The sequence below is a fragment of the Coregonus clupeaformis genome, unplaced genomic scaffold (assembly GCF_020615455.1).
Source record: "Coregonus clupeaformis isolate EN_2021a unplaced genomic scaffold, ASM2061545v1 scaf0342, whole genome shotgun sequence".
Taxonomy (NCBI): Eukaryota; Metazoa; Chordata; class Actinopteri; order Salmoniformes; family Salmonidae; genus Coregonus; species Coregonus clupeaformis.
The window spans coordinates 155,886-227,974 of NW_025533797.1; the positions used below are offsets into that span (position 1 = coordinate 155,886).

General features: G+C 42.1%; 2 protein-coding genes across 3 annotated transcripts in view; both read left to right on the top strand.

The window, feature by feature from the left end:
- LOC121555893 (cytochrome c) overlaps positions 1-1,318 on the top strand; it is a 4,133-nt gene extending 2,815 nt beyond the window's left edge. For both annotated transcript variants that reach the window (XM_041869749.2, XM_045214948.1), the window contains exon 3: positions 729-1,318. In XM_041869749.2, coding sequence (XP_041725683.1) covers positions 729-874 — 146 coding nt within the window. In that variant the 3' untranslated portion in view covers positions 875-1,318. The remainder of the gene's footprint in view (positions 1-728) is intronic.
- A 27,533-nt stretch (positions 1,319-28,851) lies between these two features.
- Positions 28,852-58,652, top strand: LOC121555896 (nuclear factor erythroid 2-related factor 2). Its single transcript, XM_041869751.2, is given in 6 exon segments — positions 28,852-29,131; positions 43,249-43,527; positions 46,716-46,811; positions 46,921-47,142; positions 57,079-57,250; positions 57,253-58,652. Coding segments are annotated over 6 exon segments (1,863 nt in total). The 5' UTR covers positions 28,852-29,089; the 3' UTR covers positions 58,305-58,652.
- Positions 58,653-72,089: the final 13,437 nt, after the last annotated feature.

The window sequence follows — 72,089 nt, forward strand, 5'->3', positions numbered from 1 at the left end:
TCCACCAGGCATTTCACTGATTTCAAAACTGTCAACTTCTTCTGTGACAACAACACTGTTGATTGCCGTTTCAGAAGACTACCATTTTTTTTCTAAATCAGGGATTTCCTCATCGTCTGAGTGGAGAACATTAGCAACACTTTTACAGTTCTTTGTAATATCTTTTTAAAAAGCCGTGTTAGAAAGGATTACCTACACATACTGAGCAGCTCATGTTATAGATAGAAGTATGCTACATGGCAGACCAATCCGAACTCATCTCTCGGTATGTCCAGCCCATTCATTATCTCAGCTAATCATGCCTAGTGGGAAGGTTGCTGTCTTTTTCTGTGGCTAAACCAACTAGGCTCGTAATTTAACAATTGTATTCATATTTACAGATGGCATACAAGTTTGCTATTAAAGTTCACATGTTCCAGAAGGCATTTGCAAAAATGCATTTTGATGAAGAATAAATGTTTACGTTCAAAATCCTCTCCTGTGAAATAGTTACGTGCGACATACGCCTGGTTTGCTGAAACAAATCACAATTTGACAAAAGCTGGATCCCTTCTAGCCATGACCTAGTTAGTGTGGCTGAGTCAATTCACATTTCTGGTCAAGTGAGGAAATGTATAGTTGTCCCCAAACTTGCAGGTCATGAATAAAATGTCAGCTAATTAACTGAATGTTGTCTTGATGTACAGAGTTCCTTGCCTTAGCTAAGGGATTGTATTATTCTCTTGTAGGCATTACTTGGGGTGAAGCCACCCTGATGGAGTACTTGGAAAACCCAAAGAAATACATTCCAGGAACAAAGATGATCTTTGCTGGCATCAAGAAGAAGGGCGAGCGCCAAGACCTTGTTTCATATTTGAAGTCTGCGACGTCGTAAAACATTGTATTTGAAGATAAATATTTAAGTTAAATGTATTTTTAGTATGTTTGCTGTCCATTTTTGATCTGTACTTCAATGACACAAAATCACTATATAATGGCCAGGACTCATCAATCTTTGTGTTGTCATGGAATGTGTCCAATGCCAGACCCATCTTACTTGTGAACAGAATCTAATTTCACTTGATTTCATGCTGTTAATGCTGAGATATCAGTCATGGTTGATCAGCTGGTGGTTACTGAAGGTCCCTGGTTTCCCTCCCTCCTGAAGGAATGACAATATATCCCCTGGTTTAACAGGAGCTGTTGAAAGTTAAGTTATTTTACTGTAATGAAAGTTATAAGTATTCCAGAAGGCTGTTTGTAATTGAAGTGGCTATATGCACAATGGTAGCTATGGTATGTACCTGAAGGAATTGATCAATAAACTGCTATAATAGAGCATGCATTGCTTTTTTTCTTTGCATAAAGAACAAATGATTGATATTCCACAAGGATATACAGTTGAAGTCAGAAGTTTACATACACTTAGGTTGGAGTCATTAAAACTCGTTTTTCAACCACTATAGTTTTGGCAAGTATGTTAGGACATCTACTTTGCATGACACAAGTAATTTTTCCAACAATTGTTTACAGACAGATTATTTCACTTATAATACACTGTATCACAATTCCAGTGGGTCAGAAGTTTACATACACTAAGTTGACTGTGCCTTTTAAACAGCTTGGAAAATGCAGCCATAGGTGCCAATCAGAATGAGTTTTTCCCCACAAAAGGGCTTTATTACAGACATTAATATTCCTCTGTGGCGTTGTGTGACAAACCTGAACATTTTAAAATGGCTTTTTATTGTCCCCACCGAGTGGCGCAGTGGTCTGTGCCACTAGAGATCTTGGTTCGAGTCCAGGCTCTGTCGCAGCCGGCCGTGACTGGGAGACCCATGGGCGGCGCACAATTGGTCCAGCGTCGTCCAAGGTAGGGGAGGGTTTGGCCGGCAGGGATGTGGGTTCGTTTCCCACGGGGGGCCAGTATGAAAAAATAAATAATTAAAAATAAATTAAAAAAACATGTGTGCATTCACTAACTGTAAGTTGCTCTGGATAAGAGTGTCTGCTAAATGACTAAAATGTAAATGTAAGGTGCACCTGTGTAATGATCATGCTGTTTAATCAGCTTCTTGATATGCCACACCTGTCAGATGAATGGATTATCTTGCCAAAGGAGAAATGCTCACTAACAGGGATTTAAACTAATTTGTGAACAAAATTTGAGAGAAATAATATTTTTGTGCGTATGGAACATTTCATCTATTTTATTTCAGCTCATGAAACGTCGGACCAACACTTTACATTTTGTGTTCATATTTTTGTTCAGTGTATTATATCTATATATTATACATCTAGTACCTGAGGTCTGTACAGTCGTGGTCAAAAGTTTTGAGAATGACACAAGTATTGGTCTTCACAAAGTTTGCTGCCTCAGTGTTTTTAGATATTTTTGTCAGATGTTACTATGGTATACTGAAGTATAATTACAAGCATTCCATAGGTGTCAAAGGCTTTTATTGACAATTACATTAAGTTTATGCAAAGAGTCAATATTTGCAGTGTTTACCCTTTTTCAAGACCTCTGCAATCCGCCCTGGCATGTTGTCAATTAACTTCTGGGCCACATCCTGACTGATGGCAGCCCATTCTTGCATAATCAATGCTTGGAGTTTGTCAGAATTTGTGGGGTTTTGTTTGTCCACCCGCCTCTTGAGGATTGACCACAAGTTATCAATGGGAATAAGGTCTGGGGAGTTTCCTGGCCATGGACCCAAAATGTCGATGTTTTGTTCCCCGAGCCACTTAGTTATCACTTTTGCCTTATGGCAAGGTGCTCCATCATGCTGGAAAAGGCATTGTTCGTCACCAAACTGTTCTTGGATGGTTGGGAGAAGTTGCTCTCAGAGGATGTGTTGGTACCATTCTTTATTCATGGCTGTGTTCTTAGGCAAAATCCTTTGGCTGAGAAGCAACCCCACACATGAATGGTCTCAGGATGCTTACTGTTGGCATGACACAGGACTGATGGTAGGGCTCACCTTGTCTTCTCCGGACAAGCTTTTTTTCCGGATGCCCCAAACAATGGGAAAGGGGATTCATCAGAGAAAATGACTTTACCCCAGTCCTCAGCAGTCCAATCCCTGTACCTTTTGCAGAATATCAGTCTGTCCCTGATATTTTTCCTGGAGAGAAGTGGCTTCCTCGCTGCCCTTCTTGACACCAGGCCATCCTCCAAAAGTCTTCGCCTCACTGTGCATGCAGATGCACTCACACCTGCCTGCTGCCATTCCTAAGCAAGCTCTGCACTGGTGGTGTCCCGATCCCGCAGCTGAATCAACTTTAGGAAATGGTCCTGGTGCTTGCTGGACTTACTTGGGCGCCCTGAAGCCTTCTTCACAACAATTTAACCTCTCTCCTTGAAGTTCTTGATGATCCGATAAATGGTTGATTTAGGTGCAATCTTACTAGCAGCAATATCCTTGCCTGTGAAGCCCTTTTTTTTGCAAAGCAATGATGACGGCACATGTTTCCTTGCAGGTAACCATGGTTAACAGAGGAAGAACAATGATTTCAAGCACCACCCTCCTTTTAAAGCTTCCAGTCTGTTATTCTAACTCAATCAGCATGACAGAGTTATCTCCAGCCTTGTCCCCGTCAACACTCTCACCTGTGTTAACGAGAGAATCACTGACATGATGTCAACTGGTCCTTTTGTGGCAGGGCTGAAATGCAGTGGAAATGTTTTTTTGGGATTAAGTTCATTTTCATGGCAAAGAGGGACTTTGCAATTAATTGCAATTCATCTGATCACTCTTCATAACATTCTGGAGTATATGCAAATTGACATCATAAAAAACTGAGGCAGCAGACATTGAAAATTAATATTTGTGTCATTCTCAAAACTTTTGACCACGACTGTACCTGGAAATACAATATAAAGATGGCTAAGCGAGAATCTTTAATCAGAGGTACTCTATATCAGTGTTTCCCAACCCTGGTCCTCAGTACCCCCAACAGTATACATTTTTCGTAGTAGCCCTGGACAAACACACCTCATTTAACAAGTTGAATCAGGTGTGCTTGTCCAGGGCTGCAATGAAAATGTGTACTGTTGGGGCTACTCGAGGACCAGGGTTGGGAAACACTGCTCTATATAATGAAGAGATGGTCCGCCCTAACAATGGAAGCTACAGTTCTGTGTAGCTCAGTTGGTAGAGCATGGCGCTTGCAGCGCCAGGGTTGTGGGTTCGATTCCCACGGGGGGCCAGTATGAAAATGTATGCACTCACTAACTGTAAGTCGCTCTGGATAAGAGCGTCTGCTAAATGACACATTTTTTATTTAATTTTTTTATGTTGAAGTTTTCCCGTTTGGACAAAAGTTTGTCCTCTGTCCTCTCCTCTGTGACCCAGAAACCGATGAGTGTCAATTCGTTAGTAGGCAAGCGGAAGACTGTCCTCCCCACCTCAATAGCCTCCTTTTGGCGAGGAAGCGCAAGTGCATCCTACTGCGGAAGAGTTTTGATATCTGCCTACTACACCCCCTTTGAATCTGCTGTTGTATTGTTGGAGGAGAAAAGCATGCACACATTTAAAAACGATATGCTAGTTATCCTTTTATATATACAATGTCTTGCACAGCTAGCTGCATTTGTTTTATCACTTTATACATTCATTTTGGGATTCCACCTTGTAAACATAATTTGCCTGATGACGCGCGATTGGAGAATAATTTCTAATTTCATACAAGAGCGTTTTTGTCCACGCTGCCTCTCCTTGATTACCTTTGACCTGTTTCAAAAGGAGGCCAGAGAGGATGGAGGAGAGAGGACGCAGATGTTGAGCAATTCTAATTGAGAAAAGGCCATAGTCGCAAAGGCGGAAAGGCAGGAGGAAGGAGGCGAGATCAGATGTGAACATTCTAGCCGATGAGAGCGCAGATACGCGTGTGAACAACAGACACAACTCCGATTATAAAGTCTATTCGATCAAATAAGACTCACTTAGCAAATTAGCAATTCAATTTTTTTGGGACAAAATCCGTCACTCTCACAGACCCCAATACAAAAAAATCCACACTTGGGGCTCTATTCAATCTGTAAAGCGTTACAGATTGCGAGATAGAAATGTAAAGGTAATTTCCGATTGAGCCGACATATGCAGCGTTTATCGTGAATGCAGCCTTCATTTCAATCATGCTCTAACGCTGACTTCAGCAATATGGATTGAATAAAGCTCTTGATCTGCTTTTCGCTGTATTCTCACATGGATAGATTTTGACGGAAGTGGAGCCTCTGCCTTTATTGATGTTTTATGGCCTTTTGCCACAAATAAAATTTTTACAAGTGGCACAAGGGGTCCGGCAATGATTAACAACCGATCAGGAAGTAAAAGTTTAGAATCTATTGCGGGAACAATAGAGGAGAAATAGAGGAAAGCGTTCCACTGGTGATGTAATAACTAATGTGATTTTTCATTAATTTGTGGAAGTGCATGTGTGTGTAAGTAAATAAACTCATGCAATAACTACCCAAGGCCAGGATTCAATCTGATCATAGCTGTGCACCTTTAGGCTTTGTCAGACAATTATGCTAACAGTTTGACAAAGGCAGTCCTTGGAAGACATTCTGTAATTGTTGGGATTTGTCAGTGATGAGCTCTACTGCAGGGGGACAATGCACTCTGTTACCTTTGGAGCAGCTTTGAAAACCACTGGAACAGGGGCCCCACTGGGTCATCGCCCCAAACCCACAGAGCTCAGCACTCTCCTGAATAGCCATACACAATCTGCTAATAAAGCCAGCAATCCTATTAAATAATGAAAGCAAGAATGTAAACAGAGAGGAGCAGTGTTAGCTGCTTCTAACATAATATGGAGATAATTATATTGACTGGATAGGCAAACTCCTCTGGCATTGGAGACTACAGTGCTCTAGTTGTGTGGTACGCAGTTGCATCCTCACAATAAATGGATTGAAATGGAATATCAACTGACATCCAGATGCTGGGCATTGCACATCCCTGTCTTTATTCAGAGATTCACAACCTTTCATACCAGATACTGTACCTTTCATCATCCTCTGTGAAGAGTTCCCTCTTGGGTTTTTGTTTATGGCCTGTGCCACTCCTATGACCTCACAGTCACTGTTTGCGAATGGGTTTGCACAGCAGAGACTTAGTCTTATCAATTTGGTTTTGTCAAATTTCCTCACTGAAGTACGGTCCTTGAACACCACATAAATCCATGGAAGACACATTTACTATTGATTTATAATGACAAAACAACTGACACGGATGATATTCAGCAAGCCCTTAATCGTGCCGAAATTGATAGAGGGACTTACTTTCCCCATCACCATTATGTGATGTACTTCTTCTTCTTCTATAATATAATGGCGGTCCGCAAACAAATGTTTGAAGTGCATGCCGCCACCTACTGTGCTGGAGTGTGCGATTGATCATGGTCTGCCTAATTCTGTACTACTAAGCAAATAAAATAAAAAACAAATAAATCCTTACTAACTTCCATCCCTACTACCCAACCTATTAAACTTGATCTATATCATGCTGAAACAATCCACCCTTAGGATTATTCAGCATGTCTAAAACCATTTCAACAGTAATGTGTTACCCCCAATAACTATTTTGCCATACCCACAATAACCTTCAACCTGGCATTTCTGCTTTCCACAACACGAGTCGTGTTGATAACTTTATAGCTTTCATTGGTAAGGTTAACTTAATTCACTATCCAAAGTGTCCTTTGACACAGCACATTCACGAGCGCAAGATTTCTGAACAGGTCTCGAAACCGTGCCAGGTCCAGCAGAAGCACCAACCATGACATTAGATCTGCTTAGTACAGGAGCAGCCATGGACGCTCCATCATTCCGCATTGTAGTTCCACCAATCTGTCTTACAGCTTCTACATACGATACATCATCCCTGATTCTATATCTCTGAGCCACTCTAGCCTTTCTCTGCACCTGGCATCCACCAAATGCTGCATTATGTCCCCCCCCACAATTACAACACTTAACCTTCACATTGCTTCCACATTCACCATAATCATGTAACCCCTCCACACTTGGTACATCTTTTCTCTCCTTTACACTGAACAGCTACATGTCCCATTCTTTGGCAATTAAAACACCGCAATGGGGATGGGACAAATTCTCTGACATTGAAACTAAGGAATCCTATCTGTACTTTTACAAGCAAAACCTTCTATAACCTCAGCAGCACTGATAAGCTTTCACTTCTTTGACCCTCTTTCCTACTGATTAACCTTTTGGCCTCAATCACTCTGCCTCCCTTCACATTTTCTTTAATATCACCTATGGACATAGATATTGGGACCCCAGTGAGGACTCCCCTCAACCTAGCATAAGCACCAGGGACATGGCTTTTAATATTATTCCCATTAAGCTTTTCCATTTGCAGAATCTTCCTTTGCTGAGCCTGGCTACCACAAAATATTAACAATCTACCATTTCCAATGAACTGGGCTAATTTGACTTCACCTATCTCTTTCTCTACAGCATTGTTTAGTCGGATAGGGTGTAAATGAGGCCCTGTGGTCTCATCAAACACCATCACCACTTTCCACTCTGACATATTATTACTCTTGCTTCATACCTTGGCCCTCTTTATGCTTTCTTTACTAGACGCGGCACTGTTTTCAGGATCATGATCTCTCTTCTTCCTATGTCTTTCCACTACAGACCATTCCTGTCCTTGACCCTCATCCTCCCGCTCCATATCATCAGAACAGACACCCATACAGTTCGCATTCCAGCACAGCTGTTGCATCTCCAACCTTTTCTCCATTTCCTCCATTTCATCCACACTACTCGCCACCATTTCAGCTGTCAGACTTCCACATTTCTCACACACCAACAACTCATTCACCCAGTTCGGACTCCGCATTCGGAATTTACCCCTGATTTAAGGGGGTAAAGGTGTCAAACTCATTCCATGGAGGGCCTAGTGTATGCTGGTTTTTGTATTTCCTTTCCATTAAGACAACCAGGTAAGGGGAGTTCCTTACTAATTAGGGACCTCAATTCATCAATCAAGTACAAGGGAGGAGCGAAAAACCCGCAGACACTCAGCCCTCCGTAGAATGAGTTTGACACGTGCCTTAGATCAACTCAATCAATCAAACCTTAACAGTATGCATTATACCTGTTGTTGGTGTCATATCTGGAAGCTTTGGTGACATCACATCATCGACAAATATTATTGGTAAAATACACCTCCCACTGGGCACACCAGTTTTGGTTTCCTTGTGGAACAGACTGCTCAAATGTGCCTGTGGTCGACCAATTACTGGCTGTGTTTACTATTCTAGTCAGTTTGCTTTTGCTCCTCACGCTCAGATTACCATACCATACTGTCATATTGAACATGAGGATGCTCTCTACCAAGCTGCTTAACACCCTCTCTAGAACATCCTGGCTGACCCCAAACCCCTTCAATTTCCTACCACCTCAGTCACCGTCTTCATCAATAAGTGCATTGACAACGTCGTCCCCACAGTGACCGTACATACATATCCCAACCAGAAGCCATGGATTACAGGCAACATCCGCACCGAGCTAAAGGCCAGAGCTGCCGCTTTCAAGGAGCGGGACACTAATCCGGACGCTTATAAGAAATCCCGGTATGCCCTCACACGAACCATCAAACAGGCAAAGCGTCAATACAGGACTAAGATTGAATCCTACTACACTGGCTCTGACCCTCGTCGGATGTGGCAGGGCTTGCAAACTATTACGGACTACAAAGGGAAACCCAACCGCATGCTGCCAAGTGACGCAAGCCTACCAGACAAGCTAAATGCCTTTTATGCTCGCTTCGAGGCAAGCAACACTAAAGCATGCATGAGAGCACCAGCTGTTCCGGACGACTGTGTGATCACGCTCTCCATAGCCGATGTGAGCAAGACCTTTAAACAGGTCAACATTCACAAGGCAGCGGGGCCAGACGGATTACCAGGACGTGTACTCAGAGCATGCGTGGAACAACTGGCAAGTGTCTTCACTGACATTTTCAACCTCTCCCTGACCGAGTCTGTAATAACTACGTTTCAAGCCGACCATAGTCCCTGTGCCCAAGAAAGCGAAGGTAACCTGCCTAAATGACTACCGCCATGAAGTGCTTTGAAAGGCTGATCATGGCTCACATCAACATGATCATCCCGGAAACCCTAGACCCACTCCAATTCGCATACCGCCCCAACAGATCCAAAGATGACGCAATCTCAATTGCACTCCATGCTGCCATTTCCCACTTGGACAAAAGGAACACCTACAGTACCAGTCAAAAGTTTGGACAGACCTACTCATTGTAGGGTTTGTCTTTATTTTTACTATTTTCTACATTTTAGAATAATAGTGAAGACATCAAAACTATGAAATAACACATATGGAATCATGTAGTAAACAAAAAAAAGTAATATAAATCAAAATATATTTTAGATTCTTCAAAGTAGCCACCCTTTGCCTTGATGACAGCTTTGCAGACCATTGGCATTCTCTCAACCAGCTTCACCTGAAATGCTTTTCCAACAGTCTTGAAGGAGTTCCCACATATGCTGAGCACTTGCTTTTCCTTCACTCTGCGGTCCAACTCATCCCAAACCATCTCAATTGGGTTGAGGTTGGATGATTGTGGAGGCCAGGTCATCTGATGCAGCCCTCATCCCTCTCCTTCTTGGTCAAATAGCCCTTCCACAGTCTGGAGGTGTGTTGGGTCATTGTCCTGTTGAAAAACAAATGATAGTCCCACTAAGCGCAAACCAGATGCGATGGCGTATCACTGCAGAATGCTGGGTTAGCCATGCTGGTTAAGTGTGCCTTGAATTCTAAATAAATCACAGACAGTGTCACCAGCAAAGCACCCCCACACTATCACACCTCCTCCTCCATGCTTCACGGTGGGAACCACACATGCGGAGATCATCCGTTCACCTACTCTGCGTCTCACAAAGACATGGTGATTGGAACCAAAAATCTCACATTTGGACTCATCAGACCAAAGGAAAGATTTCCACCTGTCTAATGTCCATTGCTTGTGTTTCTTGGCCCAAGCAAGTCTATTCTTCTTATTGGTGTCCTTTAGTAGTTGTTTCTTTGCAGCAATTCGACCATGAAGGCCTTATTCACGCAGTCTCCTCTGAACAGTTGATGTTGAGATGTCTGTTACTTTACTTTACTCTGTGAAGCATTTATTTGGGCTGCAATCTGAGGTGCAGTTAACTCTAGTGAACTTATCCTCTGCAGCAGAGGTAACTCTGGGTCTTCCTTTACTGTGGCGGTCCTCATGAGAGCCAGTTTCATCATAGAGCTTGATGGTTTTTGCGACTGCACTTGAAGAAACGTTCAAAGTTCTTGACATTTTCCAATCGAGCTATCCGGAGCCCTCCGCATCGTTACAAAATGTAAGAGGCTCATGGCATCGCCGTACAGAGCTCGATTTGGCCTCCGCAAGCCTCCGGAGGCTTTGCAATTGCGTCACACCCTCCATACTGAGCCTCTGGCCGCATTTTCTGATCAAGCATAAATTGGTTTAAATCGGCTATTAGGTGGCCGAGGGCGAGACGAGGGCGGCATTTTCCGAGCTAAACTGACCAAGACACACCTCCAACAACACCTCACATAAGTTTTCATTGTTATGGGGCAAAATTATCTCACCCAGTGGCACATGGGCTATTAAGGTGAGGCCTAACAAAGTTGATTCACTGTTTAAAAGGATACCCTGCGTCACATTTTAAAAACAACATTATTTTTGACAAACAAATGAACAGTAATTTTAGGAAAAAAGATTAGCTGTAGCCTTCCTTTTGGGTTTTGTGACTGCAGAACTTGTTTTGTAGATACTTAAAGTTATTTGGGCATTCAATTTATGGGACATTGTATCTCTTGTTAGCCTGCAAAGTAAACACTTCCAAGTTAAGATAAATGTGACTAAACTAGAAAAGGTACATTTCCTGAAGAAAATGTTGCTTCAGCTGTCAAAAAATATTTTTATAGTAGTGGGAGATGTAGAATTCAAGATGAATAGAAGCTGAAGCAGTTCGTTATAGTAAGAATAGGTCTGATTACTTCAGTAGACTGCTAAACTCAGCAAAAAAAGAAACGTCCTCTCACTGTCAACTGCGTTTATTTTCAGCAAACTTAACATGTGTAAATATTTGTATGAACATAACAAGATTCATCAACTTAGACATAAACTGAACAAGTTCCACAGACATGTGACTAACAGAAATTGAATAATGTGTCCCTGAACAAAGGGGGGGGGTGAAAATCTAAAGTAACCCTCAGTATCTGGTGTGGCCACCAGCTGCATTAAGTACTGCAGTGCATCTCCTCCTCATGGACTGCACCAGATTTGCCAGTTCTTGATGTGAGATGTTACCTCACTCTTCCACCAAGGCACCTGCAAGTTCCCTGACTTTTCTGGGGGAATGGCCCTAGCCCTCACCCTCCGATCCAACAGGTCCCAGACGTGCTCAATGGGATTGAGATCCGGGCTCTTCGCTGGCCATGGCAGAACACTGACATTCCTGTCTTGCAGGAAATCATGCACAGAACGAGCAGTATGGCTGGTGGCATTGTCATGCTGGAGGGTCATGTCAGGATGAGCCTGCAGGAAGGGTACCACATGAAGGAGGAGGATGTCTTCCTGTAACGCACAGCGTTGAGATTGCCTGCAATGGACTTTAGACCGGTAGAAATGTGTCCTTTGGTCTGGAGTCCAAATTGGAGATTTTTGGTTCCAACCACTGTGTCTTTGTGAGACGCGGTGTGGGTGAACGGATGATCTCCGCATGTGCAGTTCCCATCGTAAAGCATGGAGGAGGAGGTGTTATGGTGTGGGGGTGCTTTGTGGTGACACTGTCTTCGATTTATTTAGAATTCAAGGCACACTTAACCAGCATGGTTACCACAGCATTCTGCAGCGATACACCATTCCATCTGGTTTGGGCTTAGTGGGCTTAGCGGCAGGTAGCTTAGTGGTTAAGAGCGTTGTGCCAGTAACCGAAAGGTCGCTGGTTCTAATCCCCGAGTCGACTAGGTGAAAAATCTGTCGATGTGCCCTTGAGCAAGGCACTTAACCCTAATTGCTCCTGTAAGTCGCTCTGGATAAGAGCGTCTGCTAAATGATGTAAATGTAAATGTATCATTTGTTTTTCAACAGGACAATGACCCAACACACCTCCAGGCTGTGTAAGGGCTATTTGACCAAGAAGGAGAGTGATGGAGTGCTCCATCAGATGACCTGGCCTCCACAATCCCCGACCTCAACCCAATTGAGATGGTTTGGGATGAGTAGGACGGCAGAGTGAAGGAAAAGCAGCCAACAAGTGCTCAGTATATGTGGGAACTGCTTCAAGACTGTTGGAAAAGCATTCCTGGTGAAGCTGGTTGAGAGAATGCCAAGAGTGTGCAAAGCTGTCATCAAGGCAAAGGGTGTCTATTTGAAGAATCTCAAATATAAAATATATTTTGATTTGGTTAACACTTTTTTGGTTACTACATGATTCCATATGTGTTATTTCATAGTTTTGATGTCTTCACTATTATTCTACAGTGTAAAAAAATAGTAAAAACAAAGATAAACCGTTGAATGAGTAGGTGTGTCAACTTTTGACTGGTACTGTATATATATATATATTTTTTTAAATATCAGATTTACATTTGAAGTCGAAAGTTTAAATACACCTTAGCCAAATACAATTCCTGACATTTAATCCTAGTAAAAATTCCCTGTCTTAGGTCAGTTAGGATCACCACTTTATTTTAAGAATATGAAATGTCAGAATAATAGTAGAGAGAATTATTTATTTCAGCTTTTATTTCTTCACCACATTCCCAGTGGGTTTGAAATTTACAAACACTCAATTAGTATTTGGTAGCATTGCCTTTAAATTGTTTAAGTTGGGTCAAACGTTTTGGGTAGCCTTCCACAAGCTTCCCACAATAAGTTGGGTGAATTTTGGGCCATTCCTCCTGACAGAGCTGGTGTAACTGAGTCAGGTTTGTAGGCCTCCTTGCTTGCACACACTTTTACAGTTCTGCCCACAAATGTTCTATAGGGTTGAGGTCAGGGCTTTGTGATGGCCACTCCAATACCTTGACTTTGTTGTCCTTAAGCCATTTTGCCACAACTTTGGAAGTATTGGGGTCATTGTCCATTTGGAAGACCCATTTGCGACCACGCTTTAACTTTCTGACTGATATCTTGAGATGTTGCTACAATATATCCACATATTTTGTGAAGGGCACCAGTCCCTCCTGCAGCAAAGTACCCCCACAGCATGATGCTGCCACTCCTGTGCTTCATGGTTGGGATGGTGTTCTTCGGCTTGCAAGCTACCCCCTTTTCCTCCAAACATAACGATGGTCATTATGGGCGAAGAGTTCTATTTTTGTTTCATCAGACCAGAGGACATTTCTCCAAAAAGTACGATCTTTGTCCCCATGTGCAGTTACAAACCGTAGTCTGGCTTTTTTATGGCGGTTTTGGAGCAGTGGCTTCTTCCTTGCTGAGCGGCCTTTCAGGTTATGTCGATATAGGACTTGTTTTACTGTGGATATAGATACTTTTGTACCCGTTTCCTCCAGCATTTTTCACAAGGTCCTTTGCTGTTGTTCTGGGATTGATTTGCACTTTTCGCACCAAAGTATGTTAATCTCTAGAAGACAGAATGGGTCTCCTTCCTGAGCGGTATGGCGGCTGCGCGGTCCCATGGTGTTTACACTTGCGTACTATTGTTTGTACAGATGAACGTGGTACCTTCAGCCATTTGGAAATTGCTCCCAAGGATGAACCAGACTTGTGGAGGTCTATTTTTCACAAGGTCCTTTGCTGTTGTTCTGGGATTGATTTGCACTTTTCGCACCAAAGTACGTTAATCTCTAGGAGACAGAATGCGTCTCTTCCCTGAGCGGTATGACGGCTGCGCGGTCCCATGGTGTTTATACTTGCGTACTATTGTTTGTACAGATGAACGTTGTACCTTCAGCCGTTTGGAAATTGCTCCCAAGGATGAACCAGACTTGTGGAGGTCTACAATTTTTTTTCCTGAGGTCTTGGCTGATTTCTTTTGATTTTCCCATGATGTCAAGCAAAGAGGCACTGAGTTTGAAGGTAGGCCTTGAAATACATCCACAGGTACACCTCCAATTGACTAAAATGATGTCAATTAGCCAATCAGAGGCTTCTAAAGCCATGACATCATTTTCTGGAATTTTCCAAGATGTTTAAAGGCACAGTCAACTTAGTGTATGTAAACTTCTGACCCACTGGAATTGTGATACAGTGAATTATAAGTGAAACAATTGTTGGAAAAATTACTTGTGTCATGCACAAAGTAGATGTCCTAACCGACTTGCCAAAACTATAGTTTGTTAACAATACATTCGTGGAGTGGTTGAAAAACGAGTTTTAATGACTCCAACCTAAGTGTATGTAAACTTCCGACTTCAACTGTACACAAGTATTCAGACCCTTTACTCACTTTGTTGAAGAGCCTTTGGCAGCGATTACAGCATCGAGTCTTCTTGGGTATGACGCTACAAGCTTGGCACTCCTGTATTTGTGGAGTTTCTCCCATTCCTCTCTGCAGATCCTCTCAAGCTCTGTCAGGTTGGATGAGGAGCGATGCTACACAACAATTTTCAGGTCTGTCACTTAGCCACTCCTGCGTTGTCTTGGCTGTGTGCTTAGGGTCGTTGTCCTGTTGGAAGGTGAACCTTCGCCCCAGTCTGAAGTCCTGAGCGCTCTGGAGCAGGTTTTCATCAAGGATCTCTCTGTACTTTGCTCCATTCATCTTTCCCTCGATCCTGACTAGTCTCCCAGTCCCTGCCTCTGAAAAACATCCCCACAGCATGATGCTGCCACCACCATGCTTCACCGTAGGGATGGTGCCAGGTTTGCTCCAGACGTGACGCTTGGCATTCAGGCCAAAGAGTTCAATCTTGGTTTCATCAGACCAGAGTATCTTGCCTTTTGGCAAACTCCAAGCGGGCTGTCATGTGCCTTTTACTGAGGAGTGGCTTCAGTCGATCCACTCTACCATATAAGCCTGATTGGTGGAGTGCTGTGGAGATGGTTGATCTTCTGGAAGGTTCTCCCATCTCCACAGTGGAACTCTAGCGCTCTGTCAGAGTGACCATCGGGTTCTTGGTCACATCCCTGACCAATGCCCTTCTCCCCCGATTGCTCAGTTTGGCTGGGCGGCCAGCTCTAGGAATAGACTTGGTGGTTCCAAACTACTTCCATTTAAGAATGATGGAGGCCACTGTGTTCTTGGGGACCTTCAATGCTGCAGACATTTTTTGGTACCCTTCCCCAGATCTGTGCCTCGTCACAATCCTGTCTCGGGGCTCTACGGACAATTCCTTCGACCTCATGGCTGGGTTTTTGCTTTGACATGCACTGTCAACTGTGGGACCTTATTTAGACAGGTGTGTGCCTTTCCAAATCATGTCCAATCAATTGAATTTACCACAAGTGGACTCCATTCAAGTTGTAGAAACATCTCAAGGATGGTCAATGGAGACAGGATGCACCTGAGCAAAATTTCGAGTCTCATAGTAAAGGGTCTGATTACTTATGTAAATAAGGTATTTCAGATTTTGATTTAAATACATTCGCAAACATTTCTAAAAACCTGTTTTCGCTTTGTCATTATGGGGTATTGTGTAGATTGCTGAGAAAAAATAATATTTAATCCATTTTAGAATAAGGCTGTAACGTAACAAAATGTGGAAAAGTCAAGGGGTCTGAATATTTTCCGAAAGCACTGTATGTGATTTCCGGGCTGTTGACTCAGTGGGGTTTGTACATTTGTAGAGAGAGAATATGCCAATTGGTTGGTCCAAACACTGGCCTCCAGTAGGAGTGGTTCAGGTTGAGAAAGGCTGATCATGTTGCCAGGCTGAGCAGACAGCCAGGCAGTGTGACAGCAAAAAATGTCCTCTTGAATCCAGCCAGCATGTGTGCCCTATCTCATTCTCATCTCGTCCTCCCTTTCTGATGACGTACCATGCAATCTCTGTCCTGTCTGACACATGAGCTGCTGAAACTGTATAAATGTTATTTTAAACAAAAGATATTCACCAGTCCTCTCACATGACATCCATATGTGTTCCCCAGACTCCTGGGGGTCTCCCAGTCAGAACTATTCACACCATGGGTTATTATTAGGCTTGACGTGTGTCCAGTGGGCATGAGTCTGGAACCTCGTGATAAACAGGTGGTTTGCTGACTCTCTTACCCCTTACCGCTTAATCTTTCACCTCATTGTCAGGAAATGTACAGAATGTATAGAGCCCACCACTTGATTTATTGCATATTATGCTTTTGGAGCCAATTTCAAATTTCTTTTTTTTATGCTATATTTATTGTTTTTCCCCATTTAGTATATATCATTATAAAATATTACTATTGATAATGTGATTATGAATGTATTAAGAAATAAATGAACTTGAATCAATTATGCTTATGTGTTGAACTGGAAATATGGAGGTTGACCTAGGCATGCACCTTTTTTTTTTACCAGGCACCCTTTCCTTCTGCCTTATAGGGGATTGGCAATATGGGCATACCCCTTGTTCACACCCCTCGTTCATGCTTTTGTTTTGGACCATAAGAGAACAATTTTAGAGAACAAGAACACTAAGACTGTCACGGTCGTCTAAGGAGGACCAAGGCGCAGCGTTGAGGGTGAACATATTATTTTAATGAATGATCACACGATCAAAAACAACAGACGAAAAACGTGATGTCTAGGGTTTACACAACCAAATACGAACAAAAACCCACCACCACAAAGGAAAAGACACAGTTTAAATATGGCTCCCAATCAGAGACAACCAGCCCCAGCTGACACTCGTTGCCTCTGATTGGGAGTCACTCAGGCCAACATAGAAAATACAAACATAGAACTACACACCCTGGCTCAACATAACAGTGTCCCCAGAACCAGGGCGTGACAGTACCCCCCCCCCTAAAGGCGCGGACTCCGACCGCGCCAACTAAATACCACAGGGGAGGGACCGCGTGGGCACTCCGCCTAGGCGGCGGATCCGGCTCCGGGCCTGATCCCCACTCGCTCTCTAACCCCCCAAAGTACCCCTGGTCCGGTCTGGTCCTGCTGACCGGAGCTGGACTGCACACTGGTGGAGCGGATTGCTCTAGCTCCGGCGTAACGCATCTGACCGGCGCCGGACCAGGAACCAGTGGAACAGGCACGTGCCGTGCCGGACCGACGACGCACACCACTGGCTTGGTGTGGGGAACAGGCACGGGCCGTGCTGAACTGACGACGCACACCACTGGCTTGGTGTGGGGAGCAGGAATGGGCCGGACTGGGCTGGCGACGCGCACCACAGACCTGGTGCGGAGAGCAGGAACGGGCAGAGCCGGGCTGACGAGACGCACCACAGACTTGGTGCGGGGAGCAGGAATGGGCCGGACTGGGCTGGCGACGCGCACCACAGACCTGGTGCGGAGAGCAGGAACGGGCAGAGCCGGGCTGACGAGACGCACCACAGACTTGGTGCGGGGAGCAGGAATGGGCCGGACTGGGCTGGCGACGCGCACCACAGACCTGGTGCGGGGAGCAGGAACGGGCAGAGCCGGGCTGACGAGACGCACCACAGACTTGATGCGGGGAGCAGGAATGGGCCGGACTGGGCTGGCGACGCGCACCACAGACCTGGTGCGGGGAGCAGGAACGGCAGAGCCGGGCTGACGAGACGCACCACAGACTTGATGCGGGGAGCAGGAATAGAACCGGACCGTACTAGGGACACACACCACTGGCCCTACACCGGGATCTGGAACGGGCCGGACCGGACTGGCAACACACCCCAGTACCTCTCGCCGTGCCTCCACACCTTCCATCCCCTCTTCTACCAGTGGCCCCCGTAACCTGGCGGCCTCCTCTGCAACCCCGCTGGACAGCTCCATAGCGGCCTCCTGCTGCCCCGACGTCGTGAGCCCCCCCTAAAAAATTTCTGGGGGTCTCTCCTCCCCGTGGGCCAGGCCTCCATCATTCTCGCCCACCTCTCGCTCCTCTGTCTCCAACCCTCGTCACTCAGCTCCTCAACTCGCTGCTTGGTCCAGTTGTGGTGGGTTTTTCTGTCACGGTCGTCTAAGGAGGACCAAGGCGCAGCGTTGAGGGTGAACATATTATTTTAATGAATGATCACACGATCAAAAACAACAGACGAAAAACGTGATGTCTAGGGTTTACACAACCAAATACGAACAAAAACCCACCACCACAAAGGAAAAGACACAGTTTAAATATGGCTCCCAATCAGAGACAACCAGCCCCAGCTGACACTCGTTGCCTCTGATTGGGAGTCACTCAGGCCAACATAGAAAATACAAACATAGAACTACACACCCTGGCTCAACATAACAGTGTCCCCAGAACCAGGGCGTGACAAAGACTTTTCTGTAATTTCAAAAGTAAAACACTGTAGGATGCACAGTATAATACCATAAATGTGTTTTACAGCATTCATTACTGTTATTAACTGTAATTTGGAAGCCTCCTGTAAAAATGACTCTAACAGACTGTATTTCTTTACAATAATATCTTATGCCTAAAATGATCAGTTTCAGGCGCCAACCTCATGCTGTCAGGTGAGAAACATGAAGCTCAGACTATTTTAGTAAATATCTTGAAGTGGCTGTGAAGTGGAAGAAAATTTTCAGCAGCTGCTGGGTAGGTGCCTTGTTTATAAGCATATTTATTGCTAGCCAATGTTGAATTACTGCATGTTTCCTTAGCTAACCTAGCTAGCTAGCTAGCTAGCTCAAGTTGACAAAAGCCATTTCGGTCTGCTCTAAATTGCTCGTAAATATCTAGCTGTGCGACCGAGAAAAACATAACCCAGAGAATATTGAGAATATAGGCTGTATCGCAGCCTCTGGGTGCCATAGAGAATACACTGAGCGCAGATTCGTGACCATTATGTTTCCACCATTACTACAGAGAAAATGGCTTGTTTCAAGCAGTTCAAAAGATGACCCATATTTTTTCGGATTGACGGGCTGCATTTTACACATAAACCGCGTTGTGGGCCGTACTCGAGAGCCGCTAAAGCTGATGCGAATGACCAGTGCACCATATTGAATCGAGGTGCCTGCCGATCTAAAGTGCAGTGCCACTGGTCAGCTGTAGCCTAACACAGTGTCGGCGGTTGAAACAAGTAACGTGGCAAATTTTCCCCTCCCAGGATTATACAGTATTTCAAGTAGGATAGCAGCCTACACAATAATTAACTAATATTGGTAGCCATCTAGATGTCACCGTGATATACACTACCAGTCAACAGTTTGGACACACCTACTCATTCCTTTGTACAATTTTTTACATTGTAGAATTATAGTGAAGACATCAAAACTATTACATTTTAGTCATTTAGCAGACGCTCTTATCCAGAGCGACATACAGTTAGTGAATACATATTTTTTTATACTGGCCCCCCATGGGAATTGAACCCACAACCCTGGCGTTGCGACGCCATGCTCTATCAACTGAGCTACATCCCTGCCGGCCATTCCCTCCCTACCCTGGACCAATTGTGCGCCGCCCATGAGTCTCCCGGTCGCGGCCGGCTGCGACAGAGCCTGGATTCGAACCAGGATTTCTAGTGGCACAGTTAGCACTGCGATGCAGTGCTTGAGACCACTGCGCCACTCAGGAGTAACACATATGGAATCATGTAGTAACCAAAAAAGTGTTAAACAAATCAAAATATATTTTATATTTGATATTCTTCAAAGTAGCCACCCTTTGCCTTGATGACAGCTTTGCACACTCTTGGCATTCTCTCAACCAGCTTCATGAGATAGTCACCTGGAATGCATTTCAATTAACAGGTGTGCCTTCTTAAAAGTTAATTTGTGGAATTTCTTTCCTTCTTACTGTGTTTGAGCCAATCAGTTGTGCTGTGACAAGGTAGGAGGGGTATATAGAAGATAGCCCTATTTGGTAAAAGACCAAGTCCATATTATGGCAAGAACAGATCAAATAAGCAAAGAGAAACGACTGTCCATTATTACTTTAAGACGTGAAGGTCAGTCAATCCGGAAAAGTTAAAGAACTTTGAAAGTTTCTTCAAGTGCAGTCGCAAAAACCATTAATCGTTATGATGAAACTGGCTCTCATGAGGACCGCCACAGGAAAGGAAGACCCAGAGCTGCAGAGGATAAGTTAATTAAAGTTACCAGCCTCAGAAATTGCAGCCCAAATAAATGCTTCACAGAGTTCAAGTAAAAGACACATCTCAACATCAACTGTTCAGAGGAGACTGTGTGAATCAGGCTTTCATGGACTAATTGCTGCAAAGAAACCACTACTAAAGGACACCAATAAGAAGAAGAGACTTGCTTGGCCCAAGAAACACGAGCAATGGACATTAGACCAGTGGAAATCTGTCCTTTGGTCTGAGACGCAGAGTAGGTGAACGGATGATCTCTGCATGTGTGGTTCCCACCGTGAAGCATGAAGGAGGAGGTGTGATGGTGTGATGGTGTGGGGGTGCTTTGATGGTGACACTGTCAGTGATTTATTTAAGAATTCAAGGCACACTTAACCAGCATGTCTACCACAGCATTCTGCAGTGATACGCCATCCCATCTCTGCTGTAAAGCAAAATTACAGTTTAAAATGGCCACTGTGGTGCCAGTATAATGCTGTAAATTTACAGGGAAAAGTTTTACAGTGAACATAAGCACCTTGTTCTCTTACCGTTATTGTTCTCTTACGGTGTGCCCACTGTCAATTTCATTCTCATTATAATATATGTTGATTATTATTTGATTATTGTTTTGAAGCGGAGCTTCAGATTCTTTTAGTTGTTGCATTCTGAACCGGGAGTGCGTTTAAACTTGTCTTATACAATGGGCTAGAGGGCAACTTCTGATTTTGTTAAACTGGAACGGATAGTCCTTACATTTGTCAAAAACTACCGCTTATTGGGGCGCAGATGTACTGGAGTTAAAAGGAGGAACATTTCAAATGAAGAGGGTAAAGCAAGCAGCACTTCTCGCCTTTTAATCGGTATTCCATTACTGGTATGAGAGACTTTGTTTGAAGTAACTGAAAGGGATTGAAATGTCGGTGATTGTTTGATTTGTGCTGCTCACTGTGGAGAGAATTATGGTCGCTCTTCCGATTGGCTCTTCTCTGTGTATGGATGACATCATGTGTTGGGCTGCATTCATCAAGCTGTGCTGTTCTGAAATGTGTTAATGCAGACTACTGGTTGGAAACTGATGTGTTGTTGATTGGAATAGAACTGGATTGGAATTTATGATTCATTGATACAGTCTGCTTTATCTGACTGTATTATGGATAATCTGGAGTCTGGAGATTGATTAAGCTTTAAAACTTCTAAAAGTCTAAGCCTTTGCTGTTTTAAGATGGTCATACCATGGATCATTTAGCTATTTGATTTTGAATTTTAGGATCCCTGTAGGTATATAGAAAATATATAAAAACATTTGATAAAATATTGAATTTGGGCTTTATAGCCCATAGAAACACATTGAATAACACATTCATAAATGGCAAAACAGACAGTCCAAAAATAAATAAGGTTTTGAAGTGTCTGTCCTATATCTAGGAGATATTTATATATTGTCCAAAAAACAAAAATATTTCATTAATTTTTTTAAACCGGTACCACGTTACCTTCAGACAAGTCCTGTGACACTTGTGGGGGTCATAGAGCAAAACGGAGAACCTCGTGTTCGTGCGAGTCTCGTCTTTCCATAGAGTGGTCATATTAGGCCAAACCGTTCGGACTCTACAGACGTTTCCGTGAGAAGGTCGATTTTCGGGATGTCTCATGGTCTGACAAACAGCGCTGTAGCTTGGCCACCTTCCACTGCAGATATGAAAGGCTCACATAGGCGGATGCCGGTGGATTGAGACACAGCCCATGCAAAAAACATTGCTACTATTTAGCACATACCGTGAAGTAGAAAGTACGCAGTATGCCATGGCCACAACACAGTAAAGGCTCCTGACTGGCTGAGTAGGTGGGGCGGGGCCGAGTACGGGTGGATTTTTACAAATTCAACAGACATGCATTGCATTAACCAGCCTGAAAATAGCTAATTTCCAATTCGATTTAATTTCTCTAAACTCTGAATATAATAGGAATGGAGTTATAAACCTCAGGCTGGTTAAAGGCAGACTATCAAATTTGACCTATACCGTAGCCCATAGCCCATCTATCCTATTTAAAAAGGACTGTAGACAGAAACTGTTTCAACATGTTTATTTGTGAAACCAAAGTGCTGTAAAATATATAGATTAAATCAAGTAGCCTAGTACACACACCAACACTTTTCAAATGTTCAAATCAAAAGACTATTACACTGAAACACTTGGACAGTTGGGTGCATCGCAAATTCAGAACCACTGGACAGCAACATAATAAACAAAACACTGACCATTGGGAATGAGATCAGAATGACTGCTAATGCTTGATCCATAAATTAAATAGCTAGCCTACAGAACTAAAACAATCCATACAGTATGTTCTAATAAAAGGCCTGATTAACATGACATCAGTAACGCAGCCTCATCCCGAGTCCCTGGTGCCAACACATTCAGAAATCAAAAGATGGTGTAATATTTAGAAGGCGAAGAGAACAAGAATACTGTAGTATTGCCCCGATGTCAAACTAATTTCGGCTTTGACAACAGCTGATCAATTAGATATGGGGATGCACTACCAAAATCAACGAATAGCGGGAAACAACGCAATCGCGCATGACGCATTCTCAGTATGCAAAAATATAGGGCCTAATGTTTTTTTAGTATGTAGATTTTTTTTTATTCAGTATGGTTTAAATACCAGGATGTTATACTCATTTCGGCTCAATGAGAAAACAGAAATCCCCTTTGAGTAATAAACAAAAAAAAATCACTTAGCCTACATTTGAACAACATCGAAGAAGCTTCTCTCACAGCCCACCTCTTCCAATCCATTGTGGAAAAGTGTGCATCGAATTCTACTAGATGAAGAGCCGAAATGAGTATAACATCCTGGTATTTAAACCATACTCGATAAAAAATAAAAAATAAACTACAAAACGTTATATTTTTGCATACTGAGAATGCGTCATACGCGATTGCGTTGTTTCCCACTATTTGTTGATTTTGGTTGCTCATCCCCATATCTAATTGATCAGCTGTTGTCAAAGCTGAAATTAGTTTGACATCCGGCCATTTAAAGTATACTCGAATTAACGAAATGTTGCATACTATGAAACTGTATTTTTTTGCATACTCAAACCGCCTACTATTTAGGACGCTAGTATGGGTGTTCGCACACAGCCTCTATCTCAAATGTCATCAAAACCATGGAAAATCATCTGCATCATCTACTAGGCTCAAACTGGAGGCCAAGAAGGCAGCATTGCTGGTGAAATCAACACATGGAAAAATAAACAAGCATTGGAAAAGGAAGAGGCTCTGCTTAGATCTTAAAAGGAGGAACTGGAGCGTGAAGATCAGTTAGCATCGAACAGTGCTAAGCTGCAAGTGTGTTCACTGAATTTGAGACCTCACAAGGAATAAGAAGCCAACCAAGTGATAGAATGAATGATTATTTAAAAGTCATGGGAATGTCTGAGGATACCTTTTGAGGCTCTACTGTGTAAAGTAATGGTTACCACCACTCAGACCATCACAGGGCCACCCTGTGGCACTAGTACAGGAACTCTCATGTCAGGTCTGAAACCCCTCCTTCCACTGTGTCTACTCAGGGTCAAGGACAAGGTCACCTGTTAATTAAGACAAAGTGCAACAACCACAGATCACTCTGTTCGATATAGTTCAACAAATGTTGGAATAGAGCATGATGTTAGACTACACGATGTCAGGCCTAGAGATGGTAGGCCATGCACACCTCCCACCAATCCTCCTATTGATCCCAACCTCCCTACTAACCCTACTAATCCAGGGTGGAGCTGCTGACAAAGGCAGTCTTGTCAACATTATGGTATGCCAGAATAGCATCACAGAAATTCTGGTAAAGCAACAGAGTTTATCATTACTAACAACTCTTAGCATATCTGTTTTCAAGGGTGATCCATTGGATTAGAAGTTCTTCATACAGGCATTTGAACATGGCATTGAAGACAGAACTGAAAATAGCAAAGACAGGCTAGACATCGCGGAGAGGTTACCATGGAACAGCCAAGAGAACTGGTACGCAGTTGCCAACACATTGAAAGCAACAGTGGTTACACAAAAGCTAAAAGGCTTCTCGAGAAGCATGAGAACAGAATAGCCACCGCTTACATTGACAAAGCTCTCAGCTGGGATACAATCAATAATTGTATGTTTAGGGTAAAGGTAGTCATTCCAAAATCATGTTAAACACTATTATTGCACACAGAGTGAGTCCATGCAACTTATCTGACTTGTTAAGCACATTTTAACTCCTGAACTTATTTAGGCATGCCATAACAAAGGGGTTGAATACTTATTGACTCAAGACATTTCAGCTTTTCATTTTTTATTAATTTGTAAAAATTTCGAAAAAAACATATTTCCACTTTGACATTATGGGTTATTGTGTGTAGGCAAGTGACAAAAAATCTAAATTCAATCAATTTTAAATTCAGGCTGTAACACAAGATGTGGAAAAAGTCAAGGGGTGTGAATAATTTTTGAAGGCACTGTATATCTCTTTATCATGCTTGGGAAAACTTTGGAAGATATTTCCTAAATTAAAATGACTTGGAGCTGATTTGATGGTGTTTTTACGGTCTTGTGTCCAACAATTAAAAAATATATAAATAATATTTGTTTTTTTGCTCAGAACATGGGGGCAAAATAAAATAACCCGTGAGCCAAATTAAGCCTGTGGGCCGCCAGTTGGGGAACCCTGGCCTATATTATCCATTGCTTATGAAAGATATTTACAGTCCATATCCATTCCCCATAGGCCTTTATCATAGGCTGACAAAATAGACTTAGGCCTACATGACCCTGGATAATTGAGAGTGGAATACCCCTATTCCATTAGGCTAGGCCAATTTAGGCTACTTACATACAACTTTTTTTTAATTACACCGAATGGAATTGCCTTTGGCGCTCTGGCTTACATTAAAAGGATAAAAACAGACATAAAACATACACATTACACACATTGAGCATTTACATGTCAGATCATCAGTCTTATTTGGGATAAAATACTTTTAAGGCCATTCTTCTGAGCGAGTGGCACCTTTAGTCTCTGACCAGATGGCAGCATTTGGAAGGATGCTTGGGGGGTTGAGTTGTCGTTGGAGATCTGGAGTGCTTTCCTTGTAAGGTTGTGTTTGTACAGTTCATGGAGTGGTGGCTGTTTGCTGCCAACTATTTTGCTGGCCTGATTGACAAAATCGTGTATTTATAAAATCATATCTTTAATTAGGCCTATTTGGTTGTATTGCCAACAAGCCTATGGGATACACCTAATAGACTATACCCACTAGATGTCACTGAATGAAAAGGAAACATTCTGGGTGTATTTTGATGGCGAGATCTCAGTGTCCAGACAGCGTGGATGTGATCACTCAGATTGCACGTTGCCAGACAGTTGGAGGAAGAGAGTGCTGAACATTTCGGACGGGTTAGCCAAGAACAAGATAAGAAAATTGAGAGATAGGCAGCGATGCCAGAGTCCCCTGGTGTGAACCAGGAGTATGGTGGAAGTAACTTTAGAAAATATTTGGTTGGAGAGCCTCGTAAATGGCGTCCCTTGAGAAAGCAAGAACAAGATGTATGTCAGGAGAAGTGCAGTATTATCATAAGGAGACATATACAGTGAGGGAAAAAAGTATTTGATCCCCTGCTGATTTTGTACGTTTGCCCACTGACAAAGACATGATCAGTCTATAATTTTAATGTTAGGTTTATTTGAACAGTGAGAGACAGAATAACAACAGAAAAATCCAGAAAAACGCATGTTGAAAATGTTATAAATTGATTTGCATTTTAATGAGGGAAATAAGTATTTGACCCCTCTGCAAAACATGACTTAGTACTTGGTGGCAAAACCCTTGTTGGTCATCACAGAGGTCAGACGTTTCTTGTAGTTGGCCACCAGGTTTGCACACATCTCAGGAGGGGTTTTGTCCCACTCCTCTTTGCAGATCTTCTCCAAGTCATTAAGGTTTCGAGGCTGACGTTTGGCAACTCGAACCTTCAGCTCCCTTCACAGATTTTCTATGGGATTAAGGTCTGGTGACTGGCTAGGCCACTCCAGGACCTTAATGTGCCTCTTCTTGAGCCACTCCTTTGTTGACTTGGCCGTGTGTTTTGGGTCATTGTCATGCTGGAATACCCATCCACGATCCATTTTCAATGCCCTGGCTGAGGGAAGGAGGTTCTCACCCAAGATTTGACGGTACATGGCCCGTCCATCGTCCCTTTGATGCGGTGAAGTTGTCCTGTCCCCTTAGCAGAGAAACACCCCCAAAGCATAATGTTTCCACCTCCATGTTTGACGGTGGGGATGGTGTTCTTGGGGTCATAGGCAGCATTCCTCCTTCTCCAAACACGGCGAGTTGAGTTGATGCCAAAGAGCTCGGTTTTGGTCTCATCTGACCACAACACTTTCACCCAGTTCTCCTCTGAATCATTCAGATGTTCATTGGCAAACATCAGGCGGGCCTGTATATGTGCTTTCTTGAGCAGGGGACCTTGCGGGCACTGCAGGATTTCAGTCCTTCACGGCGTAGTGTGTAACCAATTGTTTTCTTGGTGACTATGGTCCCAGCTGCCTTGAGATCATTGACAAGATCCTCCCGTGTAGTTCTGGGCTGATTCCTCACCGTTCTCATGATCATTGCAACTCCACGAGGTGAGATCTTGCATGGAGCCCCAGGCTGAGGGAGATTGACAGTTATTTTGTGTGTCTTCCATTTGCGAATAATTGCACCAACTGGTGTCACATTCTCACCAAGCTGCTTGGCGATGGTCTTGTAGCCCATTCCAGCCTTGTGTAGGTCTACAATCTTGTCCCTGACGTCCTTGGAGAGCTCTTTGGTCTTGGCCATGGTGGAGAGTTTGGAATCTATTTGATTGATTGCTTCTGTGGACAGGTGTCTTTTATACAGGTAACAAGCTGAGATTAGGAGCACTCCCTTTAAGAGTGTGCTCCTAATCTCAGCTCGTTACCTGTATAAAAGACACCTGGGAGCCAGAAATCTTTCTGATTGAGAGGGGGGTCAAATACTTATTTCCCTCATTAAAATGCAAATCAATTTATAACATTTTTGACATGCGTTTTTCTGGATTTTGTTGTTGTTATTCTGTCTCTCACTGTTCAAATAAACCTACCATTAAAATGATAGACTGAAAATTTCTTTGTCAGTGTACAACGTACAAAATCAGCAGGGGATCAAATACTTTTTTTACCTCACTGTACTTGGAATACGGAGGAGGAATGGAGGGAAAAAGAGAGGCAGAGGAGGTCTAAGAGAGAGAGGGAGGAAGATTGTGAGCTTGAGTCGGTTAAAAATGGCAGAAAAAAGGGAGAAGAATGGTAGAAAATGTAAGCAGTGTGAGCTGAAGACAGGAGGATAAATGGAAGTGAATGAGGGTGAAGTATCGGAGATGATAGGTGTGGTGAAGTACTCGGAGCCCGAAGCTTACACCGAGGGTCAGGATAAAGATGAGTCTATGACAGTAGGAGTTACGTTTTTGGAAAAAGTGGACCCTTGCCTTTTGGCTGATCCATTTGTGGTTTCAGGTTGTGTGAAAACAGAGTTGGGTACAGTGGAATCAATGAGGGTAACCAGAAGTGGTCTAGTGATAATTGTTTGTGTTTCTGCTGGTCAGAGGGAGAAGGCACTCTGAGTTAAACAAATGGGGGCAAGAAATGTGAATTGTTTCGCTCTCAAGAAAAGGGCGCCATTGAAAGGAGTGATTACTGGGGTAGCAGTAAATGTAAAAGTTGACAAACTGAAGGGGAATATTCCCTGTGTTTATGATGCTCGTCGTTTGGTGCGACGCAAACAGGGTGGCGAGAGTGGGGAAACAGAAGAGTCATTGTCTGTTCTTTGAGTTTTGAAGTTGAGTCTTTGCCCGACAAAGTGAAGGTAGTTATCCTGTACGAGCTTATGTGCCGAATACATTACAGTATTACAGGTGTCAAACTTATGGGAATGTGGCAGCAGTGTGTAGGAGGGAGGTTCCAAGGTGTGAGAAGTGTGCAGAAGGGCATGAGACAAAGGAATGTGTAGCATTGGGGAAAGTAATGGTATGTGCTAATTGTATGGGTGCCCATGGGACTGGGGACCAGAAATGTCCCATGCGAGAGAGGCAGGTTGAGGTTTCCAGGGTAAGAGTAGTGCAGAAGTTGTCATATGCTGAGGCAGTGAAGAAAGTAGAGGAAGATGGGTCAAGGGGGGAGGAGTGGTGAGAGTAGTAGATCTGTACCAGTACAGAGGGCTAGGCCAACAAGTGATATATGTTTCAGTAAGATTGGATTTTTAGCATTTATAGCAATGGTTATTAATTGTACTACATGGATGGAACGTAAGTCGAATAAAATTGAGGTTGTGGTGGTAGCTGCAGAGAGGCATTTGGGTGTGCGAGACTTGACATCAGAAGAGTTACAAGGTGTGTTAAGTGGTGATGTCCCATCCTTTCAGATTGAGGGCATGAGGTATGAATAAATAGAGTAGGGTGGTGTTAATTTTATTTTATATTTTTTTTGAATTTGTGAGTAGTGTTAGATGGTAGAGTATTTCTTTATTTTTCAAGCAAAATATAAGGGAGTTGTACTCCAGTCGACTAGGTGGCGGTAATGGAACATATTGGATGCCAACCGCCGTTAAACCTCATCGAAGAAGAAGAAGAAGCAGTCCAGACAGCGCCAGGGGCTGATCCCACGGTCAGGCTGGCGCGGCTAGTGGAAGGGCCGGTCAGCGGCTGGTGTTTCTTTACGCTTTCATTATTTCTAGACCTCATCTTTTATTTCTATACAAGTGAACTAGCTTTATATTCAGGACACTGTTCGGTAAGATTTCATTTGATTTGTGTTAGTGTAAGGGACTTTAAAGATAATTGCGGCTCTGGGCGTTTAACCGCAAATTCACAAGGGAATATCAACTGCGCAATGATGGAGGTAGATTTGTCAAGTGCTCATCGAAGTCAACAGGTAAGAGAAGGGGACGAATAACATACTTACCTTTATAGGCGGCCTAACTAATTTGTTTGTGACTATAGAAATTGTGTCATAAACCATTGTTGTTTTCTTACGGTAGGCTACTTATAATGTTGCAGTATAGGCAACATAATATAGTAGACAGAGGAGTAGGGCTAAGAAACTGCATCATAAAGTAGACAAGGCAACCTGGATTAGGCTACTTTGAAATGTAGCCTAAATAAAGCCTAATACATGTAGCATAATAAATAAACGTGGATTGAAATGATTTCAATAGTCATAGAATCTCACTTTTTCGAACATTTGCTTGTTGTGAACCGTTTCACATACATCTGTAGAAAAATCTGCAAAGTCATTGGACCGCCGCATACTTTAGTTCTTTACCACAGCTGTAACAAAGTTTCAACCTGTTTCATAAAGATTCAAATCCATATGTTTTAGGTAGAATTTGAAAGCAGGACGTCTTTGAATGGGTCCGAAAAAAAACATTTGATACATAATGCGATGCAGTTTGTTTTGTGTCGAGAACAGTTTGTTTTGTGTAGGGTACCCCCCCACACACAGCGTGGGGGTACCCTATAGCGTGTGATCTCTGTATTGATGGCATATCATCAGTTGCCACCTTTGCTCAGTCCACTAGGTACACAATTGTAGGCGGTCTCATAGAGGAATGTTTGTTTGTAAAACTTATGTTTTGAAGTTCTTGGGCAAATATGTATCAAAACGATGTATCAAACCAAAATATTTTTTCAAAGCATTGTATTCAGATAAAATAATACATTTGTCTTAACTAAACATTCTCAGTAAAGGTAACAGACACATTTTACTTGATATAACTGTGATATGTGGTTGAATGCACTGACTTTAAGTCGTTCTACATAAGTGTCTGCTAAAATGACCAAAATGAAATGTGAAAAAGAACCTGCAAAGCACAGTGGGTATTGTTATAATAAAGTCTGCCCCCAAACAGTTTGTATTTTAATCAAATTTGGCCTTGTTTCAGGGGTGGAGCTCATAAGACTAGTGGCCAGTGTGCTTTGCAAGTGTTCATGTTAACATTTACATTTAGGTAATTTAGCAGACAATCTTAATATAGCAAAGTGCTATCAAGACTTCTTATACCAATGCAGCAAATTTGGGGTGATAGAGGGCCACAAAATTGTGAACCGCGCAGTGGTCTAAGGCACTGCATCGCACTGCATCGCGCCGCGCAGTGCTAACTGTGCCACTAGAGATCCTGGTTCGAATCCAGGCTCTGTCGCAGCCGGCCGCGACCAGGAGACTCATGGGCGGCGCACAATTGGCCCAGCGTCGTCCAGGGTAGGGGAGGGAATGGCCGGCAGGGATGTAGCTCAGTTGATAGAGCATGGCGTTTGCAACGCCAGGGTTGTGGGTTCGATTCCCACGGGGGGCCAGTATAAAAAATTATAAAAAATGTATTCACTAACTGTAAGTCGCTCTGGATAAGAGCGTCTGCTAAATGACTTAAATGTAAATGTAAATGTAAAAAAAAAACATGGTAAGGAAAAGTATTTTGAACTTGTTACAAAATACATTGGATTGTAGTTCAGGCCAGCGAAATACAAAAAAATACTCCAAAGTAATTGAAATACAGAAATATTGCGCATCTCTGATTATAGGCCTACTGCACTTTATCAAGCTGAGCTGTAGGCTTATTGTATGATGTAGTTGGACCTTGTAGGTGGATGAACAGCTCTCTTGTTATGATGGAATGTGTCGTTGTATACACATCAATGAAGAGCCACAGCAGTAAATATGACCGTTTTCATTTATTTTGTATGAATTTTTTTACCCCTTTTTCTCCCCAATTTCGTGATATCCATTGGTAGTTAGTCTTGTCTCATCACTGCTACTCCTGTACGGACTCGGGAGAGGCGAAGGTCGAGAGCCATGTGTCCTACGAAACACGACCCTGCCAAGCTGCACTGCTTCTTTACACATTGCAATCTTTCTGCGATATGGCACAGTATTTCACCAGTGGGAATCATCGGGTCAGTTGCGGGACTGACGCCGTTAGTTTCATTGTAAGGGGTTTCAGTCCCCCTCAAAGCGGAAAATGTAACATCGGAAGCAGAATACACTCTGCACGTCGATGCATTTATTCCTGAGACGGCCGCAATGCTTGCGGAAGTGTCTGTAGGACAAGAGAAGTTAATCTCAGCTACAGTATCACATGACTCCAAGGAGGAGTGAAGTGGCTCATTCACAGAGACTGCTGGCTTGAAATCATGAAAGGACTGGTCAATCAGGTTTGCTGATTGAATGTGACAAGATATTGTAATATCTCCTTGGGTCAGATGCTTCACAGAGAAGTTTTGAGACATCTTTTTCGAAAGGGGTTCTTTTGATAGATGCTCTTTGTGGATGACTGTGTCGCAGTCAGCGGTAGGAGACAACAGTATGGTCAGTGGAGACGTCTTGGACGTGTAGTTTCAGCATGAGTCGCATTGTGAGAGGCGAGGTAGTCTGTGTAAAACCTTGAAGTGAAGTATCTCATCGTTCCGTTTTCAACAAACATTTAGCTGGGTTTGGCCATTGTGGAGAGGTTGGAGTCTGTTTGATTGAGTGTGTGGACAGGTGTCTTTTATACAGGTAACAAGTTCAAACTTGTGCAGTTAATACAGGTAATGAGTGGAGAACAGGAGGGCTTCTTAAAGAAAAAACTAACAGGTCTGTGAGAGCCGGAATTCTTACTGGTTGGTAGGTGATCAAATACTTATATCATGCAATAAAATGCAAATTAATTACTTAATAATCATACAATGTGATTTTCTGGATTTTTGTTTTAGATTCCGTCTCTCACAGTTGAAGTGTACCTATGACAAAAATTACAGACCTCTACATGCTTTGTAAGTAGGAAAACCTGCAAAATCGGCAGTGTATCAAATACTTGTTCTCCCCACCGTATATGCGGATGATACTATCATGTATGCTATTTCCCCAACTGTTGATCTGGCTGTGTCAAAACTACAGTCAGATTTTATAGCTACAGTGGTTCCTTAATTAAAAGTTTCAAGCTTATGCCGCGACCGTTTTTGGTAGATTGTGGTAAATTGCGTAATTCTGTCATTGTGTCACACTATCACAAGGGGGAGTTAGAACGCTGATCTATTGGTAGTCTAAGTTGTGGCATAAATTGACTATCTTTTCATAAATTAATGACGGTGTGAATGTTTCAGTCTGAGTCTCTCTTTTCTGGCACTAGAGTCCTGCATCAGGCAACAACAACAAAAATTGCTGCTCGGTAGTCCCGGAGTTGAGGGAGAACTTGGGTAAATACAATGGCGCAATTACACTTGAAATGTGGACTGATGATTTTAGAAAAATAGGATACTTGTGCCTTACAGCCCATTACATAAATGAAGAGTGGATGTTATCCACCACGGAGTGGGACAGTGCTACAGCTGCACCATTGTGAGCATCTTTACTGGATATATCACTGCTTGGTATGGCAACTGCTTGGCATCTGACCGCAAGACGCTACAGAGGGTAGTGCGTATGGCCCAGTACATCACTGGGGCCAAGTTCCCTGCCTCTATACCAGGCAGTGTCAGAGGAAGGCCCTAAAAATGTTAAAAGAATCCAGCCACCTATGTCATAGACTGTTTTTCTCTGCTACCGCACGGCAAGCGGTACCGATACACCAAGAATGGAACCAACAGGACCCTGAACAGCTTCTACCCAGAAGCCATAAGATTGCTACAGTAAATATTTAGTCCAGGTAGCTATTTGGTGAACTATTTAACTATCTGCATTGACATATTTTGCACTAACTTTTTTGACTCGTCACATACGCTGTTGCTACTGTTTACTATCTGTCACTTTTATTTCTAGTTACGGTATATGTACATATCTAACTCAATTACCCCGTACCCCTGCACAACGACTCGGTACTGGCAGGGGCGGTGTGTTCATTAGGGCGATATGGGCGACGCACTGCCAAACGGGAAAAGGAAGGGATTTTTTTCTAATCAATTATATCACGGCAACAGTAGTTATCAGTGTTCTAATCTAGACGTCTGATCTGCCACTAAATGTCCAATCAGGCTAAAGTCGTGCTTCAAATGCCCCCCCCCCTTTTGGGGCGATTTCAGTCAGGTTGAAAATCGCCCCAGAAGTCTCTCATAGACTCTCATGTAAAAAATTTTTTTTTCAAATATCAGAGCTTTCAATACAATCTCTATGGGTTTCTGAGGGCTTGCACTTACGCGCTTTCGTCATACGTAACATAACCATGAACGTAACTAAGAAAAGAGCGGGTAGCAGCGTCAATCAATTCACGTACTACTATCAAGATGGCTAACGTTCAGTGCAACTCGATTGTCTCTTTGAAAGAAGTTCACATCAAAGACCATTCAAAACGAGCTACTGGAGTGTATGCTAGCGGTCATGAGGGAACATATTGTGGAGGAGGTGAAGTCGGCGAACTTCGTAGCTATCCAAGCTGACGAGACCACGGACGTTTCTACACAGACACAGCTGGTGCTTGTGCTGAGGTACATAGATAGCAACCACAAAGTGCAGGAGCGCTTTTTTGAGTTCCTTCCCATCTCGGAATCAACCTCAGTCTCAATCGCCAGTGTGCTTTTGGAGAGACTGAACTGTATTTTTGCCGATGACGGAAAGTCAAACTGTGGTGCACTGGCACTGTACCAGGTTCTCATGAGCTACAACCTCCAGGAGACGTTCTCTGAGACTGTGACTGTTGAACATCCTCATAACTACTCCAATGACAACAGCTGAAGCTGAGAGATGTTTCTCAACTTTGACACGAGTTAAGACATTCCTGCGAAATTCAATGGGCCAGGAACGTCTGAATGCACTGGCCATGCTTTCCATGGAGAGGGAACTAGTCCTCAGCATGCCTGATTTCAATGAGAAAGTCATTGACCGCTTTGCTGCATTGAAAGAGAGAAGAGAACAGTTTCAGTACAAGTAATGTAGCCTCTCTCTCTCTTTGTCCCTCCCTGTCTGTCTCTTTAACACACACACGCCCAAATCAGTTCACAGTTGATGTTGTTTAAAATAGTTATTTTTCATTTAAAAAAAATAATATTAATCTGTTCATGTTCATTTTTACAAATCTATACAATTGGCCAGAATATGGTTGTTCATATTTACAAATCTATACAATTGGCCAGAATATGGTTGTTCATTTTTACAAAGCCATACAGATTAGAAATTATTTTCAAATTCTGTTTTCAGGCAAAATGTCTATCACTGTTCATTTTCACAAATATATACAAGAGGGCAGAATATGGAAGTCTATAAAAATTTCTTATTACCAATAACTTGCATCAATGTTTTCAGTAGCCTCTATCAAAAGCTCCTGCTTGCTTGTTGTGAATTATGCTCAGGTGCACACATTTCCAATTCAACCATGAGGCAAAAAATGTGGTAAAAGCTCTTGTTGATCCTGCAATCTGAACAAATACCAAGATGCTGTATTTTCAGCTGATATTTCATTTGTTTATGGAAATGCATATTGTTTATGCAGTGTTGAGGAATGTGAAAGAACACCCTTGATTATTTTTACTGTGATAACTTATTTTGCTTTTGTAAGCCAACACTTTTGAGATCAGTCAATAAATGCTTCTGGCATTGACTTATATGCTGCCCCTGTCTTCATGTTGTTGCTGGACAATGTGTGTAGGTCACCTAAATCATCTGAAAAATTGCCCCCCCCTGAGAATTTTTTCAGGAGCCGCCACTGGGTACTGGTACCCCTTTTTATATAGCCAAGTTATTGTTACTCATTGTGCATCTATTGTTACTTTAATTGTTACGTTTTACTTTTCTATTTTTTCTCTATTTTCTTTCTCTGCATTGTTGGGAAGGACCCGTAAGTTGGTGTTTCACTGTTAGTCCACTTCTGTTGTTTACGAAGCATGTGACAAATACATTTTGATTTGATAAGAGCATCTGCCAGATGACTAAAATGTGAAATAAATGGCCTCTAGTTTAGAGAGAGAAGTGGATCTGAGTGTCTGCAATGAGCTTGCAAGATCTTGCCTGCTCAATGTGTACATTTATGTTTTTAAAATGTAGTACTTTGTGTTTTTTGTTGTAAATGTGTTTTTGCATGATATTTTGTGTGCCGCTATTTTGGCCAGGTCAGAGATTTTCAATGAGACTAACCTGTTAAAATAAAGGTACAATTTAAAACATTTAAATAAAGATCATCCTGAGATTGGCCTCTAGTCAGGCTGCTTGATCAGGTTCCAATGCTGACTGATTGATAGGCCTGCTAATCTAACTAATGCATGTAGGTGTGTTCACCTCTCCCTTTCTTTTGTTAGTTGATAAATGGGTTTGCGTGGGCCTGAAGTGAAAGCTATATTGTGTAGTCGTCTGAGATAAGATTGACAAATAAGCCTTTACCTTACTTTTGTCAAGCTCCCAGGGCCAGGTGAGTCACGCAACTCTCACGTTAGTTTTCCTTTCATACTATTGACCTAGTCAACTGACACCACACATTGTATTTCAAGGCATTTAGCTAGACACATGAAAATGCATTCCATTGTGTGGTGGGATGGTCATGCTGCCATGTTATCTGCACCATCCGCACGCTAAATTGTATTTATGTATTGTATTTATACATTTAGCAGACGCTCTTATCCAGAGCGACTTACAGTTAGTGCATACATTATTTAATTTTTTCATACTGGCCCCCCGTGGGAATCGAACCCACAACCCTGGCGTTGCAAACACCATGCTCTACCAACTGAGCTACCTCCCTGCCGGCCATTCCCTCCCCTACCCCCGGACGACGCTGGGCCAATTGTGCGCCGCCCCATTGGTCTCCCGGTTGCGGCCGGCTATAACAGAGCCTGGATTCGAACCAGGATCTCTAGTGGCACAGCGATGCAGTGCCTTAGACCACTGCGCCACTCGGGAGCCATTAAACAGGAATGTGTACGTGCAGTTACATCAGCCTCTTTGCTGTAATCTTTTCCCAGGTGGTGAAAGGTGGGGTGGTTCTAAGGAGTTTTCTGAGGGCCAGACCGTCACTGCACCACAGTACATATTATACTGGAGCCACAGTTTTAATGAAATGTTGGCAGTGCCTTCAGAAAGTATTCACACCTCTAGACTTTTTCCACATTTTGTTGTGTTACATCTTTAATTTAAAATTGATTAAATTGAGATTTTGTTTCACTGATCTACACACAATACCCCATAATGTCAAAGTGGAATTTTGTGTTTGGATTCTTTAGCAAATTAATACAAAAATGAAAAGCTGAAATGTCTTGAGTCAAGTATTCAACCCCTTTTGTTATGGCAACCCTAAAAAAGTACAGGAGTAAAAATGTGCTTAATAAGTGACATAATAAGTTGCATGGACCCACTCTGTGTGCAATAATAGTGGTTAACCTGCTTTTTTGAATGACTACCCCATCTCTGTACCACACACAATTGTAAAGTCCCTCAGTCGAGAAGTGAATTTCAAGCACAGATTCAACCACAAAGACCAGGGAGGTTTTCCAATGCCTTGCATAGAAGGGCACCTACTGGTAAAAATAAAAGAAAGCATATCCCTTTGAGCATTTTGAAGTTATCAATTACACTTTGGATGGTGTATCAATACACTCAATCACTACAAAGATGCAGGCATCCTTCCTAACTCGGTTGCCGGAGAGGAAGGAAACCGCTCAGGGATTTTACCATGAGGCCAATGGTGATTTTAAAACAGTTAGAGTTTAATGGCTGTGATAGGAGAACTGAGGATGGATCAACATCATTGTAGTTACTCCACAATACTAACCTAAATGACAGACTGAAAAGAAGGAAGCCTGTACAGAATACAAATATTCCAAAACATGCAACCTGTTTTCAATAAGGCTCTAAAGTAATACGGCAAATAATGTGGCAAAGAAATTCACTTTTTGTCCCGAATACAAAGCGTTATGTTTGGGGAAAATCTAACACAACACATCACTGAGAACCACTCTCCATATTTTCAAGCATGGTGGTTGCTGCATCATGTTATGAGTATGCACAGGCAAAATCCTAGAGGATAAACTGGTTCAGTCTGCCTTCAAACAGACGCTGGGAGACAAATTCAACTTTCAGCAGAAAAATAACCTAAAACACAAGGCCAAATATACACTGGTGTTGCTTACCAACACAACATTGAATGTTCCTGAGTGGCCGAGTTACAGTTTTGACTTAAAGTGGCTTGAAGATCTATGGCAAGACTTGTAAAAATCTGTCTAGCAAGCTCTTGAAGAATATTGTACAATCCAGGTATGCCAAGCTCTAGAGACTTACCCAAAAACACAGCTGTAATCGCGGCAAAAGATGATTCTAGCATGTATTGACTCAGGGGGTTGAATTCTTATCTAATCAAGATATATTGGTGTTTTATTTTTCATTAATTAAAAGAAAATCATAATTTTTCTTTATTGTGTTTTGTGTTTGTGGATCATTGACAAAAAAATTACAATTTTAATCCCACAACAAAATGTGTAAAAAGTAAAGGGGTGTGAATACTTTCTGAAGGCACTGTATATGTGTGTGTGTGTGTGTGTGTGTGTGTGTGATGTTGTATATATATATATATATATATATATATATATATATATATACTGCTCAAAAAAATAAAGGGAACACTAATATAACACATCCTAGATCTGAATGAATGAAATAATCTTATTAAATACTTTTTTCTTTACATAGTTGAATGTGCTGACAACAAAATCACACAAAAATTATCAATGGAAATCAAATGTATCAACCCATGGAGGTCTGGATTTGGAGTCACCCTCAAAATTAAAGGGGAAAACCACACTACAGGCTGATCCAACTTTGATGTAATGTCCTTAAAACAAGTAAAAATGAGGCTCAGTATTTGTGTGTGGCCTCCACGTGCCTGTATGAGCTCCCTACAACGCCTGGGCATGCTCCTGATGAGGTGGCGGATGGTCTCCTGAGGAATCTCCTCCCAGACCTGGACTAAAGCATCCGCCAACTCCTGGACAGTCTGTGGTGCAACGTGGCGTTGGTGGATGGAGCGAGACATGATGTCCCAGATGTGCTCAATTGGATTCAGGTCTGGGGAACGGGCGGGCCAGTCCATAGCATCAATGCCTCCCTCTTGCAGGAACTGCTGACTCACTCCAGCCACATGAGGTCTAGCATTGTCTTGCATTAGGAGGAACCCAGGGCCAACCGCACCAGCATATGGTCTCACAAGGGGTCTGAGGATCTCATCTCGGTACCTAATTGCAGTCAGGCTACCTCTGGCGGTGCGGCCCCCCCAAAGAAATGCCACCCCACACCATGACTGACCCACCGCCAAACCAGTCATGCTGGAGGATATTGCAGGCAGCAGAACGTTCTCCACGGCGTCTCCAGACTCTGTCACGTCTGTCACTTGCTCAGTGTGAACCTGCTTTCATCTGTGAAGAGCACAGGGCGCCAGTGGCGAATTTGCCAATCTTGGTGTTCTCTGGCAAATGCCAAACGTCCTGCACGGTGTTGGGCTGTAAGCACAACCCCCACCTGTGGACGTCGGGCCCTCATACCACCCTCATGGAGTCTGTTTCTGACCGTTTGAAAAGACACATGCACTTTTGTGGCCTGCTGGAGGTCATTTTGCAGGGCTCTGGCAGTGCTCCTCCTGCTCCTCCTTGCACAAAGGCGGAGGTAGCAGTCCTGCTTCTGGGTTGTTGCCCTCCTACGGCCTCCTCCACGTCTCCTGATGTACTGGCCTGTCTCCTGGTAGCGCCTCCATGCTCTGGACACTACGCTGACAGACACAGCAAACCTACTTGCCACAGCTCGCATTGATGTGCCATCCTGGATGAGCTGCACTACCTGAGCCACTTGTGTGGGTTGTAGACTCCGTCTCATGCTACCACTAGAGTGAAAGCACCGCCAGCATTCAAAAGTGACCAAAACATCAGCCAGGAAGCATTGGAACTGAGAAGTGGTCTGTGGTCACCACCTGCAAAACCAGTCCTTTATTTGGGGTGTCTTGCTAATTGCCTATAATTTCCACCTGTTGTCTATTCCATTTGCACAACAGCATGTGAAATGTATTGTCAATCAGTGTTGCTTCCTAAGTGGACAGTTTGATTTCACAGAAGTGTGATTGACTTGGAGTTACATTGTGTTGTTTAAGTGTTCCCTTAATTTTTTTGAGCAGTGTATATTCTCTCTCTCGCAGTCAAAAGTTTTAGAACACCTACTCATTCAAGGGTTTTTCTTTACTTTTACTATTTTCTACATTGTAGAATAATAGTGAAGACCTCAAAACTATGAAATAACACATGGAATCATGTAATAACCAAAAAAGTATTAAACAAATCTAAATATATTTTATATTTGAGATTCTTCAAATAGCCACCCTTTGCCTTGATGATAGCTTTGCACACTCTTTGATAAAATACCAAGTCCATATTATGGCAAGAAAATCTAAAATAAGCAAAGAGAAACGACAGTCCATCATTACTTTAAGACATGAAGGTCAGTCAATCTGGAACATTTCAATAACTTTTTTAAGTTTCTTCAAGTGCATTCGCAAAAACCATCAAGCGCTATGATGAAACTGGCTCTCATGAGGACCGCCACAGGAATGGAAGACCCAGAGTTACCTCTGCTGCAAAGGATAAGTTTAGAGTTACCAGCCTCAGAAATTGCAGCCCAAATAATTGCTTCACAGAGTTCAAGTAACAGACACATCTCAACATAAACTGTTCAGAGGAGAGTGTGTGAATCAGGCCTTCATGGTCGAATTTCTGCAAAGAAGCCACTACTAAAGAACACCAATAATAAGAAGAGACTTACTTGGGCCAAGAAACACGAGCAATGAACATTAGACCGGTGGAAGTTTGTCCTTTGGTCTGGAGTCCAAATTGGAGATTTTTGGTTCCAACCGCCGTGTCTTTGTGAGACGCGGTGTGGGTGAACGGATGATCTCTGCATGTGTATTTTCACCGTAAACATGGAGAAGGAGGTGTTATCATGTGGGGGTGCTTTGCTGGTGACACTGTCTGTGATTTATTTAATATTCAAGGCACTCTTTAGCAGCATGGCTACCACAGCATTCTGCAGTGATACGCCATCCAATCTTGTTTGGGCTTAGTGAGACTATCATTTGTTATTCAACAGGATAATGACCCAACACACCTCCAGGCTGTGTAAGGTCTATTTTACCAAGAAGGAGAGTGATGGAGTGCTGCATCAGATGACCTGGCCTCAATAATCCCCCGACCTCAACCAAATTGAGATGGTTTGGGATGAGTTGGACCGCAGAGTAAGGGAAAAGCAGCCAACAAGTGCTCAGCATATGTGGGAACTCCTTCAAGACTGTTGGAAATGCATTCCAGGTGAAGCTGGTTGAGAAAATGCCTCATGAAGCTGGTTGAGATAATGCCAAGAGTGTGCAAAGCTGTCATCAAGGCAAAGGGTGGCTATTTGAAGAATCTCAAATCTAAAATATATTTTGATTTGTTTAACACTTTTTTGGTTACTACATGATTCCATATGTGTTATTTCATAGTTTTGATGTCTTCACTATTATTCTACAATGTAGAAAATAGTAAAAAATAAAGAAATACCCTGGAATGAGTAGGTGTTCTAAAACTTTTGACCGGTAGTGTATATATATCTCTTTTTAAATACATTGTTGATGTCATCTGGTTGTTTTTTTCAAATAGCTAGAATAAAATGTACGATAACTCCCAGTGTCAATCATTGCTAATGTCTTCCTTCACATTGTCATGCACATGCAGTTGTCATTGTATCATATTTTAAATATGCATATTGAAAAATAGTGAGGAATCGAATTGTTACAAGCCTGAAAGACGTCAGAAGTAGCAATGCCTCAAATGTCTGATATTTCTGTACCCCATTCACTCATAACTTTAAAGGGGCAATCAGCAGTTGCTACATCCATTTTAGGACTTAAACATTAATAATAACCTTTTTTTTATAAATGCTTCTTGAGCTTAGTTTAACTGTCGTACCCCACCAGATCCAGAAATATAAGCTTGTTTTACTCCAATGATTTTTAAACAAATGATATCTACAGAAACACTGTATTGCCTCAACATAGTTACAACTAAAATGTTTATATCATATATAGATTGTCAGTCCTTGTATCCAAAGCTCTGTCTGAATTTGAGAGTGATTATATTTCTCCAGCCCCATCTGTCAGCTTTTTACCGAAATAGTGGCATGGAGAACGCTTTGTTATTGTTTCAAATGCTGATTGGTCCTTTAAAGGAGAGGTGATTCCTGTGAAGAAAGACAGACAGACAGACAGACAGACAGACACTCCTACTCAGTTATTTACTTGTGGCCAATTCAAGTTATTGCATGCATTTTTTTTCTGAATTGTCTGTTATTTTATTTTGAAGGGTAGTCCCTGAGATACTGTATGTGAAAAACCTCTAAAGCTGCCCTGATTTTATATAAGCACTTCCAGACAGCGCTACACAGTAGTGGAAAGACTATAGTGTGACCGCTTAGTCATAAAGCAGGGAATAATCATTGAAAACCTGCCCCAATACTATGGCAATAATGCTATCACAACAGCCGTCCAGCCATAAATATGAAGTTAATGGCTGATTTTGATATTTTAATGGTGGTTAAAACATAACTGGTACGGGAGGAAAATGTGTGCTTTGCCAGAATAGTTTGCATGTTAAGTTATCTATTGAGCCAAAGGGTTGATGTTGGTTGAGTCAAGGTCACCGTTGGTCCTTTTGATCCTCACTTCGCATTCCTTTGAAACTCTTTCGTAATGGATGTTTAGCTTGTTACGGAGTCAACACCACACACTCTTGAAGCTTCATGGCCACATGATAAGCTGAATGTGTTTGTGAAAAGAACCCATGAAACCCAGAGATAGTTGTGCCGCTTGGACACCAATGAACGAAAGAAACATGGCCCGTGTCCCAGAACAGCGATTAAGCCTTTTAAGCCGGTCATAATTGTCAATGGAGAAATTCATATTTTAGTCCTGGGCTAGGCTTAATCTGGGTCCAGGAAACATCCCCACAATGTCTGTGGCTCCTACTGTCATCTTGAAAATAAATTAGTTGAGACATCAACTCTTCAGATGTGTGCCTTGCTAGCAGGTGTATTCAACAAATTCATTTTGCATGATGACTGTAGAAGTGAACAGCCTAGAGCAGTTACTACAACAGTCCAGTGGCAGTCCTTTGAATGAAACTGCCTCACAGTCCAAACACGTTTGGCAGTCTACCAGCTAGATATTAAGTGTGACGTTCTTTGTCATAACCATCAAAGTTTAATATTCAGTGTAAAAACTGTAGACAATAGAATATAATAGAAATCTTATGAAACAACCAATGATATAATAACTGTGAGGTTCTTATATGGGTTCAGCTTTATCAAACAGAACTAATTTGTCTTGTTACCTATTGGTCAGATTAGATTTGGCCCAGTGCCAGCATGTTTGCGATTGGACTGAAATCCAAGCCTGCTGAATAATAATGACCATCAGAGAGTCTCGGTCAATAGCTTATTCTTGAGTTGAGCAGCATCTTTCAGCCACACTGTGTGCTGCTCTCGCATATAGAAACAAAGGCTGATCAAGGACATAAAAAAATGCTGGCTTTGTAAGCTGTGCAATATGTATCTATAACTTCATGCATGTAATAATCTTTATTTTACTCTGCGCTCTTGTCGATCTTGCTCAGTCATTCCTGATGGTATTTGGTGGTTTAGCTAGATGCTGGTTTTGGAGGTTGTACATGTGGGTGTGGAGCCATCCTGCTTTAAGAAAGAGGAAAACAGCATGTATTATTCATACATCCTCCTCACACGTCTCATCTGATTGAGTTGTGTTATGGCTGAAGGTGGGGGTAAGGGACAGCTGTCCACAGGGAGGGGAACGAGATACAATACGTGGCACAGAGAAGCTTTTTGGGTATTGTCGACACACCCTTTTTGTTCCCACTCTTGTCTGCCTTTTGTTTGTTCGTGATGGTTGAGGATACAGAATCAATCTTATACTAACACTTTGTCAAATACTTCAGGATCCCTACAGTAAAAGTGGTTATTTAAAGAACCCTGCTATCCTCCTTATCTCACTATGGTCGTTGTTCTCCTGCCAGGATATGGACTTGATTGACATCCTGTGGAGGCAGGACATTGACCTGGGTGCCGGGAGGGAGGTGTTTGACCTGAGCCTGCGGCAGAAGGAGAATGAGCTGCGCAGGCAGAAGGAGTTGGAGGAGGAAAAGAGGCTGCAGGAGGGAGCAGGAGGGAGGGAGCAGGATAAGGCCTTGCTGGAACAGCTGGAGCTGGATGAGGAGACTGGAGAGTTCATGCCCCGCCTGCTACCCAGTGAAACAGAGCTGCCCGACACAGATACCACACCAGAGGGAAACCAGGTATGTGTCTGTCAGTCACATTTTTACATTTACATTTTAGTCATTTAGCAGATGCTCTGATCCAGAGCGACTTACAGTTAGTGAGTGCATACATTTTTCATACTTTTGAAAAAGTCACACCAGTGAGTGGCCCCCCTCTGGAATAGAAAAGAGTAACGAGATGAGCATTTATGCTAGGGAAATGCATGTATACAGTACCAGTCAAAAGTTTTGATACACCTACTCATTCCAATTATTATTATTTCTTTACTATTTTCTACATTGTAGAATAATAATGAAGACATCGAAACTATGAAATAACACATATGGAATCATGTAGTAACCAAATAAGTGTTAAACAAATGAAAATATATTTTATATTTGAGATTCTTCAAATAGCCACCCTTTGCCTTGATGACAGCTTTGCACACTCTTGGCACTCTCAACCAGCTTCATGAGGTAGTCACCTGGAATGGATTCCAATTAACAGGTGTGCCTTCTTAAAAGTTAATTTGTGGAATTTCTTTCCTTCTTAATGCGTTTGAGAGAATCAGTTGTGCTGTGACAAGGTAGGTGTGGTATACAGAAGATAGCCCTATTTGGTAAAAGACCATGTCCATATTATGGCAAGAACAGCTCAAATAAGCAAAGAGCAATGACAGTCCATTACTTTTAAGACATGAAAGTCAGTAAATCCGGAAATGTCAAGAACTTTAAAGGTTTCTTCAAGTGCGGTCGCAAAAACCAAGTGCTATGATGAAACTGGCTCTCATGAGGACCGCCACAGGAAAGGAAGACCCGGAGTTACCTCTGCTGCAGAGGATAAATTCAGAGTTAACTGCACCTCAGATTGCAGCCCAAATAAATGCTTCACAGAGTTCAAGTAAGACACATCTCAACATCAGCTGTTCAGAGGAGACTGCGTGAATCAGGCCTTCATGGTCGAATTGCTGCAAAGAAACCACTACTAAAGGACACCAATAAGAAGAAAATACTTGATTGGGCCAAGAAACACGAGCAATGGACATTAGACCGGTGGAAATCTGTCCTTTTGGTCTGATGAGTCCAAATTTGTGTCTTTGTGAGACAGAGTAGGTGAACGGATGATCTCTGCATGTGTGGTTCCCACCGTAAAGCATGGAGGAGGAGGTGTGATGGTGTGGGGTTGCTTTGCTGTTGACACTGTCAGTGATTTATTTAGAATTCAAGGCACACTTAACCAGCATGGCTACCACAGCATTCTGCAGCGATACGCCATCCCATCTGGTTTGAGCTTAGTGGGACTATCATTTGTTTTTCAACAGGACAATGACCCAATACCTCCAGGCTGTGTAAGGGCTATTTTACCCAGAAGGAGAGTGATGGAGTGCTGCATCAGATGACCTGGCCTCCACAATCACCCGACCTCTAACCAATTGAGATGATTTGGGATGAGTCGGACGTCAGAGTGAAGGAAAAGCAGCCAACAAGTGCTCACATATGTGGGAACTCCTTCAAGACTGTTGGAAAAGTATTCTAAATGAAGCTGGTTGAGAGAATATTTTGATTTCTTTAACACTTTTTTGGTTACTACATAATTCCATATGTTATTTCGTAGTTTGGATGTCTTCACTATTATTCTACAATGTAGAAAAAAGTACAAATAAAGAAAAACCCTTGAATGAGTAGGTGTGTCCAAACTTTTGACTGGTACTGTATGTGCAGATGTTTTGTGTCTTGTTTTTTTAAAGATTCATTTTGAGGGTGGTGTAGTAAAGTGCATAAAAATAAGTCCTCTCACAGTCAACTGCGTTTATTTTCAGCAAACTTAACGTGTAAATATTTGTATGAGCGTAACAAGATTCAACAACTGAGACATAAACTGAACAAGTTCCACAGACATGTGACTAACAGAAAAGTAACAGTCAGTATCTGGTGTGGCCACCAGCTGCATTAAGTACTGCAGTGCATCTCCTCCTCATGGACTGCAACAGATTTGCCAGTTCTTGCTGTGAGATGTTACCCCACTCTTCCACCAAGGCTCCTGCAAGTTCCCAGACATTTCTGGGGGGAATGGCCCTAGCCCTCACCCTCCGATCCAACAGGTCCCAGACGTGCTCAATGGGATTGATATCCGGGCTCTTCGCTGGCCATGGCAGAACTCTGACATTCCTGTCTTGCAGGAAATCACGCACAGAACGAGCAGTATGGCTGGTGGCATTGTCATGCGGTACCACATGAGGGAGGAGGATGTCTTCCCTGTAACGCACACGTTGAGATTGCCTGCAATGACAACAAGCTCAGTCCGATGATGCTGTGACACACCGCCCCAGACCATGACGGCCCTCCACCTCCAAATCGATCCCACTCCAGAGTACAGGCCTCGGTGTAACGCTCATTCCTTCGACGATAAACGCGACTCCGATCCTTCACCCCTGGTGAGAAAAAAACGCGACTCGTCAGTGAAGAGCACTTTTTGCCAGTCCTGTCTGGTCCAGCGACGGTGGGTTTGTGCCCATAGGTGACGTTGTTGCCGGTGATGTCTGGTGTGTACAGGCCTACAAGCCCTCAGTTCAGCCTATTGCGGACAGTCTGAGCACTGATGGAGGGATTGTGCGTTCCTGGTGTAACTCGGGCAGGTGTTGTTGCCATCCTGTACCTGTCCCGCAGGTGTGATGTTCGGATGTACCGATCCTGTGCAGGTGTTGTTACATGTGGTCTGCCACTGCGAGGATGATCAGCTGTCCGTCCTGTCTCCCTGTAGCGCTGTCTTAGGTGTCTCACAGTACGGAAATTGCAATTTATTGCCCTGGCCACATCTGTAGTCCTCATGCCTCCTTGCAGCATGCCTAAGGCACGTTCACGCAGATGAGCAGGGACCCTGGGCATCTTTCTTTTGGTGTTTTTCAGAGTCAGTAAGTTTTCATAACTGTGACTGCCTACCGTCTGTAAGCTGTCTTATCGGCCGTTCCACAGGTGTATGTTCATTAATTGTTTATGGTTCATTGAACAAGCATGGGAAACCGTGTTTAAACCCTTTACAATTAAGATCTGTGAAGTTATTTGGATTTTTACGAATTATCTTTGAAAGACAGGGTCCTGAAAAATGGATGTTTCTTTTTTTGCTGAGTTAACCTTATGTTTAGTACTGTATCAAAGAAAGTAGCTTTTTTTTAACCAGCTTTATCGCTCAAACAGCCAGTAATTTATATCTGTGTGTGTTTTTGTAGAACACCATATTTTCCAGAGTGGATGGGAATGCACTTTCATTTGATGAGTGCATACAGCTTCTCGCAGAGACATTCCCTTTAGTAGAAGCCATCGAGGTAAGAGAATACACTACCAATACCTACAAAGCAGTAACATAATTATAATCTGTCTCTCCTCTTATGAATGCATCCCCTCTAATCTCCAGTATTTTTCTGTGTTTTCTAGCCCCCCCATCCTCCTCCTGGTTATATCATGCCCTCCCCTTCCATTGGCAACAGTAGGCCAGATATGCTGACCTCCCAGCAGTCACCTGTGGCCCAGAATCCCATGCTCTCTGCTCTGCTGGCCCCCCACAAGGCTCCCACTGCTGTGCCTGCATCTCTGGCTCCAGCCCCTGTGGACGTGGAGCAGGCCTGGATGGAGCTGCTCTGCCTGCCTGAGCTCCAGGTACAGTTGAAGACGGAAGTTTACATACACTTTAGCCAAATACATTTAAACTCAGTTTTTCACAATTCCTGACATTTAATCCTAGTAAAAATTCCCTGTTTTAGGTCAGTTAGGATCACCACTTTATTTTAAGAATGTGAAATGTCAGAATAATAGAGAGAATGATTTATTTAAGCTTTTTATTTCTTTCATCACATTCCCAGTGGGTCAGAAGTTTACATACACTCAATTAGTATTTGGTAGCATTGCCTTTAAATTGTTTAACTTGGGTCAAACGTTTTGGGTAGTCTACCACAAGCATTCCCACAATGAATGTTGGCCCATTCCTCCTGACAGAGCTGGTGTAACTGAGTCAAGTTTGTAGGCCTCCTTGCTCGCACACGCTTTTTCAGTTCTGCCCACAAATCTTCTATAGGATTGAGGTCAGGGCTTTGTGATGGCCACTCCAATACCTTAACTTTGTTGTCCTTAAGCCATTTTACCACAACTTTGGAAGTATGCCTGGGGTCATTGTCCATTTGGAAGACCCATTTGCGACCAAGCTTTAACTTCCTGATTGATGTCTTAAGATGTTGCTTCAATATATCCACATCATTTTCCTTCCTCATAATGCCATCTATTTTGTGAAGTGCACCAGTCCCTCCTGTAGCAAAGCACCCATACAGCATGATGCTACCACCCCTGTGCTTCACAGTTGGGATGGTGTTCTTCGGCTTGCAAGCGTACCCCTTTTTCCTCCAAACATAACGATGGTCATTATGGTCAAACAGTTCTATTTTTGTTTCATCAGACCAGACGACATTTCTCCAAAAAATACGATCTTTGTCCCCATGTGCAGTTGCAAACTGTAGTCTGGCTTTTTTATGGCGGTTTTGGAGCAGTGGCTTCTTCCTTGCTGAGCGGCCTTTCAGGTTATGTTGATACAGTGAGGGAAAAAAGTATTTGATCCCTTGCTGATTTTGTACGTTTGCCCACTGACAAAAACATGATCAGTCAAAAATTTTAATGCTAGGTTTATTTGAACAGTGAGAGACAGAATAACAACAACAAAAAATCCAGAAAAACGCATGTCAAAAATGTTATAAATTGATTTGCATTTTAATGAGGGAAATAAGTATTTGACCCCCTCTCAATCAGAAAGATTTCTGGCTCCCCAGGTGTCTTTTATACAGGTAACGAGCTGAGATTAGGAGCACACTCTTAAAGGGAGTGCTCCTAATCTCAGTTTGTTACCTGTATAAAAGACACCTGTCCACAGAAGCAATCAATCAGATTCCAAACTCTCCACCATGGCCAAGACCAAAGAGCGCTCCAAGAATGTCAGGGACAAGATTTTAGACCTACACAAGGCTGGAATGGGCTACAAGACCATCGGCAAGCAGCTTGGTGAGAAGGTGACAACAGTTGGTGCGATTATTCGCAAATGGAAGAAACACAAAATAACTGTCAATCTCCCTCGGCCTGGGGCTCCATGCAAGATCTCACCTCGTGGAGTTGCAATGATCATGAGAACGGTGAGGAATCAGCCCAGAACTACACGGGAGGATCTTGTCAATGATCTCAAGGCAGCTGGGACCATAGTCACCAAGAAAACAATTGGTAACACACTACGCCGTGAAGGACTGAAATCCTGCAGCGCCCGCAAGGTCCCCCTGCTCAAGAAAGCACATATACAGGCCAGTCTGAAGTTTGCCAATGAACATCTGAATGATTCAGAGGAGAACTGGGTGAAAGTGTTGTGGTCAGATGAGACCAAAATCAAGTTTTTGGCATCAACTCAACTCGCCGTGTTTGGAGGAGGAGGAATGCTGCCTATGACCCCAAGAACACCATCCCCACCGTCAAACATGGAGGTGGAAACATTATGCTTTGGGGGTGTTTTTCTGCTAAGGGGACATGACAACTTCACCGCATCAAAGGGACGATGGACGGGCCATGTACCATCAAATCTTGGGTGAGAACCTCCTTCCCTCAGCCAGGGCATTGAAAATGGGTCGTGGATGGGTATTCCTGCATGACAATGACCCAAAACTCATAGCCAAGGCAACAAAGGAGTGGCTCAAGAAGAAGCACATTAAGGTCCTGGAGTGGCCTAGCCAGTCTCCAGACCTTAATCCCATAGAAAATCTGTGGAGGGAGCTGAAGGTTCGAGTTGCCAAATGTCAGGCTCAAAACCTTAATGACTTGGAGAAGATCTGCAAAGAGGAGTGGGACAAAATCCCTCCTGAGATGTGTGCAAACCTGGTGGCCCTCAGGCTCAAAACCTTAATGACTTGGAGAAGATCTGCAAAGAGGAGTGGGACAAAATCCCTCCTGAGATGTGTGCAAACCTGGTGGCCAACTACAAGAAATGTCTGACCTCTGTGATTGTCAACAAGGGTTTTGCCACCAAGTACTAAGTCATGTTTTGCAGAGGGGTCAAATACTGATTTCCCTCATTAAAATGCAAATCAATTCATAACATTTTTGACATGTGTTTTTCTGGATTTTTTTGTTGTTATTCTGTCTCACTGTTTAAATAAACCTACCATGAAAATTATAGACTGATCATGTCTTTGTCAGTGGGCAAACGTACAAAATAAGCAGGGGATCAAATACTTTTTTCCCTCACTGTATAGGACTTGTTTTACTGTGGCTATACATTTGGGGGGGAGTATTTATTCAGCCACCAATTGTGCAAGTTCTCCCACTTAAAAAGATGAGAGAGGCCTGTAATTTTCATCATAGGTACACGTCAACTATGACAGACAAAATGAGAAAAGAAAATCCAGAAAATCACATTGTAGGATTTTTTATGAATTTATTTCCAAATAATGGTGGAAAATAAGTATTTGGTCACCTACAAACAAGCAAGATTTCTGGCTCTCACAGACCTGTAACTTCTTCTTTAAGAGGCTCCTCTGTCCTCCACTCGTTACCTGTATTAATGGCACCTGTTTGAACTTGTTATCAGTATAAAAGACACCTGTCCACAACCTCAAACAGTCACACTCCAAACTCCACTATGGCCAAGACCAAAGAGCTGTCAAAGGACACCAGAAACAAAATTGTAGACCTGCACCAGGCTGGGAAGACTGAATCTGCAATAGGTAAGCAGCATGGTTTGAAGAAATCAACTGTGGGAGCAATTATTAGGAAATGGAAGACATACAAGACCACTGATAATCTCCCTCGATCTGGGGCTCCACGCAAGATCTCACCCCGTGGGGTCAAAATGATCACAAGAGCGGTGAGCAAAAATCCCAGAACCACACGGGTGGACCTAGTGAATGACCTGCAGAGAGCTGGGACCAAAGTAACAAAGCCTACCATCAATAACACACTACGCCGCCAGGGACTCAAATCCTGCAGTGCAAGACGTGTCCCCCTGCTTAAGCCAGTACATGTCCAGGCCCGTCTGAAGTTTGCTAGAGTGCATTTGGATTATCCAGAAGAGGATTGGGAGAATGTCATATGGTCAGATGAAACCAAAATAGAACTTTTTGGTAAAAACTCAACTCGTCGTGTTTGGAGGACAAAGAATGCTGAGTTGCATCCAAAGAACACCATACCTACTGTGAAGCATGGGGGTGGAAACATCCTGCTTTGGGGCTGTTTTTCTGCAAAGGGACCAGGACGACTGATCCGGTAAAGGCAAGAATGAATGGGGCCATGTATCGTGAGATTTTGAGTGAAAACCTCCTTCCATCAGCAAGGGCATTGAAGATGAAACGTGGCTGGGTCTTTCAGCATGACAATGATCCCAAACACACCGCCCGGGCAACGAAGGAGTGGCTTCGTAAGAAGCATTTCAAGGTCCTGGAGTGGCCTAGCCAGTCTCCAGATCTCAACCCCATAGACAATCTTTGGAGGGAGTTGAAAGTCTGTCTTGCCCAGCGGACAGCCCCAAAACATCACTGCTCTAGAGGAGATCTGCATGGAGGAATGGGCCAAAATACCAGCAACAGTGTGTGAAAACCTTGTGAAGACTTACAGGAAACGTTTGACCTGTGTCATTGCCAACAAAGGGTATATAACAAAGTATTGAGAAACTTTAGTTATTGACCAAATACTTATTTTCCACCATAATTTGCAAATAAATTCATTAAAAATCAGGCCTCATCTTTTTAAGTGGGAGAACATGCACAATTGGTGGCTGACTAAATACTTTTTTCCCCCACTGTAGATACGTTTGTACCTGTTTCCTCCAGCATCTTCACAAGGTCCTTGTTCTGGGATTGATTTGCAATTTTCACTCCAAAGTACGTTCATTTCTAGGAGAAAGAACGCGTCTCCTTCCTGAGCGGTATGATGGCTGCGTGGTCCCATCGTGTTTATACTTGCGTACTATTGTTTGTATAGATGAAGGTGGTACATTCAGGCGTTTGGAAATTGCTCTCAAGGATGATCCAGACTTGTGGAGGTCTACAATATTTTTTTCTGAGGTTTTGCCTTATTTCTTTTGATTTTCCAATGATGTCAAGCAAAGAGGCACTGACTTTGAAGGTAGGACTTGAAATACATCCACAGGTACACCTCCAACTGACTCAAATGATGTCAATTAGCCTATCAGAAGCTTCAAAGCCATAACATCATTTTCTGGAATTTTCCAACAGTCAACTTAGTGTATGTAAACTTCTGACCCACTGGAATTGTGATACAGTGAATTATAAGTTAAATAATCTGTCTGTAAACAATTGTTGGAAACATTACTTGTGTCATGCACAAAGTAGATGTCCTAAGCGACTTGCCAAAACTATAGTATGTTAACAAGACATTTGTGGAGTGGTTGAAAACGAGTTTTAATGACTCAAACCTAAGTGTATGTAAACTTCCGACTTCAACTGTAGGTACTACACAATGGACGAATTCATAAGGCCACAACAAGCCCTGTTCAGCCAGGTAATGGACACCTAAAAAATGTTTGAGCGGCTGCTGCAGCAGGGCGGGCGAGGACACACCACAAGCACGCCTTTGTTTGAACAAATTTGAAGAGGAAGAGTTTGGCAGCAGCCAGGTGTTTTTGTCTCCATCCTCTGGTAATTGGAGGAAAAAAGTAGACTTCCTGATAATTATCTTTTATTTATGACCTTAACCTTATTAACTTTCTCAAACAAGTATTATTGTGCATCACACCAAATATACATACCCCACATACAAGAAAATACATTTGCCAAATTTTATGTGGTGAAATAGCACGCAGAGCTTTGTTAGAACTCATCTAAACTCTGCAAAGATGTCGAGACAATGTGATTTAGACGTGTGGTATGAAAAATGTTGTGATATCATATATTCTGAAATGTGAATAAAGAATACACCCCCAAGTCCAGGAAAGCTTAAATCCCGAACAAGCCTTATTGGAATGATGTGGTAAGGGACCTATGATCTGTATTGCGCAAGGCTGAGCACTTAATTCTACAGTAAAGATAGGAATACAAGATAACATTTTAGAAAGGAATTTAAGAAAAAACATCATGTGTTTGATAAAGACTCTGCCTATTCAAACAGATTATACACCTTTAGGAGATACAGACAAGAAATCCTCAACAGTTCTGGAACCAAATAAGTCAGGACCAAAACAACATAAGAAAATTCCAATGAAAGTCAGAGACGAACACGGGGGCTGAACTCCGATATTATGCAGGTACTGTATGAGTGGGAGAAGGGGTTTGCAAGTTTGTTCTCAGGTAACGAATATGTGGCGTATATTGTTCCCTGTACACTAAACTGGAAAACACAATGTCATACTCAGAACCCTATTATGTATGTAACCCATACCTAAATGAGGAGCTGTCCGTGGCAGAAGTTAAGAAGGCGATTGACGCAGCAATAAATGAGAAAGCATTTAGATTTCATGAAGTTCCTAGTGAAGTCTTAAAATCCCCTAAATTAACTGAAGTTCTACATGGTTTGCTCTGAATTTATTTAGAGTACAGTATACTGCCATCCACTTGGTATAAGGCCATAGTGAATCCCATTCCCAAATCTTTAAAAAATTACCCGAGAGTGCACTGAACTGGAGAGGCATACAGTAGCTTGCGAAAGTATTCACCCCACTTGGCATTTTTCCTATTTTGTAGCCTTACAACCTGGAATTAAAAATGTTTTTTGGGGGGGAGTTTGTATCATTTGATATACACAACATGCCTACCACTTTGAAGATGCAAAATAATTTTTTGGGTGAAACAAACAAGAAATAAGACAAAAAAACAACTTGAGCGTGCATAACTATTCACCCCCCCAAAGTCAATACTTTGTTGAGCTACCTTTTGCAGCAATTACAGCTGCAAGTCTCTTGGGGTATGTCTCTATAAGCTTGGCACATCTGGCCACTGGGATTTTTGCCCATTCTTCAAGGCAAAACTGCTCTAGCTCCTTCAAGTTGGATGGGTTCCACTGGTGTACAGCAATCCTTCAGTCATACCACATATTCTCAATTGGATACATATGTACGCACCACTTTTCCGTTATTTATTTTTTTGAATTATGTGAAGTAAATTTTTCATTTCACTTCACCAATTTGGACTATTTTGTGTATGTCCAATACATTCAATCCAATTTTTTTTAAATTAAATTACAGGTTGTAATGCAACAAAATAGGAAAAACGGCAAGGGGGATGAATACTTTTGCAAGGCACTGTAAGTTTACTAGGTACGATCTATAAATTATATTCATCCATCCTCAACAGTAGGTTAATTACCTTTTTGGAGGATCAAAACATTCTGGTGGAAGACAATTAATGAACTTGCACCTGTGGAACGGTCGTTAAGACACTAACAGCTTACAGATGGTAGGAAATTAAGGTCACAGTTATGAAAACTTAGGACACTAAAGAGGCCTTTCTACTGACTCTGAAAAACAAAAAAAGAAAGATGACCAGGGTCCCTGCTCATCTGTGTGAACGTGCCTTAGGCATGCTGCAAGGAGGCATGAGGACTGCTGATGAGGCCAGGGCAATAAATTGCAATGTCCGTACTGTAAGACAGTGCTACAGGGAGACAGGACAGACAGCTAATCGTCCTCACAGTGGCAGACCATGTGTAACAACCCTGCACAGGATTGGTACATCCGAACATCACACACAGGTACAGGATGGCAACAACAACTTCCCGAGTTACACCAGGAACGTACAATCCCTCCATCAGTGCTCAGACTGTCCGCAATAGGCTGAGAAAGGCTGGACTGAGGGCTTGTAGGCCTGTTATAAGGCAGGTCCTCACCAGACATCACCGGCAACAATGTCGCCTATGGGTACAAACCCACCGTCGCTGGACCAGACAGGACTGGCAAAAAGTGCTCTTCACTGACGAGTCGCGGTTTTGTCTCACAAGGGGTGATGGTCAGAGTCGCATTTACCATCGAAGAAATGAGCGTTACACCGAGGCCTGTACTCTGGAGCGGGATCGATTTGGAGGTGGAGGGTCCGTCATTAATTTTTTTAAATTTTAGTCATTTAGCAGACGCTCTTATCCAGAGCGACTTACAGTGAGTGCATACATTTTTTTTTCATGGTCTGGGGTGGTGTGTCACAGCATCATCGGACTGAGCTTGTTGTCATTGCAGGCAATCTCAACGCTGTGCGTTACAAGGAAGACATCCTCCTCCCTCGTGGTATCCTTCCTGCAGGCTCATCCTGACATGACCCTCCATTATGACAATGCCACCAGCCATAATGCTCGTTCTGTGCGTGATTTCCTGTAAGACAGGAATGTCAGTGTTCTGCCATGGCCAGCGAAGAGCCCGGATCTCAATCCCATAGAGTACGTCTGTTGGATCGGAGGGTGAGGGCTAGGGCCATTCCCCCCCCCAGAAATGTCTGGGAACTTGCAGGTGCCTTGGTGGAAGAGTGGGGTAACATCTCACAGCAAGAACTGGCAAATCTGGTGCAGTCCATGAGTAGGAGATGCACTGCATACCGACTGTTACTTTTTGACCCCCCCTCCCCCCCTTTGTTCAGGGACACATTATTACATTTCTGTTAGTCACATGTCTGTGGAACTTGTTCAGTTTATGTCTGTTGTTGAATCTTGTTTTGGACTAAAGGAAACAGCAGAGGGTGCACCCCTCTATCCACATCGACGGGACCGCAGTGAAGGTGGAAAGCTTCAAGTTCCTTGGCGTACACATCACTGACTAACTGAAATGGTCCACCCACGCAGACAGTGTGGTGATGAAGGATCAACAGAGCCTCTTCAACCTCAGGAGGCTGAAAAAATGTATTGGCACCTAAAACCCTCACAAACTTTTACAGATGCACAATTGAGAGCATCCTGTTGGGCTGTATCACCGCCTGGTACGGCAACTGCACTGCCCGCAACTGCAGGGCTCTCCAGAGGATGGTGCGGTCTGCCGAACGCATTATCGGGGGCAAACTACCCACCCTCCAAGACACCTACAGCACCCGATGTCACAGGAAGGCCAAAAATATCATCAAGGACATCAACCACCCGAGTGTGCAAAGCTGTCATCAAGGCAATGGGTGGCTATTTGAAGAATCTCAAATATAAAATTATATTTTGATTTGTTTAACACTTTTTTGTTTACTACATGATTCCATATGTGTTGTTTCATAGTTTTGATGTCTTCGCTATTATTTTGCAATGTAAAAAATAGGAAAAATAAAGAAGAACCCTTGAATGAGAAGGTGTGTCCAAACTTTTTACTGGTAGTGTATGTAAATGTAATATTTCAGTTTTTTATTTGTTATCTAAAAACCTGTTTTTGCTTTGTCATTATGGGGTATTGTGTTTAGATGTATTGATTTATTTTTCATCTATGTGATGTGCACTGCTCAGAACACCGGAATAATTATCACAGAATTATCACTGTGAATTATTGTAATGTTTGTTTGTGTAAATTAAGGGTTGCCAACTGGTGATTTGACACACATAAAATGTAATTAATTCATCATGATAGTATTGATCCAAATAATGATGAAGATTTTTCAGTAAACTATTGGATAAACAAAGTTAATCACACATGACAAACATGGAATCGGAATTGGGCATGGGTGCTCTCTGTTGCTGGGCAGGAACTTGATTGGTTCCTTTCGCTGGGTTTGTGTGTATTAAGTGGGGATCAGACCTCGGGTCGAATTCCTCGCTCTTACCTAATCCATGGCTGTCCTACCTTATCAGAGACTGAAACCAGACTGTTGCCTTTTGCCTCTCTCCTCAAACAAAGTCCTGAGAGCAGAGTCAGAGTTGAACAGCGTTCAGACTAATCATGAGTAAATACAGCATGACTGGAGGGGAGAGAGGAGTTGGGTTTGGTTATGTTTGAGAGATTGAGTGTGGACCTGTCATGTCCAACAATCAATCTTCAGGTCAAGCCAGGGTGAGCTGGGGTTGAAGAGAGTTTAAACTGAACATGATTATTTTTGCATGACAAGGGCTTGATTGATTGTACTACTATTGATTCTAAACTGAATAAAAGTCCAATTTAGCCGCTATCATAGACTAAGGATGTGGGCGGAGCGGTAGAGAGGGGGAAACTGAGGATGGTGGTGGGGGAACCCAAGAGGGAGGGGCTTTATGCTAAGATGTATGTGAATATGACGATATAAACGGAGAGCTGAGAGGTAGACGTGAGATGCTTTGCAAATCATCTCGGCTTTTGTCTATTTGTAATAAAGTATCTTAATTCTACAAAAATTCTGAAATACTTTTGATTTTTTGATTAGTATAAGGACTACATTTTCCACATCAATAGAAATCAATTTTCAGCCATGACTGTACATAGTCTTGAACTAGAATGGCAATGCTATCCAATTTTAGATAATTATTTTACCCATTGTTTATAAGGGTTGCCCACTAGAGATACAAGTGTCTTGTTTTTCACTATGATAATGAAAACATGAAATTAACAGTATCACCTTTCAATATACTAAAATATGCTACAATGTACATAGGTCACTGACTGTTTTCTAATTCTTTGATTTCCTCTATTTTCAACAGCAGTGCCTAAATATGCAAGCATCAGAGATCCTGGATCAGAATGGCTATACCAGCACAAGCATGCACCTAGTGGTGCAGGACCCTAACTACAGCTTCTACTTGCCTGAGCTCCCAGGCTTGGTCACAAACGTAGATACTACACCACCTGTCCCACTCATCAACAGCTTCAATGGGATGGTTCCCCTGACAACCTCAACCAAATGACTCTGAAAGCCCCAGAGCTCAACGCAACCTACACCACAGACAGCCTCTGTGAGCTGTTCTACACTGACCCCTCAAACACAAAACCAAGCTCCCCCATGTTACCCTGTACTTCCAATGAGGCCTACCCACTGGAGGAAGTGAGACACAAACCCCTGGAACCGTCAGAAATACATGTCCCCCAATTTTCCCTGACCGATGGACACAAGACTGCTACAGAGTTCCCTGACTCTGACTCCGGTCTGTCAATGGATACAAGCCCCAATGTCAGCTCGCCTAGGAAATCCCATCAGGACGATGGTGCTATGGCATACAGTGACTCAGACCTGGAGGAGATGGACAGCAACCCAGGCAGCAACCAGTCTGAGTACAGAGAGATGTTCTCACTGTCTCTCCATGGAGAAGAACAACAGTCCTCCACTTACAACGACGATCCATCATCACATCTTCCGGCAAACAGCCTACCCTGCACAAAAAGTGAGCTCGTAGAGGGCAACGGCCACAAACTGCGCCCCTTCACCAAAGATAAGCCGAGGAGGCGCTCTGCAGGCCGCCAGTCCCGTCTGTCCAGAGACGAACACCGGGCCAAGGCCCTGGGGATCCCCTTTGCTGTGGAGCTCATTATCAACCTGCCCGTGGACGACTTCAATGACCTTATGTCCAAGCACCAGCTTAACGAGGCCCAGCTAGTCCTGGTCCGAGACATCCGCCGACGGGGCAAGAACAAGGTGGCAGCCCAGAACTGCCGCAAGCGCAAGATGGAGAGCATCTCGGGCCTGGAGGGGGAGCTTGACGCCCTGCGCGACAAGAAGGAGCGCTTGCTCAGGGAGAGGGCCCAGATGGACGGCAGTCTGAAGGAGCTAAAGGAGCAGCTGGGGAGTCTGTACCTGGAGGTGTTCAGTCTGCTGAGAGACGAGGAGGGGAAGCCCTACTGTCCCAGTGACTACTCCCTCCAGCAGACCTCCGATGGCAGGATGTTCCTCGTGCCACGCGTTAAAAAGACACTTGAGGGTGACGACAAATAGTCTCTTCCAGAACCCATTGCACTGCTTTCATTACTTTGGTTCATACCTACTCTACAAGACTACCATGCTCAAAGTTCTATGCTAGACTATCGATTTTATATATGTTGCTTAAGGAGTAGTGAAACAGTGTTATTTAGCTTAATTACACTTGGTTAATGCAAAAATATTGTCAATGTTGAAATCTCTCCTTATTTTGTACAACAATACTTTTTTTTGTTCCTTTCCTCAAAGCTTTGCAAATAGATTAGTACCCTATTTGCTATTGAGACATGATGACGTATGTATGTATGTATGTATGTATGTAAATACAGTACCAGTCAAAAGTTTGGACACACCTATTCATTAAAGGGTTTTTCTTTATTTTTACTATTTTCTACCTTGTGGAATAATAGTGAAGACATCCAAACTATGAAATAACACATATGGAATCATGTAGTAACCAAAAAAGAATCACAAATATTTTTATATTTGTGATTCTTCAAAGTAGCCACCCTTTGCCTTGATGACAGCTTTGCACGCTTTTGGCATTCTCTCAACCAGCTTCACCTGGAATGCTTTTCCAACAGTCTTGAAGGAGTTCCCACATATGTGAGCACTTGTTGGCTGCTTTTCCTTCACTCTGACGTCCGACTCATCCCAAACCATCTCAATTGGTTAGAGGTCGGGTGATTGTGGAGGCCAGGTCATCTGATGCAGCACTCCATCACTCTCCTTCTGGGTAAAATAGCCCTTACACAGCCTGGAGGTATTGGGTCATTGTCCTGTTGAAAAACAAATGATAGTCCCACTAAGCGTATCGCTGCAGAATGCTGTGGTAGCCATGCTGGTTAAGTGTGCCTTGAATTCTAAATAAATCACAGACAGTGTCACCAGCAAAACACCATCACGCCTCCTCCTCAATGCTTCACGGTGGGAACTACACATGCGGAGATCATCTGTTCACCTACTCTGCGTCTCACAGAGACACGACGGTTGGAACCAAAAATCTCCAAAGGACAGATTTCCACCGGTCTAATGTCCTTTGCTTGTGTTTCTTAGCCCAAGCAAGTCTCTTCTTATTATTGGTGTCCTTTAGTAGTGGTTTCTTTGCAGCAATTTGACCATGAAGGCCTGATTCACACTGTCTCCTCTGAATAGTTGATGTTGAGATGTGTCTGTTACTTGAACTCTGAAGCATTTATTTGGGCTGCAATTTCTGAGGCTGGTAACTAATGAACTTATCCTCTGCAGCAGAAGTAACTCTGGGTCTTCCTGCCCTGTGCCGGTCCTCATCAGAGCCAGTTTCATCAAAGCGCTTGATGATTTTTGCAACTGCACTTGAAGAAACTTTCAAAGATCTTGAAATTTTCCGGATTGACTGACCTTCATGTTTTAAAGTAATGATTGACTGTCGTTTCTCTTTGCTTATTTGAGCTGTTCTTGCCATAATATGGACTTGGTCTTTTAACAAATAGGGCTATCTTCTGTATGCCACCCCTACCTTGTCACAACGCAACTGATTGGCTCAAACCCATTAAGAAGGAAAGTAATTCCACAACTTAACTTTTAAGAAGGCACACCTGTTAATTGAAATGCATTCCAGGTGAAGCTGGTTGAGAGAATGCCAAGAGTGTGAAAAAATGCTGTCATCAAGGCAAAGGGTGGCTACTTTGAAGAAACTCAAATATAAAATATATTTGGATTTGTTTAACACTTTTTTTTTGGTTACTAGATGATTCCATGTGTGTTATTTCATAGTTTTGATGTCTTCACTACTATTCTACAATGTAGAAAATAGTAAAAAATTAAGAAAAACCCTTGAATGAGTAGGTGTCCAAACTTTTGACTGGTACTGTATTGTATATACAGTCCATTCTGAAAGTATTCAGACCCCTTCACTTTTTCCACATTTTGTTACTTTACAGCCTTATTCTAAAATGGATTACATTATTTGTTTACTCATCAATCTACACACAACACCCCATAATATTATTTTTTTGTGTACAAATGTATTAAAAATAAAAACAGAAATACATTATTTACATAAGGATTCAGACCCTTTGCCATGAGACTCGATATTGAGCTCAGGTGCATCCTGTTTCCATTGATCATCCTTGAGATGTTTCTAAAACTTGATTGGAGTCTACCTGTGGCAAATTCAATTGATTGGACATGATTTGGAAAGGCACACACCTGTCTGTAGTTTCCACCGTGAAGCATTGAGCAGGTGTGATGGTGTTTTGCTGGTGACACTGTCTGTGATTTATTTAGAATTCAAGCACACTTAACCAGCATGGCTACCACAGCATTCTGCAGTGATACGCCATCCCATCTGGTTTGGGTCTGAATACTTTCCGAATGTACTGTATAATCATATTTTCTGTAAAAAAAAAAGTACCCCTTTTTTCTCCCCAATCTTAGTATGCATGTTATTTTGCTGCAAGTGCTTTTGTCTATTTTATACATGATTTTGCTTTAAATAACTGTATAACTGCTATGGTATTTCCTGACTCTCTTGTGTTTTATATTGAAATAAACTGCCTTATATAAATGTGAGGTTTCTCTTTCTATGCCCCATGAACACATACTACACACTCCATTAAAATGTTATACACATGGATACATGCTCTGTGTTGTTAAATTAATAATACCTAATATATTTAATTGTATGCTAAACAAACACCAGCATTTTCTTTCCTTTGATCAACTTTACTTTGGTCATGGACTCCCTCACTATTTCAAATAACCATTCCCTCAAAAGCCACAACCTTGAGTTAACAATTGACTGTTGGTTAACAATTTAGATTGGAAAGGTCATCAGCTATTTAATTTGTAATCTCCTCTCAAGTAGGTTAAAACAATACCCTCATCAGCACTTCCAGAGGAATTCTCATAAAGGACAATGACAGCCAACAAATATAATCCGAAGAACCTCAAAACCTTAGCATTCACTTTGAAGATCAGGGTGATGTTTCATATGATATACAGAACATTTGGAAAGTTTGCAGACCCCTTGACATTTTCAAAATGTTGTTACGTTACAACCTTATTCTAAAATGGATTTAAAAATATATAAATAATAATCAATCTACACACAATACCCGATAATGACGAAGCGAAAACAGGTTTGTAATAATTTTTGGAAATGTATAAAAAATGATAACACAAAAATACCTTATATACATAAGTATTCAGACCCTTTGCTATGAGACTCGAAAAATTGAGCTCAGGTGCATCCTGTTTCCATTGATCATCCTTGAGATGTTTCTACAACTTGATTGGAGTCTACCTGTGGCAAATTAAATTGATTGGACATGATTTGGAAAGGCACATATAAGGTCTATATAAGGTCTCACAGTTGACAGTGCATGTCAGAACAAAAACCAAGCCATGAGGTCAAAGGAATTATCCGTAGAGCTCGGAGACAGGATTGTGTCGAAGCACAGATCTGGGGAAGGTACCAAAACATTTCTGCAGCATTGAAGGTCCCCAAGAACACAGTGGCCTTATAGTATCTGAAGATTATGCCTTTGTTAAATGTTTTTCATGAAGAAATGGAATGTTGGTTATGTTAGTATCAAAAGGCAATGTTTAGTATAATGTCACATATAATAGACAGGAAGTGTGTTGTAAACTGGTGATTGGCCAGAGGAGGGAGTTTCATTGTTTATAAATAGGGGGTTAGGCGAGGAAGACGTCAGAACGGCCATGGCAATCGGGGAGCCGTTCTCCGGGTGTCATGTCACCTGTCATTTATACTGTAACCTCGTGATTTTAATAAAAGCCTCTAACACGATGCAGCATAAAACGGACTCTTTGTTGACAGCAATAATGGCCACCATTCATCCGATACGACATAATGGCGCCCAACGTGGGGCTGGGTTTGCGTCTCTTCCTTGTTTCAGTCAACCGCCAGGCTAACTCGCTCTGAAGCAGGGCCAAAAAAATTGTGAGTGTTTTCTTACCGCTTCGGAGTTTGTTAGATTGGATATGACTTGTGTACACTGGAGAGATGTTCCATATGACCTTGCCTCGGTGGCGTTATTGCGGTCGACTGGAGTCTGCTAAAATGTTATTTCATTGGTAACGGGTGACAATGATAATTTAGAGCATTAAGATAGATTTCATTGGTAACGGGTGACAATGAGGATTTAGAGAAGGCCGATATGCGCATTCTTTAGGGCACCGTGAATCTGGTAAAGACCTCGAAGCGAGGCGATTCTTTAGGAATGGGCCATAAAATCCTTGCAACGCTGTTCGGTGTTGTAAGGTTAATTCTGGGAATTATAAGCTGGACGGATTATATGCATGTTATATACTCATCGTATGGTTGACGAACTATAATGCATGGGGTAACCTCTCTATGATTATTCAGAACTTACGGCAGCATAAAGTTAGGCGGAGATATTGATAATAATGGACAATGATTTGGCCACGGTGCAGGATATTTATTTGCGTAGTAGGCCGCAGTTAGCTTAAGGCTAATTTGAAATGCTTGATTATATGGTTCAGGCCACGTGGTACATCGTGGCTAAATGCTAAGGCTAAATGCTAAGTGTGTGTTGTGTCACAGTGTACCTCAGGCTAATGCTAAATGCTAATGCTAAATGCTAATTGTGTTGCGTGCTACATGCTAACGGATATCCTTAGAGATTCCATTGCGATGGATTAAAGTCTCTTAAATTTGTCTCTGTGTGTAAGTCAGGTTATATGTTTTGTGAGCGCTGTTAAATGTTGTTTGACTATAAAGGGGGAAATGGGAATTACAGCTGGACTGTTATTCTGTCTGTTTGGGGAGAGAGAGTAGAGAATCTTCCTTCCACGGTGAAAAGGGATTTTTGAATGGCTGTGCGCATGCGTTTAATTTTGCGATACTACACTACAGAAAGGGGGAGTTTATGACACGAGATTAGGACACGTGTTGATTTTACGGGGCTAAAACTACGACATGAGGTCGCGCTGAGCCTACAAAACAAAATGGTTGGTTGAGGTCATAGGTCCCATCTGGGGGCTGCAGGGAGACGGAGAAAATAGACAGACAGAGGAAAATTTTAACACGATTATTCTAGTTTAAACTGCGATTGGTTAAAGATGAAACTTGTTTTGTAACCTATTGAATTTATAAATGAGATATATGGTAGCGGATTATAATAAATTGAATTAAATAATTAAATAACGGATTAAAATAAAATAATGTTTTTGAGCGATCTATTTAGTTCTGAGTTTAGTCTTAGAGTGAATAATGTAGAACGAATGAATATTGAATGGTTGGAAATACTCAGTGATGGCATTAACTACTAAAAGCTGTTTCTGTGTCTTTGTCCCTTGTCATGAGAGACAGGAGAGAGGGGGAGCGAGGAGATACAGGAAGTGATCACGTGACGCGGCAGAGGATCAAGTCAAAAAATAAGGTTTTGAGACTGTTACAAGATATGTGATGTTATGACAATTTTACATAGGCTTGGCAAATACTATTTCATTAAAAATTGCATTTTGGAAGCTCTGTGTATCACTGGGGTTTGATTACAGATGTGTTGGGAATCAAGGATGGATTGAGGATTGTTCTGTAAATTTAAGATAATTAGGTGCTGATAGAGCAAGGGGTTTATGGGAATTGGAGTAATGATAGGGTTAGAGGCTTTGTTTATGGGTATTTTAGTCTGAAGATGACTAACTTGCATTTACTTGCAGTTGATGGGTTGTGGTAAGATAGCCAACACTAATGGATAAGTTGGTGACAGGATATAGGAATAAAAATTGGTTTTAATTATTCAGGATTTTTAATTGGGGTTGTTAGGGTTATATTAATAATTTAAGGGGGGAAGCCTTAGGCTATACAGTCTAAAATAAGATAGTTCACAATAAGGGAATATAAAAGGCTTGATATAGGGGAAAATTGATTAAAATAGTCATTCTTTAACTAAAGTAGTGTTAGGAGAAACTAATGGCAGATGTTAGTACACCTTTCTCACATATGGATTCAGCAAAAAGACACCCACCTTATGAGAAGGAAGCTTTCAGTGATCATCTAGGAGGGTGATTGTTACATCAGAGATGAAGACGAATAATAGATAGAGGACAAGCAGAAACGACGATGAAGATGAATCCAGAACTCCAGAAGAAAGAAAATGTGATGTATGGAAGAGAAGAGTGAGGTTGAAGAAGATGAGGATGATGATGAAGAGGTTATGGGTGGATATGACTCTGTGATCAGAAGGAAGTTGGCAAGAGAGAAACGAAGAAGGATACACGAGATTTGATCTCTGATGAAAGTTGAACGAAGAAGGAGACAAGAGATTCGAGTTCTGATGAAGAAAGCGATGAAGATTTGGAGATTAAGGGTGCTTTATGTTCAAGAGGATTTTATCCTACAATGACTGGCAAAGAAGAAATAGGAGATATAGACCGAGGCGTATCAGGCCTGGAGGAAGCGACGACTTTGGGAGAGGTAAGAGAGCTAGAGGAACAGCTCGAGACGCTGAAGATACAGAAGAGGAGAAACTGCTGAGAGGATCCCAAGAATTGGAGAAGAACAAAGAAGAAAAAGAAGGAGGAAGATTTCAGCTACACTTTCAGCAACTTTCAGAAGACTGTTATAATTGTGGACAGATTGGTACTTTACCTGTGATGAAAATGAGTCGGGAGAAAACAACAGAGGAAGATGAAGGAGCAAGTGAAGATCACCTGTTAGTGTCTAGAAGATCCGGAAGGGGGGTGCATTGCTGAGGGAATCGATTAGAGAAAATAGCTAACAATTGAAGTTAGGGAATCAATGGAGCTCTGCTATAAAAATCAAAGAGAAATCAAAATAGACATACTAATATTAGAAGAAACTGTTATGGCAGTGTTGGGAAGAGATGCATTGTTTAAATTGAATTGTACAATAAGATGTACACTAGACGACTGGGTTTTTGGGAATCTGGGAATCATTTGCTTAAAAAGATAATATCATAGGAAGGATGATAATCTATTGTTCTGTCTATTAGACAATCTGTCTGGAAAAATAAAGTTAAAAGGGGTGACTATTATTCTGGGTTACATTCTTACACTAAGGGATTTCAGGCTAGGCTAAAAGGTGTTTAGTCGTTTTGCCAAGTCTGTGTGTAATGAGTCAGAAGCAGGTGGGGAACTTTCCCAATCACATATTCTAAACATTTGGTGGTAAGGGATTTTGTGGAAAATCAGGGGGAAAAGTTGTAAATGTTATGAGAGAAAATATTAGATTAAAATAAGTTAGGAGTAGATTAGGGTTGAAGGAACTCTGAGACAGTAAGCTAAGTTTCAAAGTTAGTAGTAAGACAGAGAGAGAACAGTGAGGAAGGACATTTTAAAGTTTAGTGGGAAGATATGGTAGGAGTTTAGATCGGTTAGGAGCAGATGCATTGAGAAAGTATGTGTTGCTGAATGATAAGAGAAGATTGAGGGTGATTGAGTATCTATATTTACAGTTTCCAGCAGGAAGATCAAGGTAATTATAGGTGTATTTGGGTAATCAAAAGTTTGAAAGTCAGGAATTAGAGAAAGGACTGAGATTTGGGGAAAAAGTGACACTAGTGGTGATAGATGGAAGTACAAGCAAAGACAACTTTTTTCTTTGGGGAAAACTAGGAGCAACAATAAGGACATTAACACTTCAGTCTATTATAACAACAGTGAGAAGCAATTTAACTCTTTCAACATTGATAGGTATTAAAGCCATAAATATATCGCATTTGGTTATAAGGGAACCAATACAGCACCAATTTTAGGGGAAAGAATACTTATTAGGGTTAGGATGGGGACGTTCCTCCCATATGGAGAGATAATTATGGAGAATAAGTATTGTTATCAGGACCAGGAGTAGAAGCTGTTGCACCTAGTCAAAGGAGGTATAGTTTGGAAGAGGGTTAGGAGTGATTGTTCACTTATGTTGCGTAATGTTACAGAGAAAGGTCAGGGAGAATATATGTATACTTATCTAGTGCAAGCATTAGAAGGTGTTCCGGTTAAGAATTATGGGTTAAAGGGCTATGTAATTCGTAAAGTGATGCCTATAATGGAAGATTTGAAAGCTGTTGAAGCTTCCGCAGTCACCGAAGGAGTTCAGGAGGAGTAGATTACAGTAGTCACTCCAACAGTAGATAATACACAGAGGATAATGGGAACTGTTGCACTAGAAGTAATTAGGGTTGATACAGCAATTAAGTCAACTACTTTAATGGTAACTTTGGAAGGGATTAGTGATACGATGGCAATAGCAAAGGAGGGAGTATGACATCGACAACAACTTTTCTGAAATTAAATGGGGAATTTTAGACTCATGGGTTATGTTACGGATGGAGAGTGCTGTCAATGATAGTACGAATGGGGTTAAAATAGGAGAACAGATAGTAGTAGAGAGAATATAGATTCATCATGGAGGACAGGATGAGATCTTTGATTTTGATGACAGACAAGGAGGGGTATCTGATCAGTACCGCTCGTTCTTCTGTTGTGGAAATTAGAGATAGATTAACTCATTCTGTAAGGTCAGTGAGGAATCTTGAGGGTCCATGTCTGTTGAGAATTCCAGCACCAAACATGTTAGACGGTCGCGCGGCCTCTATCAGGTATGGGTCAGTCTTATGCTTTGTCATGACTGTGGTATTGGCAACAGTCATTGACAGATAAAATAATGTCGTTGTCAGAACAGTGGTTTAAGCCTAGGTTTAATTGCTCTTGGTTAAATGAATTACCCTATGGGAATTGTTAAATGGGAAAGGAAAATTAGGTAACAACGGAACCCTGAAGTATTCAGGTGAAACATTGAGGGCTAAAAGTTGTTTTTGTTCTAATAAAACATATGAGGTAAAGGGTATGTTTATGGGAATATCAGATTGTGATGATTATATGATGACTTTGGATAATGATAAAATATATATTCTTACATTATGGATGGAAAGGATTTTGTTACATGTCAACGTTGAAGCTTCCATATGAGGCTTTTACTATTAAAAGAGGAGTAGCACCGAACACAGATCAATTTGAAACTAGAGTTCAAAATAGGATGAAAAGGGACATGTCATAGTCTTCAAGCCTATCATTGAAGGATAATTCTAAGGGAGAAGGGGGGACTTTATTCATGGTATGGTGTAACATTTGGGAAGATCATAGTGATAAATATTAGTTATACTTTCAGATAATATCACTGGGGTTAAATAAGGGATGCATTTGGAAGACTTGGTTGCAAGATCAGTTAGGCCAGTAGGGGCAGTGATGGGTCAGATTTTAGTTTCAGCTTTGATAACACTGTGTGATGTTTGTAATTTGTTACTGACCTTTGAGAAAGCTTTGATATTGAGATAGGTTGGAGAGTGATTCCTGGAGACAACACTCAGATGCCGGTGTTGACTGTTCCTGATCTGGATAAAGATGGACCAGTGGAACTGAATGGATAAATATCATTTTTGATTATTGGATGATTTTTCAAAATTATTATTATTTTTCAATATTGGGGTGATGTTGGTATGATTTATGAATCAAAGGGGGGAAATAGGTTTATGTGATTCATGCATAATTTATATATCATTGTTATATTCCTAGTGGATATTGATGTTTAATTTGAAAGGGTTGTTTTGCAAAAGATACTGTTTGGTCGTTTCTTTTCTTTTTATTCCAGAAGCATTTGGGAGAACATGTGGAGATTGAAATACTCAAACAAAGACAATATGAAGGGACAATATGACTGGAGGAGATGAAACAAGGAGGGTGTGGCCGATTCCATCATCAACAATCCATTGGAAGAGGACACTACAGGGAGATGAAGTGTAGTGGACTACATTCCAGTGTTTGCAATGAAATATTGACAGGTGTAATACATAATTGTGTCATATTCTTAGGGATTAATTTTTGTAGAAGGATATTTGATGTTATTGAATACATGTGAGGATCTTAGATGTTTGTGTTTATTTCGTGAATGTTTAGGGACAGAGAGGCTAGGAAGGGAGAGATTCATTGTACGATCCGATGGGTTGACCAGCCGTACAATGGATGTTATTGGATAGGATTTTGTTTGCAGGGGCTTACATGTGTATTTAGTTGCATCATACTTTCAAATGCATTTACATGAGTTATGAGGTTATCTGGAGTACCGAATGGTGGTTGCCTGGGGCAGAGGGACCGTGAGAGAATTTTACTGTCTTGATTGATGGATGGATATCTGAAAAGATGGCTGCCGGACAGTTTTTCGCTCTTACACTCCATAGTAATGTATTCACACTTCATATGTCATAGTAATGTATTCACACTTCATATGTCATAGTAATGTATTCACACTTCATATGTCATAGTAATGTATTCCCACTTCATAAACAGTTATTGCATAGAAAGGTATTTACACTCTAGAGAAGAATGTTTTTGGTTTAATGTTAAAGATACTCAATAAGATAAATGGTTACTAGTCATAATCCTATTCTGGTTGTTTTCGAGACGTTTAGTTCGTCTCGAAGGGGGGAATATAGTATCTGAAGATTATGCCTTTGTTAAATGTTTTTCATGAAGAAATGGAATGTTGGTTATGTTAGTATCAAAAGGCAATGTTTAGTATAATGTCACATATAATAGACAGGAAGTGTGTTGTAAACTGGTGATTGGCCAGAGGAGGGAGTTTCATTGTTTATAAATAGGGGGTTAGGCGAGGAAGACGTCAGAACGGCCATGGCAATCGGGGAGCCGTTCTCCGGGTGTCATGTCACCTGTCATTTATGCTGTAACCTCGTGATTTTAATAAAAGCCTCTAACACGATGCAGCATAAAACGGACTCTTTGTTGACAGCAATAATGGCCACCATTCATCCGATACGACAGCCTCCATCATTCTTAAATGGAAAAAGTTTGGAACCACAAAGACTCTTCCTAGAGCTGGCCGCCCGGCCAAACTGAGCAATCGGGAGAGAAGGGCCTTGGTCAGGGAGGTGACCAAGAACACGATGGTCACTCTGACAGAGCTGCAGAGTTCCTCTGTGGAGATGGTTGTCCTTCTGGAAGGCTCTCCCATTTCTGCAGCACTCCACCAATCAGGTCTTTATGGTAGAGTGGCCAGATGGAAGCCACTCCTCAGTAAAAGGCACATGACAGCCCACCGTTCCTACAGTGAAGCATGGTGGTGGCAGCATCATGCTCTGGGGGGTTTGAGTGGCAGGGACTGGGAGACTAGTCCGGATCGAGGAAAAGATGAACGGAGCAAAGTACAGAGAGATCCTTGATGAAAACCTGCTCCAGAGCGCTAAGGACCTCAGACTGGGGCGAAGGTTCACCTTCCAACAGGACAACGACCCAAAGCACACAGCCAAGACAACGCAGGGATGGCTTCGGGACAAGTCTCTGAATGTCCTTGAGTGGCCCAGCCAGAGCCCGGACTTGAACCCGATCGAACATCTCTGGAGAGACCTGAAAATAGCTGTGCAGCAACACTCTCCATCCATTCTGACAGAGCTTGAGAGGATCTGCAGAGAACAATGGGAGAAAATCCCCAAAAACAGGTGTGCCAAGCTTGTAGCGTCATACCCAAGAAGACTCGATGCTGTAATCGCTGCCAAAGGTGCTTCAACAAAGTACTGAGTAAAGGGTCTGAATACTTATGTAAATGTGATATTTCAGTTTTTTATTTGTAATACATTTGCAAACATTTCTGTTTTTGCGTTGTCATTATGGGGTATTGTGTGTAGATTGATGAGGGAAAAAAACTATTCGTAACGTAACAAAGTGGAAAAAGTCAAGGGGTCTGAATATTTTCAGAGTATTGGTAACCATCTATACGCAATGTGAAAATAAACTTTTGTATAGTGAAGTGTAGACTAAATTACACATTTTAATTAAATTAGACCTTCGATTCAAATTCAATTCAAATTCTGCTTCCTGTAAGGCGTGTGCAATTCAAATTCAAGAGTTTAATTGAAATTCAAGAGCAATTTGCAACTAAATTCTGAATCGACCCCAACCATGCTAACTAGGGGAGGATACCCCATGTTCTTGAAGTATACAACAGATAAAATGACGGGTGTTTTCATGTAAGGCTTTGTTGAAATTTGTGCAAATAAAGGTTGAAAGATCATCTCCACCCCATTTATATTGTTCTCCTCCTTTCATGTCTAAGTGGAGGTTCATTACCCTTACCGTAAAAACAGTCTTCTGGCAAACAGTTGTCGCAAAACTTTGGCCAATTTGCCACAAATGTGTGGCAAGCTCATATTTTCACATGCAAATTAGTTTTGTTGCAAACTGTTGCGGTAAATTTGCGGAACATTCTGTTTGCTGCAAACTCAGTATGAATATGCACATTAGACCAGGTTTTTGGTTACTGTGTGTTAAACATTGAAATGTTTGAACATAAACCAAGTCACAAAACTTAAAATTAACTCACTACACAGAGAAAAAAATTAAATATACTAAATGTAGTAAATATTCTAAACAACATGTATTCAATGTCTTTAACAGATAAAAAAAGTAATCCAATACAACTTGAAATCATCAGCATGGTAATGGAGAAAAAATACTGGATATTTCCCAAATAAATTGTTTAATATTTTTATGTAGCTACAACATTTACATGAGAGAAATGGGAACACTATGAGGACGTTGACCTTAGGATGTTTAAAGGGACAACTACATCATTATTTACATGAGCCAAGTGATAACTGAGCAATAGATTAACCAATGGAAGTTGAAAAGATAATTAACAACATTTTAATAATTAAAACAACAAAAACTAAATCAAACCCAGTTCCGAACTATTTCCTTTTTGAGTGAACTTTGGAGATGTTCCCTGTGGAAGTCCTTCGTCCAAAGCTTGTTAAATGCATGCACTGAAACAAAACAAAATTAGGATACTGAAAACAATTACTGAAAACAATTAATATTTTAAAAGGTAGAAATTGAGTTATGCCTAATATGGCAATTCGGTCCGTGTGTTTAAGGGTAATTCCTATTTTATTAATCTCATCAAGGTCAAACAAGGAAATTAATAGTTTTATATTTTTTCTAGTTGAACACCAAAATGAAAATTGGATATCAACTCGTTTGCTCGTTTATTGTTTCCAAATTGGGCATCGAGTCACAGAAAACAGATAATGACAAAATGTGTCAAATTTGTTCATACCTTTAAGTACATGCCCCTTAATATAATATTCACGGTGTATAGCTGGTGTGTTTAGAGTCCGGGTTGAGCTGCAATGTCGGCAGCACAGAGAAATTATTAGACATTTATGTGACAGGAAGATAAAAATAGTAATGTTAGCTAAAATGCTTAACTTATCATGAAGTTAGCATGCCAATAGAATGAACTCAACAACAACTGAACAAAGTTTGATTGCACTACGTGGCTAGCTAGCATTAGCCGGCTAAGGTTACTGCTGACTAGCTAGCAAGCTGGTTAACTGTCTAGCTAGCAGTCTGGCTAGTGGAAGTAAGTTAGTCCCTCATGCTAGCTTAACCTGCTACAAGTTGAAGTGGCCTGGCCAGAGGTACCTGCTTCAGAAAAGTGAGATTTCTACATTACTTTCTGTAGCTAACTTAGCTAGATCTTCTCTTTGACTGGTGCTTATTGACTGAGTAGGCTAATAATTGTTACTGATAGGTGCCTGCAGGAGAAGGACACAGTATGGCATCTGACCAGATAATCATGAACTTCATCCAGTTACATCAGCCAATACAGTAAGTTAAAATCAGCCTTTTTATTGGTGTGGGTATAATCCACAAACCTTTCCTGCTTACTGAAAGGCAGATGTAGAAAAGGCATAATAATGTTTTTCAAAATGTTTACAAATGTATTAAAAATGAAAAGCTGAAATG